This window comes from Oryza sativa, chromosome 5 (genome assembly GCF_034140825.1).
Source record: "Oryza sativa Japonica Group chromosome 5, ASM3414082v1".
In the NCBI taxonomy this organism is placed as follows: domain Eukaryota; kingdom Viridiplantae; phylum Streptophyta; class Magnoliopsida; order Poales; family Poaceae; genus Oryza; species Oryza sativa.
In genome coordinates, this window is record NC_089039.1 from 13,294,910 (window position 1) to 13,356,888 (window position 61,979).

A 61,979-nucleotide genomic window follows, 5' to 3' on the forward strand; every position below is an offset into this window, starting at 1 on the left:
CTCTGATACCAGCTTGTCGCGACCGGGAAAATTGCCTTTTCCCGAACGCTAGTGTATTACTCCCCGTCCCAGGAAAAGCCGGGGTACACCATACAAACATGATATAAAAGACACATCTTTATTATATCGATAATATTTACATTATTACAAAGGCGCTTCAGGCCTGGCAATCAAAAATAAACAGCAGCGGACTAGCGGGCCTACGGCTCCATCTTCACAGGCGCTCAACTGGGGTATAAGCCAGGACTCCACCTAAGACATCTTCTCCAAAGCTTCTCTTACTGAAGAGGGGAAGGATTGAGCAAGAATGAGTACAACCACAGTACTCAGCAAGCCACACCGGCGGATGCATAATTAATGCAAGGGAGGTACAAGGGAATAATAATAGGGGTTAGGTTTTGCAGTAAACAGCATTTAAAAGTCACTTAGTTGCCCAAAGCCATTTTGTAAAGACGATTCTAGAGCTACACAGTATTATTAAACAAGGCCGTGAACCCTCACGAACCTGCCTTAACCCAAGGCCTACGATGATTTGGACCGAACTGGCAACCCGACCTGGGTTCCAGCTCGTCCCAAGCCAACCCAGGCCAACCATTCCATATTTTAGTTGTTGAGCAAATTTTAAGAATTAAAACACTGACTTGGGTACATTGCTAGGCTTGCCCATATCCGAGGGCTCGGCTATTCGAATAGATTTACTCTGATCAGAGGTGTACAGCTTTACCCACAAGACACATCTTTACTCCGCATTCCATGGCCTTGGAACCCGTCGTAAAGATGTGACATAACCCTTCACCCATCCTAGCCGTGAACAAAAGTACCGACCCAACCCTGCCTACGGCCGGTATCCCGGGACAGGCAGGCCAGGGTTGAGCCCCTAGCAACAAGATCTAGACCGGGTGCGCCACACACATAGGGGTGAGACCACCCGCGTACTAGTCCAGTGCCATGGCATCTCGACTAACGGGCACCGACCCGTGTAGTCTTCATTTGCCTAGACATCTCGATTACCGAGCCGCAGCTCGCGTAGCCTTCATTTGCCTCAGAGATATCCATCGTCGCAACGACTTCATCCATCTCTATCCGTGTCCTTTTGTTCAGGACTAGACTGAGCACCGAGTTAAGCCTTACCCATTAGACATGTGGTTAGTACGGTAGTGCTTTGCAACAGAGGCCCGAGCTTAATCCTTATAGTGGCCGGGGTGCTACTTCCCATAACTGGCATGCACCCAAACCCCACCGAAAACAGGTTTTAGGGGTTTTGAAAGAGGAAGAGAGGTGTATGTCCAATTCCACCATAATCCAACAATTCCATAGTGTCCAAATGATATGAGAATTCCCAAAGTCTAAAGTTATAAAACCACCTAATGTTGCCTAATTAATCAGCGAAGCATCTACCTAAATTCATACTAGTGGAACCAGGAATAGAGTACCCACTAGTTGGGGTTTTTATTTTCCTAGGGTGAACAAGGTAATAATAACAATAACAATAATAATGTATTAACAAAGGTAAATAGGCATGGCTAAATAAAACAGTGATAACGCGGGAATTTAAACAAAGCGATAATGCAATAATTTAAATCAAAATAATTTTATAAACTGGGATTCAATATGCTCAAGGATGATGTGACTTGCCTTGCTCGCTTTCCCAAACGACGGCTTCGACTTCCACGAAGAGCGGGTCTTCCGAAGCTGCAGCGTCTACACGACCAACGGAAAAGAAAAGGCTTTTACACTACTAAACTCCAAACAACAAGCAGGAACAAAGCACAAAAATGGGTTCTTTACTTCTTAAGGAAAAATTAGAGACTTGAACGGTCCAATTCCGAGTTCAAATGGCCAAGATATGGCCATTTGAAGTTTATATGCTCTTTAAATGGATATTTGCGAATTTCTTCATTTAAATTTTAATTAAAAATCCATTTATTGCGTCAGCCGGGAGAGGGGCGCGCGGACCAGGTCCACGGGAAGTGGGGCCCACGCGTCAGCCTCTCGGTCCACGGTGGACCGGGCGCACGCGGCTGGCGGCGGTCGGCGCCGTGGGTCCCGCGCGTCAGCCGCACCCGCGGGCGCGGGCGGCTGACGGCCGGGCCCACTTGGCAGCCGCGAGGGCGCGCCCGAGGGCGGCCTCGCCGGCACGGCCGACGGGAGCGGCGCGCCCGCGCCCCGATGGTCACCGCCGGCGACCACCGGCGCGGCGGAGCGGCGCCCGAGAGAGAGGAGGGAAGGGGGAAGGCGAACGGCGGTCCTCGGCTCACCCCGGGACAACGACGACGACGAGAACGGCGGCCGGAGCGGAGGGAGATGGCGGCGCGGCTCGGGATGCCGAGGGCGACGGTGCTCCGGCAGTCGGCGGGCGAAGCGGAGCGGCGGACGGAGTCGGCAACCACTCGGCGAAGCCGATGGAGGTGGCGCCGAGTCGGGAGGAGGTCCGGAGCGGCGGCGGCGGCGGAACGGAGTTCGGCGGCGACGGCGGAGAGAGAGGAGCACGGCGCGAGCACGAATCCGACGGCGAGAGCGAGCGGTGAGCGGCGGAAACGGAAGAGCGGAGCACGGGCAACGTTTTTATAGCGTCGGGAGGGAGAGAGGGCGGCCGAGGAGGAAGGAAACCGGCCGCGGAGATCTCGGCCGCCATTGATGCGCCGGCGACGATTGCGGGCACGATTCAAACAGATCCGAGGGAGAGAGAGAGGGGAAAGAGGGGGAAACGGGAGAGGGAAACGCGGGGAATAATTCCCCCCTCATTAAGGCGCGCGGGGAAGGCGGGATGCGGCGGATTCGGCGGCGGCGGCGGCGCTAGGGCACGGGCGGCGACGGGCGCGGCGCGAGGAGGAAGATGACAGGTGGGCCCCACCCGTCAGCGAGGGTGGCGGGCGGGCCCGCCTGTCAGCGGCGCGCGCGCGGGGGAGGCCGATGGGCCGCGGGGGAAGAGAGAGAGAGGGAGGGACTGGGCCGAGCCGGCCCAAGAAGGAAGGGGGGGGGGGAAAAGGACTTCTTTTAGGGTTTTCTTTTTATAAAACCTTTCAACTTTGTTTACTTCTTAATAATTATTATTTGTGCTCTGAAAATTCCACTAAAATTTGAGGGCTCCTTTTAGACCAAGGAGAATTTAACAAAAATTCTCCGGGCCACATTTGAATTTTTCTTGTACGTATTTTAGTGTTTGCCAATTTCTTTTCGAATTTTAATTAATTCTATTATTCCTTTTAGAAGATGATTTTTATTTCGGGATGAATTTATCAGGACGTGACAGGCGCGCCCGCGCCCCGATGGTCACCGCCGGCGACCATCGGCGCGGCGGAGCGGCGCCCGAGAGAGCGGAGAGAAGGGGAAAGCGAACGGCGGTCTTCGGCTCACCCCGGGACAACGACGACGACGAGAACGGCGGCCGGAGCGGAGGAAGACGGCGGCGCGGGTCGGGATGACGATGACGACGGCGCTCCGGCAGTCGACGGGCGAAGCGGAGCGGCGGACGGGGTCGGCGGCAACACGGCGAAGCGGACGGAGGTGTCGCCGAGTAAGGAGGAAGTCCGGAGCGGCGGCGGCGGCGGAACGGAGCTCGGCGGCGATGGCGGAGAGAGCGGAGCACGGCGCGAGCACGAATCCGACGGCGAGAGCGAGCGGCGAGCGGCGGAAACGGAAGAGCGAAGCACGAGGGACGACTTTATAGCGTCGGAAGGGAGAGAAGGCGGCCGGGGAGGAAGGAAACCGGCCGCGGAGTTCTCGGGTTCCATAGATGCGCCGGCGACGATTACGGGAAGGAAATCGGACGAATCCGAGAGAGAGAGAAAGGGGAAAACGGGGGAAACGGGAGAGGGAATCACGGGGAGTGATTCCCCTCTCTTTAATGCGCGCGGGGACGGCGGGATGCGGCGCAATCCGCGGCGGCGGCGGCGCTAGGGCACGGGCGCGGCGGCGGGCGCGGCGGGAGGAAGGCGATGACAGGTGGGCCCCACCCGTCAGCGAGAGCGGCGGGCGGGCCCGCCTGTCAGCGGCGCGCGCGCGCGGGGAGGCCGATGGGCCGCGGGGGAGGAGAGAGAGAGAGGGAGGGAGAAGTGGGCCGAGCCGGCCCAAGAGGGAAGGGGGGGGAGAAAAAGAACTTCTTTTAGGGTTTTCTTTTTATAAAACCTTTTTAACTTTGTTTATTTCTTTTCAATTATTATTTGTGCTCTGAAAATTCCACTAAAATTTGTTTAAGCATTTTAGGCTTTTAGGAAATATACAAAAATCCTCCAAGCCTCATTTGACTTTTACATTTGCACATTTTAATTGTTGGAGGCTTTCACATGAATTTTAATTATTCTTTGCACAATTTCGAGGATAGATTTTAGAGTCGATTTGGGACGCGACACCTGCCCACCCCAGAAGCAATGGCCAAGTGGAGCGCGCCAATGCAGAAATCCTCAAAGGCCTTAAAACCAAGACCTTCAATATTCTCAAGAAGCATGGCGATTCGTGGATCGAGGAGTTGCCAGCGGTGCTCTGGGCAAACCGAACCACACCAAGCCGAGCAACCGGGGAAACGCCTTTCTTCCTCGTCTACGGCGCAGAAGCGGTTCTCCCATCCGAGCTCACCCTGAGGTCTCCTCGGGCCACCATGTACTGCGAAGCTGATCAAGATCAGCTTCGCAGAGATGACCTCGACTACTTGGAAGAACGAAGGCGGCGTGCGGCCCTCCGAGCTGCACGCTACTAGCAGAGCCTGCGGCGTTACCATCAGCGCCACGTCCGGGCCCGATCACTCTGCGTTGACGACCTCGTCTTACGCCGCGTTCAAACGCGTGCTGGATTGAGCAAGCTCTCACCAATGTGGGAGGGTCCGTATCGAGTGATCGGTATCCCCCGGCCGGGCTCCATACGGCTGGCCACGGGCGACGGCACAGAGTTGCCTAACCCTTGGAACATCGAGCACCTTCGTCGCTTCTACCCCTGAGGGGGGGTCGGGTGTCAGGTTTCGGGCTCGGGTCAACCCCGCACCCCCCTCGGGTGTGCAGGGTTGACCGGGGGCTGCCACACATGCATATTCTCATTTCTCTCATTTCAGTATTTCAATAAAAGCAGTTTCAATTTCCTAAGGGCTGTATCTGTGCCGTTTTTTTTTTCCTTTTTGAAGAATTTTGACTTGAAATAAGGTCACTCGTGCTCAACCTTGCCCTCGGGGGCTCGGTTCGGTCAGCTAAAATCGCCAAACGGGGCCCAGAACCGAGCCGTGCCCCGGGGCGTGGTGAACTCCGGGGGGGAATCGGCAAAAACCCACAATCGGGTCACCCATAACCCTCGGTCACCACGTTCCCGGCCTGGCCAGTCTCGACATGCGGATCTCCCCAGGCACTAGTCCCGACCCGCGCTTTTCGAGGACTGGGACTTGGGCACGGGCCCTTAAATCAAGCTAAGACACAAAAAGAGGATCACGGCACAGATCATCCTCATCTCATTCGCATAGCAAAATAAAATTAACACAAAGAATTTTTTCATCATTTTTGATTGCAGATTGTAAGTTGATTTATACAAAAAACAGGCCCGAGGGCCTTAGAAGAAAGAAAAAGAAGAAAATTGAAGATTGGCGGGGGCCTGGGGGCTCAATCCGATGCGCCCGGGTCGCCGGCCTCGTCTTCCACGTCGTCTGCACCGCTGGCATCGCCCTCCTCGTCGGAGTTGGGGGCGAACGCGAGCCGAGGGGCCGACCCCTCGAAACTGTGGACGATGTGGTCGGCGGCATCCCGGACCCGCGCGCGCGCGTCGTCCTCGGTCCCGGGAGGGAACTCTTCCAGCGCCACCCATGGAGAGAAGTTGGGGTCCCTGGCCTGGTAACTCGCTAGCACGAGTTCAACTGCTCCTTGGGCGAGGTCCCTCGAGGATGACTTGATGGTCTTCTCGAGCTCCTCGGGGAGTTGTTGAAGAGCCCAGGCCATCTTCGTGAGGTGCGGAGCGAGGCCTTCCAGGTTGGTGGAGTGCGTCCTTGTCTGGCCTTTCCAGAGGCCCGCTTGCTGACCGGCGCGATCCAGGCGGGAGACCGCATCCCAGAGCATGCCGGGCCCTATCTCGCCCGCCAAGCGGAGGGCCTCGGCTTCCCCGGCGGATGAGTCTAGCGCGCGCTGCATGTCCGCGACGGTGTGTTCGGCATCTGCGAGGCGGGCGGCTAAGTCGCTTTCGCCCGCAGCCGCCCCGCCGATGCACGGCCTCGCGTCCAGCTCTTTTTCCCGCGCCTCGAGATCGGCAGCCCGCTGCTCCAGTGCGGCTCTTTCGGCGCGGACGGATTCCAAATTGCGGCGGGCCTGCTCCGTCAGCGCTGCCTCACGGAGGGACAGGGAGTCCGCCAACCGTTGCGCTTCGGCCTCGGCCTCTTCGAGAGCTCGTTCCCGCTCGGCAAGCGCGTCTTCACGGAGGCGGAGTGCGGACTCCTCTTCGGCGCAGGCAGACTCGTGCGCCGCCAGCGTTGCCTCCCGGGAGGTGACGGCGGCCTCGCGGTCCGCCAGGACTTTCTCCGCGACGCAGGCGCGCTCCTCCAGCGCCATGGCGCGCGCCTCGAGGGCCTCTTCACGCCGCCGGAGCGCCGCTTCGGTCTCCGTTGCACGCTGCTCTCGGGCAGCGGCGGCATCAAGGACCCCCTGGGCGGCGTCGAGCTTTTTCTTCAGCTCCGCCTCCCAGTTCTCGTGCTGAAGGCGGAGGGAGTCCTGCGCCTCGCTCATCACAGTGGTGGCGATGAGGACAGCCCCCCGCTCCTCCTCCACCTCTCGAGCGATCTCCGCCAGTGCCGTCTTGCGGGCCTCAAGATCCGAGACGTGCCGGCGGTGTGCCTTGCGGCCCGCTTCCACCATGGCCTCCACCGAGTGCCGCCCCTCCTCGACACGCGCCCATGCGGCGTCGAGCTCCGCACGCTCCGCCTGCAGGGCCTCCACCTGGGCATTGAACCCATCCAACACCGCGGTGTTTGCGGCGGCCAAGGCCTGCAGAAGGGGCTCGGCGCTCAGCGGGGCGACAGAAGACGAGGGGAAGAGCTGCCTTGAAGAAGACGCCGCGCGGCTCGGCCCGCCAATGGACGCGCCGGCCTCATCGCGGGCCACCCCCGGACCTGTTTGGTCCTGGGCGTCGCCCGAAGGGGTGGGCCCAAGCGAGGCGCCCGCGGCCTCGTCGTGAACTGCCTCGGAAGCCGCCATCGCCTCAGCCCGGCGAACCCGGGCGGCCTCCTCCCGAGCGGCTTCTACGGCCTGGCGAACCCGGGCGGCCTCCTCCCGAGCGGCTTCCTCGGCCTGGCGGGCCCGGGCGGCCTCCTCCCGAGCGGCTTCTTCGGCCTGGCGAACCCGGGCGGCCTCCTCCCGAGCGGCTTCCTCGGCTTGGCGGGCCCGGGCGGCCTCCTCCCGAGCGGTATCCTCAGCCTGGCGAGCCCGGGCGGCTTCCCGGGCGGCCTCTTCAGCTTCCCGTAGGCGGTCTGCGGCCTCTCGCCGGTCAGATTCCCGCCTCCGTGCCTCTGCGGCCGCCGGATCTTCGGCCTCGGACTGGCCGGACTTGGGATGGTGGGAGGAACGCGATGGGATATCACTGAAGCAGAAAGAAAAACCAGAAGGCAAACAAGATGGGTAAGAGAAAACTTGCTTTTGGGATAGAAGAAAAGACGGTCGCAATGAGCGTGGGACGAACCTGCGAGGGGGTCGGTTAAATGACCACCTTGGAGGGGAAATTAGGTTTCCCCGGGATGGTTCTGTCTCCCCCATCTTGCGCAGCCGCTTCTTCTTGCGCTCCCCCTCGGACTGCGATGTTGGCGCGGCCCCCTCCGGGCGCCTGCTGCTGGCACGCACCGCCCCGCCCCCTCGGGGAGGAGATGGGGGAGGTGTTCCTCCCTGTTTCCTCTTCCCCCGGGCGTCGGTAGGGCGGTTGCTCCTCGAGCCCCCGACGCGGGGCCCAGAAGCACGACCCCCTCCGGGGGTAGATTGATCCCCCCGGCGGTTCCCACCTGCGCCGTCATGGCCCTTAGGAGCCTGCTCCTCTGAGGCCCCGACCGCCGTCATAATGGTCAAGATGGAGGCACGATCTGGGTCGCTGCAGAGGGGGAGGATACCGTGGGGGATGAGGGACGCCTCCACGGAGTTGAGATTTAGCACCCGTTGGACCAATATCTTAAAGTCCTCGGGAGCCCAATCCCATCTGACTCCCTGGTGGGTCCGCATGTAGTCTTCGGACCCGGTGTACTCCCAGGCGCCCCGGGCGCGCCGTTGGAGCGGCGCAATCCGGCGACGGAGGTAGTCGCCGTACACCATGGCCCCTGTGAGCCCCTGGGATCGCAGGCCCGCCAGGCGGTCGAGGACGGCGTCATAGTCATCCCCCAGATCTACCGGCGCCCGCCAGCTGGAGGCCTGCGCCGGGGGCTGACTCGGAAGTCGGAGGCGCGCTTCGTTGGCGAGGGGGGTGTAGAACCAGTCGCTCTTCCAGTCGTCCCACTTCTTGCGGAGGGCGCAGGGGATGTAGCGGTTCAACACCGGCCCCCGCGGCTGGAAGTAGCAGCCACCAACCACCGACGGCGGCGACACCGACTGCACGGTGAAGAACCACCGGAACAGCCGAAGAGATGGGCGCACCCCAATGAACATCTCGCACAGGTGTGCGAAGATGCCCAATGTCATCACTGCGTTGGGGGTAAGGTGCGCCATCTGGAGATCGTAGAACTCCAGGACATCCATGAAGAAAGAAGAAAATGGCGGAACCAGCCCTGCCATTGCGAAGGGGAGGAAGAAGACAGACCGCCCCGGGTAGTCTGGTGCCGGGCGTCCCTCGCCCAGCATCACTATCTCCCGGCTGGTGGCAGATTCCGGCATAAAGCGGCGCGGCAGCCCGGCGTGCCTCTCGCTCACGATGCGAGAAGGCGGAAGTACGCTTCCGTCAAGCAGTGCGGAGCCCCGTGCCATGGCGCCGGACGAAGAGAAGATGAAGAGCGAGCGCGTGTGGCGAAAGAAGGGCGCAGGGAAGAAGGAGTTAGGACGCAAGCGGCGAAGGCAAGGGAAATGATGGCGAAAGGAAGGAGACAAATCCCATCCTCAGTGCCTTTATACCCTTGCCAACGCTGTGCCCGGCTCCTCGTTTCTCGCGCCCATTATTTCGCCCCCTCGTTTCTCGCGCCCACGCTTCCACTAATCCCATTCGCCCGCTTGCGGCGCGTGAGATGGATATGCGGTTGCGGCAGTCGAGATAGATCATATCGTGCGCGCGTTAATTACGCTCGCCGACCGAAGCGATATTACCGTATCTCCAGGCGAGGCAAATCGGCTCGCCCAGATTCGTGCGCCGCTCAGGTGATGTGGCAGTCTTGAAGAGACCGCCCATTATGGACAGCCAAGTCACCATTACCAATGTGCATGATTTGAGACCATTGGGTTTCTGCCCAATCATGGAGATCGGTCCCACCTGTCACCAAGCTTTAGGAGTGGCGTCACGCCCGACCGCTTCCCTTGAGAAGGGCGATCGCCCTGGCATAACGCCGGGGGCTACTGTCGGTGATATGGGACCGGGAGTATCGTGACTAGAGGCTTGAGGCAGACACAATCGCCCACGTGGCCTGGCACCTTCGGGGACGTCGGGCCCGAGGGTGAGGTGTCCGCCCTCCTCCTGATTTCCCCGAGGGGGGGTCGGGTGACTCCAGCCTCGCCCCCGAGGGCCGAGGCGCCCCGACCCCTCGCGTTTTCTACTCCACGTGTATGGGTTAGGTGAGCACAGCAGGCCTCACCTAACCGCATTTATTGCGCCTCGGCTAAGCGTGTCACGCCGCACGAAGTGCAGTGCAGTGCACTCGATTATCCGGTCTGTGACCAGTCACAGACCGGTCAAATCGCGGGTTAGGTGGCGACAGGCGGTCAGACGCATGCTTCGCCCCATCCTGTCAAGACGAGAGCTTCTAGGCACTCGTCCCCGGCTGGAGCTAGCGTGTTACATCCCAGAGATGACACGTTAGCCCCGATCGATATATGCCAGGCTTCATCCTAACCATTACAAGCAAGATGTTGTTTGAAGAAGGGCAAACATGCACGTTGCTGAGCCGACGTGTGGTGGACAAGAATGACCGATTTGTGACCGGTCTGACACTGCTCACGTCGTCAGCACACAGCCACCTTCCCACGACGTGCCTGCCTCAGGCAGAAGTGGAGGTAGGTATGTGCCGTCCCATCAGGAGGATGTTCGGAGGACGACCGTGCAAATCTCCGTCCATTTATGAAAAGAAGAAAAGTCCAGTTTGGAAAGGGAAGGGTGCATGTGGTATCCCCTTGAAGTATAAAAGGAGGACCTTGCCCATAGAGAAGGGGGTTGGTTGATTCTTTCCAGATTTAGAGCTTAGAACAAGGGAGAGGTCGGCTGACACTTTGTAGCTCCTTCATACACAGATCCACCAAAACACAGGAGTAGGGTATTACGCTTCTCAGCGGCCCGAACCTGTATACATCGCCCGTGTCTCGCGTTTCTTCCTAGCTGGCGATCTTTCCACATACCGAGAGAGCTTGAGATTTCACCCTAAGCCCCCGGCCGAACTGGCAAAGAGGGGCCTGTGCGGTCTCCCGGTGAGGAGCCACGAGCTCCGTCATATATATATATATATATATATATATATATATATATATATATATATATATATATATATATATATATATATATATATATATATATATATATATATATATATATATATATATATATATATATATATATATATATATATATATATATATATATATATATATATATATATATATATATATATATATATATATATATATATATATATATATATATATATATATATATATATATATATATATATATATATAGGATGACCATTTTGTACACCCAGGTGTATGTACTCCCCTTTTTATTGGATATCCATTAGTTGATAATGAATGGTTGGGTGAAAAGAAATAAATAATATTTGTTTTTTCTCAAATTTCTACAAGCATGTCCATCGGCAGGTGTTCTATTTTTTCAAATTTTTGCATGCATGCACACTGGCCGGTGAGGAATAATGGGAACGTTCAAAATGTTTTAGATATACTCTTTTCTTAGTTAGTAGAAGTATATACTCTTTTCACTAACTAGTATTATATATTTTTTTCAGTACATACTTTATTTTATGTTTTATGTAGTAGTAGCATATAACATACTAAAGCATATATCATTTTTCCTACATTAGTAGTACATACTTTTTTTAATAGTACTATATACTGTTATTTGTAGTGTACTAAGTATATACCATTTTTTCTAGATTTGCAGTATGTACCACTTTTGTAAATTAGTAGTACATACTGTTTTTTCTTTTGTCAGTATGTACTCTTTGAAGATTTGGCCAGTATATATATACTCTATTTTTAATAGTGCTATATACTGTTATTTGTAGTGTACTAAGTATATACTATTTTTTCTACATTTACAGTATATACCACTTTTGTAAATTAGTAGTACATACTGCTCTTTTTTTGTCAGTATGTAATCATTGAAGATTTGGCCAGTATATATACATACTATTTTTTTAATAGTACTATATACTGTTATTTGTAGTGTACTAAGTATATACCATTTTTTCTAGATTTGCAGTACATACCGCTTTTGTAAATTAGTAGTACATACTGCTCTTTCTTTCGTTAGTACGTACTCATTGATGATTTGGCCAGTATATACTACGTTCCTCATTGAAGATTGTTTTTTTTTTTTGCAAGATGTATTTCCAAAAGAAGAACAATCTGGCTGACGCAAATTAAAGAAGAACTAGTCTGAATGACATGAGAATATGAAGAAAAAGAAGTGCATCAATGAGCTGTTATAATTTAGACTCAGATTGAAGCGTATGCTGATTAAAAATAATGTACAATCATAATCAGAATACTAGAAGTATACGCTATTTAATTCATACATATACCCCGCCCATACTTTAAAAATAAAAAAGTAGAATACCAACGAGAATCACAAAGATTATTTCCCTGAGAAATATTCCGGATTCTCAAACTACTGCTACAGACAGATTAACGATCCAACGAGGCAACGACAATCTCTGAACAAAGCCATTTTCCCATTGCACCGTGATGTCACTCCGCCGTCCACCACCTGCATGAGCGCTTAGTCATTCAACTAGTTAATTCATTGGAAATAATGCATCTCTGACCCCAAATCTACGCATCCTAAAACATAAATTCACAAGTTAACAGGAAACACGAAAAAAAGGAAGAAAACGCTCGATCAGCGAGAAGAAAAATCAAAGAAAAATATGAAGGATTACACCGTTGCCTGGGAATAGATACGATCAATGGATCAACACCTCACCTGGGCAAATATCGCCGAACGGCGACACGGGCAGACATCACGACACCATTGACGCACGGCCGCGCGCACAGGATTGCCGATGGATCGTTGTTGTTGTCCTCCGGCAGACCGCAGACGCCGCGGCCGCGCTCGGCCCATCGCCTGGACATGCATGCCATCGCCGCCACTGGTGAACGCCGCAGCCTCCTGAGTCGCTGATGGATCGCGGCTCCGTCGCCTCCCCGATCCACCGATTTCCTTATAAGCACCACCGTCTGGGAAAGCGATATTAATGCGAGCAATTCGGGACGGATCCGATTAGTGCGGCTTGATTTATAAGTATTACGAGAAAATAAATTTTCGAAAAAATAATTAAAACGGGTTAGGAATCTGGACCCGCTAGTGGGCTGAATCGGCTGGGTTACTGATGGACGGTGGATGAAAGCAGGAGTACGTACTCCTGAGTGTACAGAAGCATTTTCCTATGTATATATATATATATGTGTGTATATGATACCCATATGGGACTTCATGGTGCCCGGGCTCCAAAGGTATAAAACACACAAATTCTCTTAAATTTTTAAAAAATTTTAAATTTTGAGTATATACCTAGGTATATGAATTTGATTCATACAAATACCTAACAACAAAATAACTCAAACTGAACTTTATTTCACAATTCATTATTACATACCTAACGAATTATATGTTTGGATGTTATATAGCTAGAACCAAAATCTAACAAAAAAAAGTTCAAACTCAGTTCAAACTTGTTTGAAATTGTTAGTAAAGAAGTTAATGTTCATATCTAAACATTTAAAAAAATTTCTTACTCATTCAAATTGGGTATATACTCAATTTGAATCTTGGAGCCCATACTCCATATAGCACCAGTTAATTTACCTTTATATATATATATATATACATACATATATATATATATATATATATATATATATATATATATATATATATATATATATATATATATATATATATATATATATATATATATATATATATATATATATATATATATATATATATATATATATATATATATATATATATAAGACGGCTGTTTTGTACTCCCGGGAGTACATACACCGTCCCTGATAGTGGATCATCCGATAGGATCCCATTTTGCCGAATTGAGAAACAAAATAATTAAATACTTGACGTAACAATCGATGCATGCATGCAACTACTAATTTAATAATTACTGTTGCATGCAAAGTAGTTAGGTACGCATGAAAATTACACACTACAACAAATCTGGGCTTCTATGACGATTACCTAATGACAGAACACATACATGTCATAAACAGAGGCTGTTTATGACGACTGTTCACAGGATGACAGTTGTTTATGACCAATCCGTGTATCTGTCATAATCATCGTCACAGTATATTTTGCATGGGCTCTGTGACGATAGCACGATGACAGTAGTGGATTGTCATAAAATATAGAACTATTATATTTTTTAAAAACAAAAAAATCTTGTTATACTAGATTGCTACTAGACCACAAATCATTTGTCTTAGGTGGACTCTTCTTGTCTACATCAATTCTAGTCTCTCATTTTAGGATTTTAGGATTGAAGTCATCTCTAGTCTCATTTTATGAATGAAAAAAAATTAGAATTATGGCATTTCATTCTATGATTGAATGAAAAAACTTAAAAAAACAAACTAAAATGGCTATAAGGTGGTCTAAATTATTCTTTGAAAATGTCCATGAATTTTCGGAGCTCAATAACTAATTTTAATACCACAAAGTTCATTTAATCTATTAAAATAAATGAAAAACAAATTAAAATTCCTCTCTCTTTCCTTGGGCCTTTTTCGGTCCAAGTATTACTCTCTCCCTCCCTCAGCCCGCAACCTCGCTCTCCCTCCACCTCCTCCCTCTTCGGGTCGCCGTCCAAGCCCTTTTGCTCCTTCCTCGCCGATAAGTCCATTTTACCTCCCTCCTCTCAAATCAAATAACTTTTCGGGTAGTAAATGATTACAAATGAAAAAATTGTCAACAACAAAGTTGTATAACTTATCAAGATCTACAACTTTTGTTTTGGTCATTTTGCTATATGACTTTGTTCCAATAATTTGAATTTGTATTTCAAATTATGGCAACTTCAAACAACATCTTCAAATACTAAATGATTTCAAATGAAAAAGTCATCAACAACAAAGTTGTATAACTCATCAATATCAATAACTTTTATTTTGGTCATTTTGCTATATGACTTTGTTTCAATAATTTGAATTTGAATTTCAAATTATGGAAACTTCAAACAATATTTTCAAATACTAAATGATTTCAACTGAAAAAGTCATCAACAACAAAGTCGTATAACTCATCAATATCTATAGCTTTTATTTTGGTCATTTCTTCATACGACAAAGTGATTTTAACATTGTTCACAAAATTTACATCTCTCTCTTGTAGTTATAAAACTATATAAGAGATATGTAAATTTTGTGAACAATGTTGAGAGATATGTAAATTTCATGTTCTACTTTAACAAGACCGTTTTCTTCTTTAACAAGACCGTTTCTGCTAACTTCATGTTCTACTTTACCATAGCAGCAGTGTACTTAGCTCCCAAGAGTTTTTCGTGGTACTAACATATTGCGCCTGTGCCTGGAATAATCTGAAAGTATAGAGCATCATGGTGTAAATTGTCATATCTGAGACTTAATGTGTGCATATGTGGCATTCATGATGGAATGGTTCCATTGCTTGCCATGATTGTAGTTCTATGCAAACTTATGCGTGAATCTAGCGGTTATGCACATTTTACTGGTACTGCTGCAGCTGCATTTCCTCCTTTTGACTGTATTATAATCGGTGAGGGGAATGAATGAATTATTACCAGCCGAGATTAAGAAAAGCAAATGAGCTGCTCCTGTTTTCTCTTTCCTTGTTAGTCTGCCCAAGCAGCTTATCTTGTAAAGTTGTAACCAACAGAGCATACATCAATCACAGCAAGCAGTTTAAAACTTTAGATTAGTTATGGTTGTTGACTTAGGGTGTGTTTGAGGAGAAGGGGATTGAGGAGATTGGGAAGATACGCAAAACGAGGTGAGCCATTAGCTCATGATTAATTGAGTATTAACTATTTTAAATTTCAAAAATGGATTAATATGATTTTTTAAAACAACTTTTCTATAGAAAATTTTTGAAAAAACACACCGTTTAGTAGTTTGGGAAGCGTGCACGTGGAAAACGATGTGCTTTCTTCCTCAAACTCACTGGAACGAACGCTGCCTTAGAGCATGTTTCTTCTGCAGTATGGAATCCTCTCCAGGTCATTTTCTGATGCTTATTGCCAAGAATCATATCAGCACGCCTGCTCCTCATGATTCTTATTCAATTCTTTCAGTTAGCAGCTCTGGAAAGTAAGTGACTATATTATTGGCTAGCAAATGACTAGCATACAGAGATACCAGCAATTCTGCCCTTAGGGTTTTTTTTTTTCATTTGAAGAATCTCATTTTGACATGACTATGCATTGGCATTTGGCAGTGTAGGTTGAATCGGGCATGTAACTTAGCTAATTGCTTCCTAGATGTAATGTGCTCTCTAATGTGTTTTCTAAAAAGACAAACTCTATTTGTTTGTTTACTTATATGTAGCAATTATATGGCCAGACATCCCTTCATATGCTATATACAAAACAAGTGATTGGTTAGTTGTTGATTCAGGAACAGGGAAGCTCTTTTCCTGGAACACCTGTCATGACAGATATGCTTTGATAGAGGGTGCATTGCCTACAAGGATGACACTTGATTCGGAAGGGTGGTTCTTCTAAAAAGGCAAACGAAAAGAGCTGCTGCAGCTAGTGATAGCTGCTTCTGCAGCCTCAGTACAAGTGTGTCTTGTTACATGGTGGATGGATCATTTTGTATTCATGTTTTGTGCTTTTGTATGGAACATGTTGAAAACTGTATTCTTGAACTTACTTTTGTAGGGGCTGGAAAATTAATTATGGCTGGAATGTGATTATAATATAATTATGAAAATGGTTGTGGTTTATATTCTGTGATTGCTTTTTAATTGGGCTAGCTCATAATATGGGCTAGAATTGTATTGGGCTATAATGAAAAAAAAATGTAAAAGCAAATTTGTAGCTGGGTCAAAAAAAAATATTTTGGCCAATTGTAATTGAAAATAAAAAAGCCCATGCTATATGGGCCGAATGTGAATTGCCACGTCATTTGCCACATCACCTGTCTTGTCATCTGCAACATCACATGTCATTATACACGTGGCGTTATTCGGTTCATTTTGTTATGACGAATTTGTCTCGTCATTCATCAATAACGGGAGAACTATCGTCACTATATCAATGACGATGTCCTCTGGTGGTCACAGATGATGGATAGTGACCCACCTTCTGTGATGACAGTCATTTCGTCACTGCAGGCAGACAGTGATAGGAAACAGGCTGTTATCGTCACAATGTAATCGTCACATAAGCCCAGAATTCCTATAGTGACTGTTGCATGCAAAGTAGTCAAAGAACATGTCTTTTTTTTCAGGATCCAGTATATACTGTTTTTTTATGACTTAGTATGTACTAGTACGTAGTAGATTTTTGGTTGCTGGACTATATGCTTTTTTGTTGTAATATTCAGAATATATGTACTTGATTTGATTTCTTTATGTATGGTATATACTTTTATAAGTTAGTAACAATATGCACCTTTTTAAATTAGTAGAACAGTATATACCTTTTTTAAGTTAGTAGCGGTATGTACCTTTTTAAATTATTAGAACAGTATATACCTTTTAAGTTAGTAGCGGTATATATACTTCTTTTAAAGTTAGTATCAGTATATACTGTTTTTTTTTCTTAAGGTAGTGGCAGTATATACTTCTAAGTTAGTAGGGAGGATATACATTTTTAAGTACATGCTATTTTTAAATTAGGAGTAGTAAGTATATATATATTTTTACAAGAGATGCAAAAGTATCGGTACATTAATTCTCTGAGATGCAGCATGTATTGAGATGAGAATATGAAGAATAGAAAATCTTTGAATGAGCCATTCTAATCTAGATATAAACGAAAGCATATGCTGACTATAAACCACAGCATACAATCCAGGCAGTATATCCCATTCACTTCATGTATACCGATTCTGTCTAAACAGAATATCCAATACGAGAAGCACAAAGCTCTGTTTTCTTTTCGGAGCAATATACTCGACTTTCAGAATACTTCAAAACAAAATTATGCCACTAAATCACAGTTTCCAAACAAGAGCTTTTTCCCATGGCGCAGACCCTCTACGCTAGCTTGTTGCAGGGTTGAGGTAAGCATTTGAGTCATTGGAGTCAACATGTTCTGACGCCGGTTGGCAACCATCTGCATGCAACAATGAGAGGCTTAATCATTGAACTAACAGAAGAATAAAATTGGATTGCCATAGAAAGAATGCATAAAAAAAAAATCCCTACCGTTTTGTGCAGCATCGGGCTAGCTGCCACATCAATCTTGCCTCATCAATGCCGTGGATGAAGGATTGATTAACGCTGTGACCTATAAATCACCGCATCGACCTGCTGATGAGAGGTCGCTGCCTATACGACATACGCACGAGCCTTCCGATGGATATGGACCGACGCCATCACGGCAAAGCCCACCGCCTGCTTGCCAATGACGCCGCTGGGGGACGATCGTGTCGTCGGTTGGATGGACGATGCGTTGCACCGTGAGTCTGCCGCCGCGCCGCCGCCGCCGATTTTGTTCGTATCAAGCAAAGCCTCGTTTGATCTGCAGGTGGGATTTGGATTAGGACGGGATAACTTGTTCAAGCAATTAATCTGATTAGAATCACAAGCGGATTAATAATTGATCTACAAGGGAGGACTTACCAGCATCGTTTGTCTCCCATCGGTGCAACGGCCGGATGTACATGATGCTGCCTCTGTCTCCCTGTCGGACGCTGAATTGGACCAGCCGTCGTCGAGCCGGTGCGCTGCGCGCCGTCTAGAAACGACGATCTGGAGTCGATCTTGCCGCCGCCAAGAAATGTCAAATGGCAGGCCAGTAGTGGCGGTGCCGGATTTATGTAAGCTGTTCGTTCCAGATCCGAGTTGTATGGGATAATTAAGGATTATGTGAATTCATTTTTCACGTAAAATTGAAACGGGTTCGTTCGATGGGATCCGATAGTAAAATCGTGCAGGCTCATTGAGATGCTTTGGATCGACGGTGGATATAGCATGAGTACGTACCCCCAGGAGTATAGAATCATTTTCCTACACATCTTAACTAATTAAAAGATTTGTATTTTTCCTTTAGTCACAGTCTTTTGTCCGCAACTTTTCGTCCGTCATATGCCGGCTAATTTTTCACCGATACGATTTTTTTTTGTCCGCATCCGATTTCTGATTTGGTTAGATTCATCCACAAGCCCACAAGCCAAATTGCTTCCAGGATTTTAGGTCCATCTACAAGCCCATACACAGGATTCTAGGTCCATCTACGAGCCCATACTCCTTACAGGTTCATCCAGAAAAAATCTAGGTCCATCTACAAGCCCACAAAGCCCATACTCCTTGGTTCACCCAAAAAAAACGCAATAGTCCAGGTTCACGCCAAAAAAAAAAAGATCGCATACAAAAAAAAAAACGATCGCATATAAAAAAAACGAGGAGTCCAGGTTCACGCAAGAAAAAAAAATATCGCATATATACACGAAAAAAACACACGAGTCCAGGTTCACACGCAAAAAAATACCCACACCGATTCCTACTCCAGTTTGCCCAGCCCACGTCAGGAGTCATATTATATCCTGATTCTATGTCGAGTTAGATTCTATCCCGCTATTAAGATCACAGGCAATATCTATATCTATATCTATACCTATTTAAAAAATACATAAGGCTTCTGATCGATTTTGTCGTCCGTCGTTTGAGTCTGAGTCTATCTTAAAAAAAATAAAATCCCAGAGCTAGATCCCCACAGACAATTTTAAATTTAATTAAACAGCATTGGAGTGAAAAAAAAAGCCGACTCGATCAATCGGCTAATCGAGCCGATTGCTCCCAATCCCATTGGCCCCAATTCCCAAAATACATGAATCACAAAATCACTCAAATGCAATCCCAAATCAAAATCAACAATCTCACTATATCAACATCTCAGATCACAAAATCCTCAGAATATTCACAAATCAAAAACCAAACTACAGTTATACCGGAGAAAACCACCGTTGGTTCCATGTCGGGGAGGTGAGGGGCAGCTGGGGAGGGGGGCAACTGCTGCCAACACACCGTGGAGGGAAGCAGCAGCTGCCCGCCACGCCGGGGAGAGGGAGCAACAGCCGCCGGATTAGTCATGGGAGGAGCTGCTATTGCCGGATCCACCCTCGGCCGTCGCAACCGCCGCCAGATCCACACGCGGTCGCCGCCACCGCCTTCGGATCCGCGCGGGAGGGAAGCGAGAGGGGGCGGAGGGATCTACCCGTGGCTGCCGCCGATGCCGCCATCACCCTCAGATCCGCCCGCGGCTACCGCCGACGCCGATGCCGCCACCAACCCGCTACCACCGCGGGAGGGAGACGAGAGGGAGAGGAGGAAGGGGCGAGGGAGGCGAGACGGGACGGAGGGAGCCGCCGCCGCCGCTCGTGGGGAGTGAGGTAAGGGCACCGCCATAGCCGCTTGTTGGGGGGAGGGTGCCGAATCACTGCCGCCATCGCCATTTCAGCCTGAAGGAATTGGGAGAGGAAAAACTGAAGCTATGGTTAGGGTTTTGGTACCAGCCGTTTTGATGGATTCGAAACCGATCTGAGCCGTCCATCAAAATGAGCGGCCCGGATCAATCCCGCATCGGGCCGGCCTCCATCTCTGGGCTGCAGCACTACTGGGCCGCGCGCAGCCCATGAAGCACTAACAGCGTGCGATTGAGTTGTTGGGCCACATTTCGTATGGTTAGTCCTTTTTTTAAAAAAAAGCAACAAGTCCACTTTGCCTCTCTCAAATATATCTCCTATCTAATTCATAGGAAAAACTAAAAATAAAAATTACCCAACAAAATACAATTACCCAACAAGAGGAAGTTAGTCTTTTTAATTGCTACAAAACCTTAGTTGATGTTAAATCTGGTAAACAAGAAATATATTATTTTCAACATGTTGTTTATTGGTAGATTTATATCAAGAATACCTTATTCTAAAAGGACTCATATCACAAATTAAATCCTAAAAATATTTATTGTGATTTTAGTTAAAATTATTCTGTTGCAACGCACTATTGAATAATAATTTATTATGAGCTACTATATTTCTCTCTATCATTTGAGACTTTTTCTAGCGAGCAAAAAGTACCAAAGCAGTGTGAAAATAACTACGGTTAAAAACAAATATTTTTAGTTTTAATACAACGTAGCGAAGCACGAACATTTTGCTAGTATTTATATATACATATATGTATACATATATGTATATATATATTTATATATATATATACATATATATATATATATATATATATATATATATTATATACATATATGTATATATATACATATATATATATATATACATATATACATATACATATATATATACATATATATATATACATATATACATAGTAAATTTGTTTGGTGCTCCATGGTGCCCGGGCACCATTGTTGAAATTGAGTATATACCCAATTCAAATGAGCATGAAACTTTTTCAATTATTTAGGTATTAATATTAACTACTTTACTAACTAGTTGAAAGCAAGTTTGAACTGAATTTGAACTTGTTTTTGTTAGATTTTGATTCTAGGTATATAGCATCCATACATATAATTAGTTAGGTATGTAATCATGGATTGTGAAATAAAGTTAAATTTGAGTTGTTTTGTTGATAGGTATAGGTATGAATCGAATTCTTATAACTAGGTATATACTCACAATTTGAAAATTTTGAAAAATTTGAGTGATTTTGTGCATTTGAAACCATGGTGCCCGGGCACCATGGTGCCCCTATATGTATATGTATATGTATATGTATATATATATATATATATATATATATATATATATATATATACATGTTCATATATGTATGCAAATGCATATGTAAATATATATGACAAAAATATATATTTACACTGAAGTAAATGTGTACATATATAAAAATAGACATGTATTAATTACAATTCATTATGTCCTAGGTAGCTACGACTTCGATGTAGTAGTCGTTATCTCAGAAGCTAACGACTTATGAACTGTATTTCCGTCGTAGTAGAATTCACCCTCGGGATCAAGGACTTGTTCGTTGATGAATCCCATGAGTTGTTCTTGAACTGCCGTGATAAATTCCTTGTGTGTGTGAGGTTATCCCTCATGTGAATAACCTATAAATGTATGAAATTAATTAGTAAACAACAAATCGATACGTACACAATGAAATTTTGAATTTATTTGTATGTACATCGAGCTCTCTTGTGATGTAGATTTGGGTTGTAAGGCAGTGGCAATACTTGCATACGTAGTAGCCGCACAAGTTAGTTCCCTGGTCTTGCTTTGCACTATATATATATACATGACAAACGACGAGAGATTTAATTAATATACACTTATATTTGAGTTAGAGATTCAATATAAATGTAGAGCATGTACTCACAGGAAATTTGAACCTCCGCCTAAGTTTTTCTTTCCAATTGCCGCGGACCAAATGACGGAACCGATACCAAGCCCTACATGGAGTTTAAAGCTATGATTCGTAGTAGCAATTAATAGCGAAAATCGTAATAACATTGGAACTTATGACATTACCTGTCTATAAGTTCAAAAACCTTGTCAAAAGTAGACTCTTTTTTATCCATTGAGTCATAGACATTGACTCTGCAGGCCTCCAAGTCGAAGAGTAAAAGGACCTAGTGGAATCTGCAATTTGTGAGGTGATATATGAAAAACTGTACATCTATATGTACGGGAACGAAATTTTTTTGGAAGACAGTACAAACTAACTCTGTATTATAGGGCAATAGTATGAACGTCTTGAAATGCTGCTCCTTCAGGAGATGGACGAGATTGTCCTCTGTGGCTTGCGAATACTTGTCAATCATTTCACAGTTTACTTTCCTAGGGTCGATGAATCCAGTATCGTAAACCCCCCGCCGTCGGGCCCTTTGAATCTCCATTCTACAACGATATAAAGGAATTGTTATATATGGTGTACATATATGTACAAGGAGCTAATGAAAGGAACGTAAGAAATATAACTCAACGATACGTACAAAATCCATGCGCTCAGAATAGATACGTCGAGGGCGTCCAGCTGGTATAGTTCGTAGATATCCTTGAAATTGATCTAGAGAACATCTTCATCTTGTAAGAAGTCGGAGATCTTGATCCTCGCTCCGATAATCTCCCTACCGCTGGCGCTCATCTCCATGTACCGTTGATGGAATTTGTATATCTGTGTCGGTAGGGACTGCAGCTGCTCAGGCTTGACAAGCGGTTTACCGAGTTCGTACTGGTGTCTCACTTCCGCCTTTGGGATTGGTGCGCCTTTAATCAACTGATCCCTAGTTAGCCCGGTGTCAGAAATGAATTCTTTTACTCCTATTTCTTGCCCGGTCACCAACGGCTCGACCTCCTGGTTTGGCTGCTCTCCAAGCTAAGGGACTTTTTTGGACTTCCCATAATATGCTTTGTTAAGTGCTCGCTCATAGTCCGTTAGCTTTATGGCCTCCTTGACTGGTGCCGACATACTCCTGAAGAACTTCTTGGCACTCGGGTCTATAGGAATCTTCTTTTCTGGACTCCGAGGCTTCAATTGCCTCTTCACTTCTGCTGCCACGTAAGCGTCAAGCTCCTCTTGCGTGCAATCGTATGGTGGCTCCTTGTTCTTGGCGGCGTCAACTTTCGCCTTCTTCGTTGCCCTTGTGGGGGCAGGCGGTGGAGCTTGGTGAGTTCTTGACTTGGAAGGTGCTGGAGGACACCGCGCAGGAGCCTGAGGAGGAGTCGGTGCAGGAGCTTGAGGAGGAGTCTGTGCAGGATCCTGAGGAGGAGTCGGTGCAGGAGCCTGATCAGGAGGAGACGGTGCAGGAGCCTGAGGAGGAGAGGGTGGAGGAGCGTGAGGAGGAGACGGTGGAGGAGCCAAAGGAGATGGTGCACGAGACGCCGCTTGTCGCCCAGGGAGGATGATGTACCGCTTGCGCCATAGTATAATGGCGTGGCTTGTGTCTCGTAGATGCGTCTCACCATCTCCTCCAGGGTAGTCCAACTCGAGGTCCTCGTACGCGGCTTCCACCAGCTCAACTTCGACCCTTGAGTATCCAGCTGGAATCAGCCTGCAGTGGTAAGTCCCTGAAGGGTCCATTGGGATGGCCATTCCCGACGCCACCTTCACGTGATGAGAGGTTATCTATTAGTAATCAACCTAAGCAGCAACTTACGGAATGTACAAGTAAAAAATCATAAAACTACGAGCATACCTTGATTGATAAGTTCTTGAAGGGAATATGCAGCTCACACGGTGTCCGCTGCATGATCTCATCAACGGGGCAGGTGGTTTCGTCCTGAGTTTACATGGCGTCCATGCTTTGTGATCCTAGCTGCCCCGTTGAGGTGCAGCTGCTACGATTGCCTGATGGGCTGACCATTGCAGGAGGAATGTACGGCTGGGGATCCTGGGACCGATGTGCGGCCATGCGTTCATCCACCTTCCTTGCCACCTCCTCTTGCATGCTGAGCACGTAGCTCGATACCCTGTACTCAAGATCTGCAATCTTCGCCTCGGTATCTCTCTTGCTCCTCATCCGACTCCTATACTTGTGGATGTCCTCCTTGAATCCAATCTTCCAAGGAACCACGCCTTTCCCTCGTGTTCGTCCTGGATGCTCGGGAGTCTGCAGGGCGAGTGACAGCTCGTCCTTCTCTCTGTCGGGTCGGAACGTCCCCTAAGAAGAGGCTTCCATTGCGTCCGTTAGTTGACTAGCCGCCTCGCGTATCTGATCGCTGAACACCAGGGAGCCATTAACTGGGTTAAGCGTTCCACCGTGAGCATAGTACCAGAACTTCGATCGATCCGGCCATTTAGCGGTGGCCGGTTCGATACCCCTCTCAATCAAGCTTGCTTCCATCTCCTCCCACTTCGGCATTGCGACGATATAGCCGCCTGACCCAAGGTGGTGATGGTACTTCTTCTTGGTGGCATTTTCTTTGTTTCTGTCCATCATCGCTTGCCCTTGTTGCCCTGTCTTGTAAGCAACGAACTCGTCCCAATGATCCCTCAGCTTGGGGAATAGGTCGAAGTTCGGTGTCATCCCCTTCAGGATGTATTTCTTGTAGAGATCTCCCTTGAAGCTCTGGAACTGTTCTGCCATTTTCTTTAGAGTCCACCTTTTCACTATGTTCTCTGTACCCGCAGGAAGGGTGAATGTCTCGAGCATTGTGGTCCACAGCATCTCTTTCTCCGAATCTAGGACAAAGCTCTCATGATCTCCGTGTGCCCTTGTTCTGCGCCAGTACACCGTACTAACCGGCATGTTATCCCGCACAACCCAACCGCTGTGTCGTACGTAATTCTTGGCTGCTTCTGCCGGGGCACTAGGTCGGCCGTCTTCGTCCACTTCTGTTATGATGTGTCGACCCTCTAGCTTCTTCGTGGCACCTCGTTGTCCGCGTGCCCTCTTCTGTCCAGCGGAGGGTTGACTTCCACTAGCCTCCTCCTCCTCGTTCCCCTCCGCATCCCTCTCCACGTTCCCTTCCACATCCCTCTCCATGTTCCCTTCCTCGTTCAAGTACTGGTTTGGATCATCGTTCCCCTCTTCTTCGTTCCAGTACTGGCTGCTTCCCTCTGCAATTGTATCGTACAGTTTCTGTTCTTCATCGCGATCAGCCATCTGTTCATACAAGAAATATTTGCTAAGTCTACAGGTCATATTTGCTAAGCCTAATATTAAAACTGTACTAATCTTGTATTAAAACTCTAACAATCATATATGCTAAGTCTAAGTGTCGTATATTAGAACCCTAGATAATCATATATGCTAAGTCTAATTAAGTTTCATATATTAAAACTCTAATAATCTTATATTAAAAATCTAATAATCATATATGCTAAGTCTAACATATATTAGAACTCAAATAATCATATGCTAAGTCTAAGTGTCATACTTTAGATCTCAAATAATCAAATAGTTAAATAATCATATATAAAATCTAAGTCTAAGTGTCGTATATTACATCTAATAATCATATATGCTAAGTCTAACTGTCGTATATTAGAACTCAAATAATCATATGCTAAGTCTAAGTGTCGTACATTTGATCTCAAATAATAAAATAGTTAAATAATCATATATAAAATCTAAGTCTAAGTGTCGTATATTACATCTAATAATCTTATATTAAAATTGTAATAATCATATATGCTAAGTCTAACACTCACATATGCTAAGTCTAATTAATAATCCTATATTAAAAATCTAATAATCTTATATAAATATCTAACAATCTCTAACACTCACATATGCTAAGTCTAAAACTCTAATTATCTCTAACACTCACATTTACTAAGTCTAATAATATAATAATCTAATATTAAAAATCTAATAATCTTATATTAAAAATCTAACAATCATATCTTTACATCACTTGCCTGCGCGAATTCCTTCGAGGGCTAGCTACCACTTCGGCTAGAGGGACGACGACGACGACGTCTTTTCTGCAACATTCAAAAAAATGTATTAGTCTAAACGCAAAGGAACATATATTGTATTTCACGTTTTCAAGTATATATAATCATATATATATGCTAAGTTTAATAATCGTAAAAGGCGACCGTTCGTTCGCGTTTCGTTCGCGTTCATTCTACACTTTTAGTTCAACTGCATGCCTTCACGTTCGTTCACACGTTTCGTTCACGTTCGTTCTCGTTTTGTTCATGTTCGTTCGCGTTCATTGACGTTTTGTTCGCGTTCGTTCACGTTTCATTCACGTTCGTTCACGTTTCGTTCAGGTTCGTTCACGTTTCATTCACGTTCGTTCACGTTTCATTCGCGTTTCATTCACGTTCGTTCACATTTCGTTCGCGTTCGTTCTCGTTAAGTTCACGTTTCGTTCGCGTTTCGTTCGCGTTCCTTCACGTTCATTCGCGTTTAGTCTACGGCCGGAAACGGAGGGGCGGCGTGGCGGCGACGCGGCGGTGTGGCGCGGCGGCGTGCCGAGGTGGGGGCGGTGGCGTGGCAGTGCGGCGTGCCGACGCGGGGGCGGCGGCGTGGCAGTGGCGTAGCGGCGTCGGCATCGGCGGGACGCGGAGTCGGGGTCGGCCGTGTCGATGTCGGCAGCGGCGTCGGCAACGAGGCCGGGGCGGTTTGGAGATGAGAGAGAGAGAGATCGAGATCGAGAGAGAGGGGAGGCGGCGTCGGCGCGGGGATGCCCTAGGCAGTGGCGGCGAAGGAGAAGCCGAGATCGGGGGGAAGAAACTTCTAAGTGTTGGAGGAGAAGACGAGGGCGCATCGGGAATATATATACCCCTAGATCTTTAGTCCCGGTTGGTGAGAACAACCGGGACTGAAGATAAGATCTTTACTCCCGGTTGTTGTTACGAACCGGGACTAAAGATATCTTTAGTCCCGGTTGTTCTTACCAACCGGGACTAAAGATGTTTTCCCGCTATTTCCAAATTCTTTTTAAACCCGGTTAGGGCTAAGAACCGGGACTACAGATAATAGCACTGAATATTGAATTTCACTACATATGTGTTTCTAAAATAGTAAATAGGGCATTAAAATTATTTAAAGTCAAAAAATTAATGACAATTACTTCAAAAAATTATTGTTGTTTGTGGTAAATTAAATGGATAATATATAATAAGCACATGAATGATTTAAATCATATATAATTAGCTTATGCATGATTTAAAATTGTTAAAAATTCTAATTAACATATGTAAATACCACATGCATGATTTAAAACTTTTAAAAATTCTAAATATCGTATATAACTAGAATATGCATGATTTAAATTTGTTAAAAACTCTAATAATCATATATAATTAGCATATGCATGATTTAAAATTGTTAAAAATTCTAATTAACATATGTAAATACCACATGCATGATTTAAAACTTTTAAAAATTCTAATTATCGTATATAACTAGCATATGCATGATTTAAATTTGTTAAAAACTCTAATAATCATATATAATTAACATATGCCATACAACAATTGATTTATATGGATATTCAATGCATCCAAAATAGTTTACATCATGTACACAACAATTACGGCAATACATCGGCGGTAACAGTTGACCGCACGTACTTTCTCCTCACTATTGTTCCTTCCTTGTGATCGCTACGTGAGTAAGGGGTGTCTTCATTTGAGAGAAGGATGCTAGGGTCAATCGTCACCGTGAAAGGGGGTTGCCCATCAAACTGATCATAATCCTCGTCAGTCTTGTCCTCTACTCCGACGATTTTTCTTTTGCCTGGGAGAACCACGTGGCGCTTCGGCTCGTCAGGCCCTTTGCCCTTCTTTCCTTTGCTAGACATGCCCTTCACGTAAAAAAGTTGCGTTACATCATTGGCAAGGACAAAAGGTTCGTCCGAGTATCCAACCTTGTTAAGGTCAACCGTTGTCATCCCACTGTTATCAATCGTTACGCCTCCACCAGTCAACCTAACCCATTGGCATCGGAACAGAGGGACCTTGAGAGGATCATAGTCAAGTTCCCATATGTCCTCGATGGCACCGTAATACGTGCCAGTTGTACCATCGTGTCCCATGGCATCGATACGAACAGCGCTGTTTTGGTTCGTGCTCTTCATGTCTTGGGCTCTCGTGTAGAATGTGTACCCATTGATCTCATATCCCTGGAATGTCGCGATCGAGCCGGATGGTCCCCTTGCCAGGAAGGCCAGTTGTTGGTTAATTGTCTCATTACCCATGAGATGTTGTCGCAGCCACGCGGGGAAAGTATCAATGTGATGCCGTGTAATCCATGCATCGGACTTACCGATGTTTCTGGCGCGAACTAGAGCCAAGTGCTCCTCGATGTAAGGAGCCACCAATGAAGATTGTTGCAGAACCGTGGAATGGGCTTTACGGAATAAATTGTTGTCTACCATCATTATTGCTTTCCTTCCGAGAGTCCCCTTTCCTCGTAGTCTCCCTTCATGGCGTGATTCAGGTACCCCGATTGGGCGAAGGTCTTCAATAAATTATACGCAGAATTCAATGACCTCCTCTGTTCCGTACCCCTTGGCTATGCTTGCCTCTGGACGAGCACGGTTACGAACATACTTCTTCAGAACGCCCATGTACCTCTCGAAAGGAAACATGTTGTGTAGGTACACAGGCCCGAGAATACCGATCTCTTTGACAAGGTGACAAAACAGATGCGTCATTATATTGAAAAATGAAGGTGGAAATATCAACTCAAAGTTGACAAGACATTGCACCACATCATTCTGAAGAGCTTCTAATCTATCCGGATCGATGACCTTCTACGAAATTGCGTTCATGAAAGCACATAGCTTTGTTATTGTTGCCCGGACATTGTCTGGAAGGATACCCCTTATTATAACTGGTAGCAGTTGTGTCATCAACACATGACAGTCATGAGACTTTAGGTTTGTGAACTTCTTCTCCTTCATGCTTATTATTCGCTTTATATTCGTGGAGTATCCAGACAGTACCTTGATGCTCTCCAAGCATTCAAACATACTTTCCTTCTCTGCCTTGCTAAGAGTGTAGCTGGCTGGACTCAAGTAATGGCTGCCTTTCTCCTTGGGTTCCGGGTGAAGGTCGCCGCGTTGTTCCATATGCTTCAGATCATTACATGCTTCCAGTGTATCTTTTGACTTTCCATATACACCTAGAAGCCAAGAAGGTTTACGCAAAGGTTCTTAGTGAGGTGCATCACGTCGATTGCGTGGCGGACGTCCAAGAATTCCTAATAGGGTAACTCCCAAAATATAGAGTTCTTTTTCCACATTGCTGCGTGACCATCTTCGCCCTTTATAGGCTGGCTGCCAGACCCCTTTCCAAACACTACTTTAAGATCTTTAACGATAGCAAACACTGTTTTACTGCTACGATGTTTAGGCTTCGTACGGTGGTCCGCCTTTTGTTCAAAGTGCTTGCATTTCTTCCGTACTGGGTGGTTTGCAGCAAGGAATCGATGATGACCCATGTACACAACCTTCCTACAGTGCTTAAGATACGTACTTTCTGTTTCATCCATACAGTGAGTGCAAGCCTTGTACCCTTTGTTGGACTGCCCAGATAGGTTGCTAAGTGCAGGCCAATCGTTGATACTTACGAACAGCAGTGCTCGTAGGTTAAACTCGTCCTGTTTGTCCTCGTCCCACACGGGGACACCATTCTTTTTCCACAACAGTTTAAGATCTTCGACTAGTGGTCTTAGGTACACATCGATGTCGTTACCAGGTTGCTTGGGGCCTTGAATAATAATCGACATCATTATGTACTTCCTCTTCATGCATAGCCAAGGGGGGAGGTTATAGATACACATCGTAACGAGCCAAGTGCTATGGCCGCTGCTCATCTCTCCAAAAGGATTCATGCCATCCGTACTTAGACCAAACCGTATGTTTCGTGCATCCTTTCCAAAGTCTTCAAATTTTCTGTCAATGTTTCGCCACTGCGAACCATTGGCGGGGTGTCTCAGCATCCCGTCCTGTTGACGTTCTCCAGCGTGCCAACGCATCATTCTAGCATTCCCCTTGTTTCTAAACAAACGCCTCAGCCGTGGTATTATAGGGAAATACCACATCACCTTAGCAGGAATTCTCTTCTTTGTTGGCTGCTCGTCAACTTCACCTGGATCCTCTCGTCTAATCTTGTATCGTAGTGCTTTACAAACAGGGCATGCTTCTAGGTTCTCGTACTTCTCACCACGATATAGGATACAATCATTCGGACATGCATGAATCTTCTGAACTTCCAGTCCTAGAGGGCAGACAATCTTCTTAGCCTCGTATGTTGACTCGGGCAATTTGTTTCTGTCACGCCCAGAAATTTAGCCCAAATTTCCAGACTATTTTGTGTATTAAATCCCTGTCCAGGACCAGCCAGGGTACACAAAACGACAAGTAATAAACAGTTCCAAACGTAAATAAAGCGTAAAATACTTACAGAAGAGGCACTTAGTCCTCACACCGAAACAAAAGCAGCAGCAGCGGAAAAAAAAGCGATCCTAGCGGGGCTTCAGCTCCACTCCACAGGCAAAACTCAACTGGGGTCTGAGCCTTGGTCCTCTAACTCCATCTTCAGCTCAGAAGCACTACACTTCTGAAAAGGGGGAATAATAGCAAGGCTGAGTACAACCACCGTACTCAGCAAGCCACACCAATGATGCAGACGTGCAAAGGGATACAACGATGGTTTGTGGCTATTTGCATAAAGGCGGTTGTAAAACATTTTATTTAGCAAACAGTAAAACTGTTGAATAATTAAAGTAACATTAAAATCTCCACTGATCAACGCTACACCACGTTGAACAGGCCCAACCAACCCACCTGTACTACAGTGCATTGGGTCGATTTATTAAGTGTGAGACTAATCACGGTGAATCTGGTCGATCGCCCATAACCGCGGGCACGGCTATTCGAATAGTTTTACTCTGGCCAGAGGTGCACAACTGTACCCACAAGACACAACCCACCGACATGTCACCGCGTCATCATGTGCCCATGATGCACACGTCACCGTGTCGAGTGATTGTGACGAGACCCTTCGCATAACCCTCCCCTAACCATCCACACCACGCTAAGGTTTCACCCCCACCCCTCAAAAGGCAGTGGGCGGTCCCCTCTTGCGCCGCGGTGAATCCGGCAGCTGGACAACCGGACACCCCGGCCGACCCAACTCCATCACGCCCACCCTCGCCACCGGTGCCTAGGAAAGGGTCGAGCTATACTTCAGATCAAGCAGTTACCCACTCCTGCTTGTGGCAAGCGCTGTAAGTCTTCCAGGGTTTCCCGTGAACCGGTCCTTAATTGCCATGGGTGCGACTCACAAAACCATGCACCCACAGCCCACCACTCAGTCGCATTTTAGTTGGATAATTACGACCATGAAACATGGCCAGACGTCTCGAGCACGCAGCTCAACAAGATACTAGAATGTCTAATACAGCAATGATCCCATCGACTGAGCTAGTGGTAATTAAGCATGGCTAAGCATATAGTTCTAGCTAGGTCACATAAGTAACACGAGCTAGTCAATTTATCACCCAAGGTTGACAAAGGATAGATATCAAGTAAACATGGCACAAGCGAGCAGATAGGTAAACCCTATTCCCATGTAATTAGCAAGACATGCATGTTTATTTGCAAACGGTAAAACATTTATAAATTGGGATCAACATGCTCAAGGGGAATGTGTGACTTGCCTTGCTTCTTCACTTTGATCTTCCGAACTCTTTTCCTCGCGACCGCGGACTTCCGAAACGACGGAAACTACACGCTGGCACGCAAAACGAGGAAAACTCTAATAAAAACCAAGGAAACAGTACATAAAAACTAAACAAACATGTAGAGCTCAATTTTAGATGAATTTTGCAAGTTAAATGGCTCAATTCGGAGTTCGAATGAATTAGATATGGATTTTAGAAATTTTGAGCCATTTAAATGAATTTCTAGAATTAAACCGAATTATTGCGCAATTAATAATTAATTTCTCAAAGGAAATGACAAGTACTGACGTCAGCAAAGGGCCGGCGCCGACAGGCGGGCCCCACACGTCAGCGAGCCAAGGGGGCGGCCCACGGTGGACTCGGTCCACCGCGGCACAGGCGCGGGCGCACCACGTGGACGGCCACGTGGCGGCCACGGCGGACATGCGGCAGAGGTGGCGCCGACGTGGCGCCACGAGGGCACCGACGCGGGGCGGCGCCGAACGGCCACGTGGACGGCCCAGATTCACTCGAGGTGAATCGGGCGGCCTCAGGCGGGCGCGAGCCGGCTCGCCGACCGGCCGACCGGGGAGCGGCGGAGTGCGGCGGGAAAAGGGAGGGGGAGCTCACCGAGTAGCACACGACGGAAGGAGGTGGCCGGCGGCGAGATGGCAATGCGAGGCGGTGACGGCAGAGCTCGGGACGGACGGAAACAACGACGCTCCGACGACGGGCGGCGCTCGGGAAGAGGCGGATGAGCGGCAGCTGCACCCTAGGATGGGAGGGGAGGTGTTAGGGAGGACGGAGCGGCGACATGGCCGGCTGGAGAGGAAGGGAAGGGAGGAAGGGCTCACCGGCGCATGGGAATCTGGACGTCCAGTGAGTTTCCGGCGATGGGAAGAAGTGGCCGAGGTTCTCCTCGTCCTTGTGGAGCCGAGGGAGGCGACGGCGTGGGTCGGCAACAACTGGAGCAGCGGGGCGACGCGGCTGGAGTCGGCCAGTGGTGGTGGTGGCTCGGGTTGACGGGGGAGGGGCGGTTACGGTGGCGATTTGGGAAAACGGAGCGGAGGCCGGGGTAGAGCTTGGCACGGCGTTGCCGACGGCGCAAGCGGCGAGGTGCGGCGACGACTAACGCGGCGGCCGGCTGAAGGCGGTGTGTGGCGGTAGTGGCTCGGCCTCGCGATGGGAAGGTGGTTCCGGCGGTGGAGGAGGGAGATGGAGTGGATGCCGGGGTGCGGTGGGGCGCTGTGATGCTATAGGTGGCTGCGGCGCAGCGCGGCAGCGACGGGAGCGGCGGTGGCGGGCGGCTGGAGATCGCCGGCGAGCGGCGGCTAGAGGGAGCACGGTGGGGAGGTGCCTAGGGAGCGCGGGGTGCTCGGGGAGAGGGGAAAACGGATGAAGGGAGGCACGTGAGTCGTTTATATAGGTCCCGGAGGGGGAGAACGTGGCCGGGAGAGGCGGATTTGAAGGGGGAAGAGGCGCCGGCGACGTGGGCGAGTGGGGTGGTTCGGCGCCGGTTTTGGAGGGGGAAAGTGGGGGAGGAGAGCGGGGTCGTGGGCGGCGAGGTCCCACGGTCGGGCGGGAGCGGCGCAGGGTGGAGGAGGTGGGCTGGGGAAGCGGCGACGTGGGGCAGCTCAGGCGGCCATGGTGGTTGCAGCCGGCCAGCCAGAGGAAGGAGGAGGAGCTGACAGGTGGGGCCGCGGGTCCCACCTGTCGGCCAAAGGAAGAGGGGGCCGGTTAGGGGAGGAAAAGAGGACTAGAGGGAGAGGGAGGAGAGGAGCTGGGCCGGCGGCCCAAAGGGGGGAAAGAGGGCGGCCGGGCCGGAGGGGAAGGGGGAAGGGATTTGGGCCGAGCCCGAAAGGGAGGAAGGGGAAGATTATTTTCTTTTTATTTAAATTAGTTTAATGAACTTTGTGACTTTAAAAAAATTATTTGTTGAACTCCGAAAATTCACGGAAAAATCCGGAGAGTATTTTAGGGCACAAAGAATATTGCAAAATATTCCCGGCCAATGATTTTTAAGGGAAAATTTCAAATTCTCCCATTATTTTACTTGATTAAATTGATTTAACTTTTATTTAATTTCTAGAAAATGCATTATTTAATGATTTTTAATCCTGAACGAAAATCGGGGCGTTACAGTTTCCCTCCGGAAGAATGTTCTTGACGAGTTTCAATAAATCGCCAAATGCCTTGTCACTAACACCATTTTTTGCCTTCCATTGCAAGAACTCCAGAGTGGTATCCAATTTTTTTGCCCTTGCTCGCAACCTGGGTACAACGACGTTCTGTGGTCCTCTAACATCCGCTCCAATTTATGGGCCTCCTTTTCACTTTCACAGTCCTCCTTTGCGTCCTGCAACATCTGACCAAGATCATCCGCAGCGTCGTTATCGCCAGCATCCCTGTCCACCTCGCCCGTTTGAATTCCTTCAAATCCAGCATACTGAGCCCAGTCGGGAATGTTCTCATCCTCCGCTTCATCTTCTTTCATTTCAACCCCTTGCTCACCGTGTGATGTCCAACAATTATAGCTTCGCATGAACCCTGACTCAAACAAGTGGAAATGAATAGTCCTGGATGCAGAATACTCCTTCTGGTTCTTACTCTTATTGCATGGACAACAAATAAAATCGTTACGCTTGTTAGCTTCGGCCACTCTCAAAAAATAATGCACGCCCTCGATAAACTCTTTGGACCACCGGTCAGCGTACATCCATTGCCGATCCATCTACATGAAATGAAAAAAAATCGTACATAAATAAATTTTCGTATAGTAATGACAGTCACACAATAATGATAAAATATAATTATAAAATAATCCAACAAACAATTCATATTAACAAATTTTAATTTGAAGTTCTACGCTAATGTTAATGTTGTACTTCTCTTAATTTTCAATTCAGTTTGTTTTCTATTTTTTAAAGATTAATTTTCAACATATTTTAAACTATAAGAATAAAATTCTTTTAAGTAAACAAACAAAATTTCTATATATTTTTCTTCCCCACACAAATTTTCTCTCTCATCAACTTACATCAAAGTTTTGTAAACAAAAAAAAATGTGTGAAACATAGCTCCAAAAGTAATATAACAACAAAAAACATTGGAGGATGAAGTTACTAACCTTTTAGACACCTCCGATTTGTATATAATCACTAAAAAAATTCCACAAGAAATTTGGGCATGACCTCCCCTCTTTCTTTGAGAAATTTTGAAGGTTGCTCGGGCTGGAGGAGGAAGAAGACATATATAAAGGGGTGGATCTTTAGTCCCGGTTGGTGTTATCAACTGGGGCTACAGATCGCCGGGATGTTACCAACCGGGACTAAAGATCCCGGGGGGCCTGACAACGTCTGACATCTTTAGAACCGGGACTACCAACCGGGACTAAAGATCACATATGCCCGTTGTAGCCACCAACCGGGACTAAAGATCATCTTTACTCCCGGTTTTAAATGGATCCGGGACTATTGTGGATTTCGACCGACCGACCAAAGATGGTTTCTCCACCAGTGTACATATTTGGCTTCAAATAATCACAAAAATTAGAGGTTTTTCTATAAGGGTGGAGATATTGGGTTCTAGCTGACAAAGCTGGCTGGGTCAAGCAACCCACTCTACTGTAGTGGGTGCTCCACCTCTGACTATAAACATCGTTTGATGATAATATACAACAAGAAAGTGAATAGAAGTTAGTAATTGCATACAAGAAACCAACTAGTAATACTTATAAAGTTTATAATGTGTAGCACCTATAGAAAACAGGTCTTCATTCACAAAACATATCAATATATCATGCAATCTCATCATCTTTATGTCACAGAACAGATCAAGATAGCAAACTATTCAAGACAAGACAAAAATTCTCAAGCTTTATTTTGATACAAAGCTACTCTATCTATGTTTGTTACCATTTACTGGTACTATTGTAATTTTGACCACCAATAAATTTCAAATGATTAGGTTATGATAAATAAAAGTTTAATACTTATATTTATGTTTAGTACGTAACACATTTAGATATATAGGTGAAGTACTTCACCGTTTTTTAGTATTCTCTGATCTTTAATGATTCTAACTGTAAAACTTTTATATAAGCAAGTTGATCTTGACATTTTATAACTAGGTTCTTATAGATTAATAATGCATCCCTAACGGTTCAAAATGTCAAACCATTACATATTTTTTTTAGGGATAAGTCCATTTTACACCCTCGAACTCTTGTGCTTGTCTAAAATACACCCAAAACTCTAAAACCAGATATTTCACCCCCTCCAACTTTCAATACCGTTCACTTTACACTCTCAAGTGGTTTTTCAGCTGGTTTTCATCTATGTGGCAATGATGTGTAAGTCTAGTCAGCAAATAAAACTAAAAATAAAAATTAGAGCCACACGTTAGTGGCCACTTCTTTCCGCATCTCCTCTTCCCTTTCTTTCTCTATCCTTCTTCCTCCCAGACAGAGAGCATCGGTGGAGCTGAGCAGGAGATCGGCGGCCGTGGAGCAGGGGACTCGTTGCGGCGACGGAGCTCAAGCACATCCCCAGCCTTCCCTTCCGCGCCGACCGCCGGCGAGCACGAGCTCAAAGGTCCACCTCTCCTGCCACCTCTAGGAGCTCCATAACTCCATCTTCTCCATGAATCGAGCTCGCCGGTGGAACTCGAGCTGCTTGGGGATGAGAAACTCAAGCTCAACGAGGCGGCGGCGGATGCAGAGCTTGAGCTCGACCTCGTCCTCGACCAAGCGGTGGCGGCGCTGCATAGGGATGACTCCTCTCCGCGCGTATGGCTTCGGCGAGGTCGGCCACTTCCGCGTGAGGCAGCAAGCTCGTGATTCGCAGCGCCACCGCCCTCGCAGATCCACGCCGCCGCCGCCGCCACCGCCCTCGCGGCTCCACGCCGACGCAGCCGCCGCCGCCCTCGCAGCTCTACGCCGCCACCGTAGCCGTCGATTTCGCAGCTCCGCGCTGCCGCCGCCCTCACGGCTCCAAGCCGACGCCACGCAGCCGCCGCCGTAGCCGTCGATTTCGCAGCTCCACGCCGCAGCCGCCCTCACAGCTCCGCGCCGCCGCCGCCGCCAACGGTCGTGAGAGAGGAGAACAAACAGGGGAGGGAGGGAGGGAGGGAGGGAGAGAGAGGGGGAGAGAATATGGGCTTGGCCCATGTTAATGTTTTGCGCTGACGTGGCATCCGATGTGGCATCCGACATGGCAAAAACCACGGTAAAAACAGCCCGGGGGGTTAAGTGTCCGGTATTGATAGTTCAAGGGTGTATTATATCCGGTTTTGTAGTTAGGGGGGTGTATTTTAGACAAGCACAAGAGTTCGAGGGTGTAAAATGGACTTTTCCCTTTTTTTTAACATTAGAGATCTAGCTCCTAGCCCACACAAAATGTAATCCTCCGCATTGAAGTAGAAAATACAGATGAGCTACAGTATGGTACATTAAGTCAATCGCTTTAATCTTAAAGTCGCTATATCCAGCATATGCTTTAAGAATACAATAGAGGATCAACGAAATAGATCTGGCCTCAAGTTCCCGTCCAACCTTAGCACACTCGTTAACCTCTTCACCTCCAAGCTCTGATGTGGATGATGACACCATAGGCACTAGATCTGGTCGCTTCGAGCTCAGTATTGTTGGATCTAGGTGCACTGAGCTCAAGACTAAAATATACCACCTGATTTTCCTTAATAATGACTAGCTAAACTATATTTGTCATGGAAAAAAATTGTGAAAAGTTTTATATTTGTTATTTTTCGTTCATGTTGAGTCAAAGCCTCTCCAGCCCCCCCCCCCCCCCAACACACACACGTTTCAGTTTCGCCTTCATTTGAACCATCAACCCACAATTCTATCAAATTCCATCAAAATCACCAATGTTCTCAAGAACACGATTTTATCAAGTTCCATTCATAGTAGTTCCTCAAACTTTATTCAAAAATTCCTTGATCTAGCTTTCCCAAACCAATACAAAATTCCAAAATCGACGAATTCAACTATTTGAAAATCATTCCACTAAATACTACTACTATTTAAAAGTTTCATGCTGAGTTCTATCCAAAAAATCTTCTTCAAATGAATCTCTACCATCCTTCTGGGGATGAGACTACAAATTGGGCGCCCAATAAAAACCCGAAAAACCGGCTACCCTACAACAGTTGCATGCCTCCATCTTTCCTTTCCTCACTGCATGTGCACGTCCCCAACTTTCTCTCTCTTTCCCGTGTGTGCATGTCTACATCCTTCTCTCTATATATGTACCTCTTTTATTATTTTGTGAAATTATTTTTCTTCTAAACTATTTATCGGATTAATGATCCGATTATACCATTGTATTCGTTTGTAATTAAATCTTTGTAAATAGATTATATTCATAATTAAAACATTTTTATATAATACATGAAATATCGAGTTGTAACTGGTGAAACATCACAGAGCACTGACTGAAACATCCAAATAATACAATGTGCAATATTTACAAATTAACTAGTGAAACAACAAAAAATAATATTAAAAAATCCAAGTAACACCATGTGCAGCATTAAATAAAAAAAAATTTACAACACAAAAATTTAAAATGTGCAACATTGTCGAATTCCCATTGAAACATTAACTTCTTATTCATGAAACATGGAATTTCAATGGCTGAAAATGTATATTATTTTCATCAGAATATAATCATGTGACATGTTTTTGTAAAGATTTAATTGCAACAAATATAACAATGTATTCGAATTATACATTGGCTAAATAGTTTCGAAGATAATTTGTTTATAGGTTGTTAAAAATTTGTATGCATGCATGCATATATACTAAAGAAAGAAACAGGTGCATGTTATCGTGAAAGAGCAATGATTGCTAGGGTTTAGCTTTTCAGTTTTGCCGATTCTATCGGAGGTCACCAATATACCGAAATTTTGGTTTGAAATTTTGAATAAAGTTGGTCAAATTTGAACAAAATATTACCAAGTTCAAAAAAAATAAAAATTTCGTCCAAAATAATATCATATTTATCGACGGGGGATACGCGTAGACCGGATATAGAGGGTATTGGGGTACGCTGGTACGAGGATCTACGTGATACGATCAAGCAAACAGGAAACAGAGATTATACTGGTTCAGGCCCCTTGATAGGTAATAGCCCTAATCCAGTTGATATGGGATTATATGATGGAAATCACAGATTACAAAGGGAATAATGGAACTCGATGATACCGACGAGATCGTAGTCGAGTAGGTTCGACTAAGATTACTCGGCGACTTGGCTCCTGTAGGCTCCGGCTTCGTAGGTTGTGGTGGACGTGTTAGCGGTGAGATTCGATGCCTTAGGTCCTCCTGGGGGTCCCTTTTATACCACAGGTCAGTTGGTCTCCAAGTAGGACTCAAAGACATCGGACCCTGCACGATACAGTGACGACCCAGTTCTGTCCGAGTAGGACTCCTTCCATCTGTGGACTCCGTGATGAATTTCCTTAATGTATACAGAAAACGTTCGTATACGCGCAGGCATACCATATCGATACACAACGTATATCGAAGGGTAGAGGGTATATCTTACCCGTAACCCTGACAATATTCGGGCGCGGCAGGGGGGGTGTGGGGGAGAGGGTTCCGAAATTTCTAAAATTTCAGAAATGAAATTCTGGAATTTTGAACCCTGGTGACCGCGTGCATTGCCGTGACCCCAGGGCTGCCGACCTCCCACGCCAGTTTGGCCGCGACGCTGGCTACTCGCTCATACTCAATTTGATAGAGAAAATTAGCATTAACTATATTTAGCTGGGATAAACTTTATAGATATATAGGGTTGAAAGGATCTTATAAATCATGTCTGTTTCACCATTTGGAACTTTGGATTAGCTTTGACTGCAGATTGGACTGGTCTGGATTTTGCAAGCGAAAAATCGAACAAATGAAATGAAGCAGTGTGGTCTAGATGACTACTCCATCCCAATGCAATGGTACCCAGTGCGTCACATCGTATTCAACAAACCGATCGCTAATTCTTCCTTATCTGGAATTTTTGGATCATGTGGTGAATCGAAAAGGAAATCAAATCGAACCCCGCATCTTCTTCCCCGATGCGGACTCGTCGTCTTCCATCTTAGGTCTGTTTGGGGGAGTTTTAGATTCTAAGAAGCAGCTGTTTGGTAGCCAGCTTCTGAGAATCTGGAAAAACTCTGAAACCCAACTTTTCCAGCTTCTGGCTTCTTAGTTCATTTTTCAGAATTTGTAACTACAGATTCTCAGAAGCTGTGAACTGTTTGGGACAGTTTCTAATAGAAGCAGCTTTTTAAGCTGCAGCTGGGACACAAACTCCCTCAAACAGGGCCCTTGTCTCCTTCCCCAGTCCCCCGCCGTCTGTAAATCGCGCCGTCCACCAACGGCTTGAGAAGGATTACTACGGCGGCCATGGCGCCGACGGTTCAGCGTCCTTTGCCTTCCTGGGTCTTGCTCGACAGCACCGTGGGCGGCGGCCGCCGGGCGCCATCGAGAGAGGGTCGTCGGAGTGGGCGTCAAATGCACGGAGAGGCAGCTCCTCTACACCCACCCATGGCCGGTCGAGAAGAGAGCCGCTGCCTCGATGGCGAGGGGCATGACGCTCCACGCGCGCCTCGCCGAGCCTCCGGGTGTGTCCTCCCTACACGTCCGCCTGAACGCCGACGAGCTCCGCAGGTGCAGGTCGTGCTCCTCCCGGCCGCCGCATCTAAAAAGCGGCGAGTCAGAAGGCGGTAACGGCGAGATCATCGACGATAGCGGCGGTGGCGAGTCGAAAGGTTTCTCCCCGAACGCGATCGTCGAGACCGCGGACAAGAAGCTCATCGTCCTCAGCTCGTCGGTGCCGCATTGCCCCGATATCTGCTTCTACGTCGTCTACGAAGCCGCCGAGACGTCGCTCTCCATGATTCCCCACTTACCTTCTAACTGCCGACCCACCTTCACGCAGCGGCCTCTCCCCGTGCGCCGCCGTGGCGGCGACGGCGATGGTGGTGGCTACACCTTGGCCCTCATGGCGAGCGCCTCGGTGTTTGACGAACAGGGGGGTCGAAGCCGCAAGGACGTCCTCTGCATGTGGCCGCCGCCGGACTCCTCTAAGCCGCTGCCGCTGTTGACACGGAGGGGCATCGAGCCATGGCGGGCCAAGCGGCCGCGCTTACCCTCCGACAAGCCGGACGACTTCGCCGCCGACACGGTGTTCTCGTTCGATGGACAGTTGGACACGCTTTCTGGGCCGACCTCGCACAGGGCGTCCTCTGCTGCAGCTGCGATGACGTGCTCTCCGGCGGCTACGACGTCGAGTTCCGGTACCTCGCGCTGCCGCCGGAGTGCCGGCTGGACGCCAACTGGACCACGAGGAGGCAGCCGCAGAGGTACCGGACGATGAGCCGCGTCGGCGACACGATCGAGTTCGTGTCCATCGGCGACGGTCTCCACCGCCAGGAATTCACGGCCAGCACAACGCTGGCGGTGTGGGCTCTGGTCCCGGCCACCGGCGAGTGGAAGTGGAAGAAGCTCCACGAGCTGAGCATGGCGACGCTGTGGAGACTCGACGGCTTCAAGAACGCCGGGTTGCCGGAGGTCATGCCGATCCATCCCATCCTGAGCACGAAGCAAGACGGTGTCATTTACATGGTCTCGTCGGCTGATGACCTCGCGTCCGCGGGTCGTGAAGACAGCTCCGCCTCCGAGTCCGAGGGGTGGGACTCTGATGTCGGGGACGAGAGCGACGACGACGACGAGGAAGACGGCGTCCTCGTTGAGGAGGAGCGGCAGTACTTGATCGGTCTCGACATACGCAACGAGAGTCTCCTGTCGTGGAGACGTCTCCCGGGTAGCGGCTATCTCGACCGGCCTGATCTCATGGGTTTCGACGTGTCCAAATGCCTTGACGAACATTGCCTGTGCCCTCCCGCCGACGCCGCTCCGAACACTGATGGGGCTGAGGTGCTTATATACGGTTCCAGCTACACGCAAGAGGAAGTTGCCAAGCAGCCCAAACTCTCGTTGATCTGAATTACCTTTTCTCTGTATAGGAGTCAATGTTTTAAATAGTGGGCTAAGGCATTTAGCGGTAAACTTCCCAAACAGCTATAGCTGCAGCTATAATGGGCTAAATGAAGCTATAGCGGCTAAATTGTACATGATAGCAAATAGTTAGAACCCTTCTCAAACAGCTATAGCAGGAGATATCGACAGTTATAGCGGGAGATTTAAAACCCTGATAGGAGTACATTCAGTTCCTCACTTCCTCCGATCTAGCTAGGACCACCCCGTCCATTGTGATCGTCTTCGCCTCCGGCAAGTAGGGGAATGCCCACACGTGATGGAGATGGAGCAGTCAGTAGGCTCCCATTGTGCTTGAGGGCTGCTATGCGGGATGGTTGTACCTCGTGTTGTGGTCGCCTCATCTAGTTGCCATCGTGTTTCTGCCGATTTTTTTTCTTTTTTCTTTAGGCGATGTGATCGTAGTTTCTTTACGCAGAGTAGTATGTGTGATTCAATGGAACCAGGATAAAAGAATTAGTATGATTTCACTCTACTGTGTGCATTGATTAGCATGCGTTTGTTCCGTGTTTGCGCCGCATAATAGAATGTACAGATGTTTGCGTGATTAAGAGTTACATAGTGTAAACAAAACAAATTTGACTCTAAATAAAACACGTAACTCCTCTAATTAGATTTGCATGCTCGTGGAATGACATCACATATTGATATATCTCAATATTTTTTTTAGAATTTATTGATAACATTTTAGACCATATGCATAAAACTAAAGGATGTCCTCAAAGGAAAAATATCTTCTCGTGGAAACTAGATATTCCCTCCATCCTCTAATATAAGCGATTTTAATATTTTACTTGTACTGTTTGACCACTCGTCTTATTTAAAAAAATTGTGTAAATATAAAAAACGAAAAGTTGTGCTTAAAGTACTTTGAATAATAAAGTAAGTCACAAATAAAATAAATAATAATTCTAAAAATTTTTGAATAAGATGAGTGGTCAAACAGTACAAGTAAAATGTCAAAATCCCTTATATTAAAGGAAGAATGTAGTATATAGTCCCCAAATACTGCACTTTTCAATCTTGAAAAATACAACAGGAATCTGTGAATAGAGGGCAAAGTCAGAACTCGTCGATAAAGGGAAAATATTGTCCAGAAAGATCTCCTGCTCCTCCTTGCGCCGCTTTGCCACCCATATGAGATTCAGCAGGGTCACGACCACCACTTCCAGAATCACTGCCGATCGAATGCATCCTTTCTGCGGCGGCGGCGGCGCCGCCGCAGCGTGTGGTGATCGTCATCCGATGAGTCGTCGTCGTAGCTCCTGCGGCGGTGGCGGCTCCTACCCCTCTCCCTCTCCTCCTTGCTGCTCTTCCTATGATGCCTCCTCTTGATCTTCTTGTCTGAATCAGTCTCGCTATCCTCCTCACATGATCTTTCACGCCTCTTGCGTCTACTCTTCTTCTTGTCTTCTTTGCTGCTGCTTCTCCTGTGCTTCGACCTTCCCCTGCTGCTCCTCCTTTGGCGGCTTGTCTTCTTCTCTTTCTTCTCTTCCTCCCTCGATTGCTTACTGCCATCCTTGTGGAGCTCCCGCTTAGCGATTATTCTCTCAAGCTCAGGATCAATGTCAGAATCGGAGGAATCATAGCTGTCTTCTTCATCATCCTCAGCGGAGCCCTCCTCAGCATCGCTGCTACCACCAGAGGTCTTCTTCCTGAACTCGTCGAGCTTGGCCTGCGATGAGGCGGCCTGACGAATACCGGCCTCGACGTCGTCGTCCATATCGAGGTCCTTGACGCAGAGGAAGTTGCGGCACTGGAAGGTGAGGTGGCCGACGCGGCCGCACTTCCGGCAGCCGCCGCGGGTCTCGTCGGAGGTGGAGCCGGTGGCGCGGATGATCGTGAGGAGGCTCTGGTAGCTAGTGTAGGTGTTTTCGGAGGGGGCTGATGCGGCGGCGGCGGCGGCGGAGACGGAGGAGGATGAGGGAGCCTGGTGCTTGCTTCTCTCCGCCGGGGCGTAGGGGTCGTAGCCGATGGCGCTCTGCCAGATGCAGTGCGTCTGCAACGCCGCGCTGCTGTGGACGCGGTTGTTGGCGGGCATGCGCACGCGCCCCGCGGTGGCCGGCATCTTCGCTCTCGCCGGCCGCCGGTTGCGTCCGCCGGGGAAGGGGTGATCGGTTTAGGGGTAGGGTTTCGTGGAGGGCGACGGGGGAATTGGGATCGGGAGCGGCGACTCGGTCGAAGGAGAAACGCTAATAACGCGCGCGTTTTATGACCTCGATTTCTCTCGGTCACAAACACTAGTTCAAATACTTGTTCCGTCTCGATGAAAGTCGGTTAAACTTGTTTGGGACTCTGGGACAAGGTCTGTCAGTCAGTGTGTGTAAGTTTGTGCTAAAGACATACTCCCTCCGTCCCAAAAAAGATAAACCCTTTATTTCCGTGTCCAATGTTTGACTGTTCGTCTTATCTGAAAAAATTATGAAAAAAATTAAAAAGACAAGTCACGCATAAAGTATTAATCATGTTTTATCATCTAACAACAATGAAAATACTAATTATAAAAAAATTTCATATAAGACGGACAGTTAAACGTTGGACACGAAAACTTAGGGTTTGTTTTTTTTTTTTGAGACGGAGGGAATAATTTGGGTGACTTCATCTAACAACAATGAAAATACTAATTATAAAAAAATTTCATATAAGACGGACAGTTAAACGTTGGACATGAAAACCTAGGGTTTGTCTTTTTTTTTTTTAGACGGAGGGAATAATTTGGGTGACTTGACTATGTCAGTGGGTGCAAGTTTGTGCGAATGATCGTGTATTCATGTGTGACTATGTCAGTGTGTGCAAGTTTGTGGTTGTTTCTCGTTATGGTATTATTAATCGCTAAAATTTGGAAATGTTGATATGTCCTATTAGAAAAAATAATGAGTTATATTTCTTCGTTGACTAGCAATAGTGGTTGTGCGTTGCAACGGGAAAAACACCATTTGATAGTGCGACACATTGAAAACCTCAAATAAGTAAAAATCAAGTCTAATTTGATATATTAATAAATAGGTAGAACCAAGTTTAATTTGATGAATTAGCATAGTATCGACGTTCGATGTCGCGATTCTGGTATTTGCATAGTATGGGGATCGTTGGTACTAGGATATACGCAAGATTGTAATAAAAGAGATGGGGACGAGGATTATTATATAGGTTCGGGCCCCTGAATTGTCAGGTAATAACCCTACTCCTGTTGGCCGAAGCCGATCGTTGCTCTTATTCATCATAATCATACCAGTACAATATTTGGGGTAGCCTATCTATTTGTTGTTGACTTGATGGCCATAAAACCATCCCGTAGTCGACGACAGAGTAGTCTTCCTCCTCGAATCCGTGTCCGGCGAGATCAGAGACAGCGCTAGATCCCTCCTGACGGTAGTCGTAGGAACCGTATGGGGACAAACTAGGCTTATCTCCGATGTCAATATCCGCCTATCCGGCGGCTTGTCTTGGCATATGTTGGCTTGTATGTTGATCTTGTGTCTTGATCTATTGTTCCGTGTCCTCCCTCCTTATAGGGGGCCTTGTATTTATACCCATAGGTGCCCCCTTGTCCAAGTAGAACTAGGGAAACCAATATGGATACAATCCGAATAGTCATTGTCGTTTCCATGTAGAACTCAATTGTTTCTTCCTTATGCTTCACTCCTCCTATATCCGAAGGTTGTTTCCGTATAAGACATGGTATGTGGTGGGTCCTGCCAAGATTTAGTCAACTACTATTAGGTATGTGGTATCCATAACCCTAACACATAGGATTTAGGATTTAGTTTTAGATTTATTTTTTGAGCCTACTTAGGAGTTTATCCGAGGACTTTAATTTAAAAAATCCGAGCCACATTGTTTGATCAAATTTGCTTTTGGCCTAGGTCTTCCCAAGCCGGCCCAAACTTGGGCTGGCCCATCTTCGGCGAGCCGATCCAATTCAACGGCCCGCAAGCCGAGCAGCTGAGCGCGGCCCACATATGTGAGGACGGTCCGATGCGCTTCCGCGGCCCATTGGGCGCAACGTAATCACCGGCGGTGGCGGCCCAACGCTGGGCGAATCTGAGCCGTTCGATCTAATGGATGGCTCTGATCGTCACCGCGCCGGATAAAGTGCCGACCGGGAGAGAGGGGCAAAACCCTAGCTCCCAAATCCCTCTCTCCCGATCCCATTTCTCTCCGGCGACGAGCGAGCGGAACGATGGCGAAGACGGCGACGACGGTCCGGCGAGCTGGTGCGCGCGTGCGGTGACGACCGCCGAGCAGCTCCTGCTTTGCCGGCTGGGGGGGGCACACCCGAGGGGGCGCAAAGTCGTGCCACGGTGTTGGTGGTCCGGCTAGGCGGGCGCGCAAACGGCGACGAGCGCCGAGTAGCCTGGACCTCATCGGCGGGAGGGGCGACGCCAAGCCGACACTTCCAGTCTACGGCAAGGGACAGTGGAGGGGTGATCCAGGATAGCACGCGCACGGGGAACCCGACGCGACTGCAAGGAGGTGAAGGTGTGGCGGTGCCGCTTCCCGGAAAGCTCCGGTGAGCTTAGGGGCTTCAAGTCCGGTAAGTAACCCGAACCCTTAGCTTAATTGATTTGGATTTTGACTCTTAGGGTTCTTACCCAAAATTAGGGTTCTTCGAATTTGGGGAATTTTGTCGGGAAATTTCAATCTATTTTACTCCCTCTTTTCGAGTTAGGGGAGTTTCAATATCATTTATCCTCTTTTAATTTTGGGAACTTCAATCTAGTTTATCCTTTGCTCAATTTTGGTTTTTTTTTCTTTGGCCGGCGTTTCATCGCATGGGCGGGAATGGAGGGCGCTGCTCGGTCCCCTTGGAAAGATTGAGATTAAAATAAGATAAGATTTTCATGGACGACGGAAGTAAATTGAATCATACTTTCTTTTTTTAATGCTTTTTTTGCCCTTTTTTTATTATTACGGATGCCTGAACGTTTTTAAATTTCTAAGTAGCAGAGATAGAGATAGAGATATATAGTACCGTGTCACATATAATAGAATTTGAATTTTTTTACCACGTCATATATAATTCCTTTTTTTTGAATCGGATAGTTTCGTTTTTTAGTTTTTTTTCTAACTTTTTTTTGCCACATCCACGGAATCAGATTCGTTTTTTTCACCAGATTTTTTTTCGCCCAGTTTTTTTTTTCACCCGATTCCTTTTTTTTAATCGGGCAGATGCATTTTTTTATTTATTTTTCATCCCCTTTTTACACGGAATTGGATTCTTTTTTTAGCCCGATTTTTTCACCCAATTTTTTTGCCCAGTTTTTTTTTCGCCAGATTTTTTTTTGCACGGACGACGGAAACACCTCTTATTTTTTAACTAGTAGAGATGTGTGATGTTTAGTTTGAGGGGTTTTTATGTTTCGATTTATATTCGTCACCGAATTTGTTTCAGTTCATATTCGCTCAGTATATCCAATAATATTCAATTCCGTTTTCGTGGCGAAGCCAAAGGTCTAGCCAAACAGATTGCAGCAGCTGCTGCAGAAAGCACCGCAACAGACCCCAGCGCTAGCGGCTGGTTGTTGGTGTCACGCTTGATATGTGTTGCAATTGAAATATATTGATTGTACATTATTTTTAGGCAATTGCAATATAAATATGATAGGGTTCTGGGATGGATTCAATTGCATAAGAATTTTGGGACCTGCTGAAATAGACAAATTCTAACCAATTTTACCACAAACATCATAGTTTACTATGGGAGAAATGGAAAGTCAATGTCTCGGGCCCCATCGAAATAGATGAATTTCGGAGTATTCCATATGAATCCTAGAATCTTATATGGTATGTGTTGCAATTACCTGTTTTTATCGAGTATATCCACCTTGCTATCTATATTTTAGGGTTGCGTTCGCCACCTTGGTACTATCTCTTCCTGGTGCAGATAGCGTATGTGCGCGCGCGTGTACGTGCATGGCCACCTAAGTTCATACTGTATTTCTTTCAAGAAAAAAAACTATATTGAAGAAATGTTTAATAATAACGAAATATGTGAATCCAAATATTCGAGTACATGCATCTTCCAAAACAATCATCCAGTACACGTGCCTTGCAGAGGAACACCTTATTTTGGCGAAAAAGGAATTTCTCACATCTTTATAATCTTCATATATTAGTAAAAGTTACAGTAATTTCTCAAGACATCTGGCCATAAAACAAAGGAGATCAGCTATGAGCAAATTCAACATATCTGGAAACATATATAAACATACGTCTTGCGTGAGCATACTTTACATAGCCAAGGAGAAAGATTAAAAATCCAATAGTATTCAAAATCCTGGTGCAACCCATTTGAGCATGAACAAATGGTGACAAATAAAAACCAAACTCAGACTTCAAGAATTAAAATGTCATTAATCACTGCTTGTCGCCATGCGCCGTATATTATAGGTTCCACTCACATTCAATATTTTTTATTTGCTTTTTCAACAAATGGATAATACTAAATCAATAAACCAAACTTTATAGAAATTTATCTGAACGGAAAAGAGTACTAAGAAATCTCATTTTCGTCATTGGAGCAGAATCTTTCCAACTCGCCCTTGCCCCCCCCCCCCCCCCCCCACCCCAATTTATTTGCACTGTTTTGGAGCATTACATTACTGCATCAATGCATCATAATCTTGCAACGAAGGGAACAAATCGATCTCCCCACGGAGAGTAAATGTCTAATTCCTGATTTTGCAAGGAGATGGCACGCAAATGAATAATTCTTTTCGCGAACGCACAAAATGTCTAATTCCTGCTTTTGCAAAGAACAGACTAATATTAACTCTTGCTAAATAGGATGCTCATTTTCTACAAGAAAAAACATGTAGAGGGCTTTTAAGCATCAAATAGACTGTAAAATTCAAGATTTTTATTTGAGTAAATAGGTGCAAGATGCACGAAGAAGTCCTTAGGTCATTTTAGTGAAGAATTTATGTGTTTCAGTTTGGAATTCTAAAAGTACTTGCGTAACAAATTGCTTCTTTTAGTACGATGCCTTCTAATTCACGCAAATCAAGATGCTAAATCATCAAAGTTCATTCCTGCACATTTCTTTAAGTACAGATAATAATATCCTCCTACTGATAAGAATGCCCAGGAACTTGAGTGCATATATGTCTCAATTCTACACACATGCACATACAAAAAAAAAAGAAAGGCTACTGGCTACTTACTCAAATCAAGCAAACAGAACTACAGAACAGTCTCTACTTTCTGATGACCTTCCTCCAACCCCAATAAATCTCAGTTTCTCACAGGCACAGTATTGCGTATCGGTCCAATTTGATGCTGATACTGTTCAGTTTGTAAAACTAAAGAATATACTGCAGATTCAAGAAATAAACATTTTCGTTAGCTGAAACTGCAGTTTATAGATTATAGCAATGTACAAATATTGTAGCAGAGTTCTGCACTAGAACAACGAGCGGACATAAACTTTCTAGCATAACATTAAAATAACAACACAGAATAAATATAAGAGTGCGGAGAGAGAGAGAGGAAACGCTCAGGGTCTTCCGTCTAGCTTCACAAGGTGGTGGGTTAGATACACTAGAAGGGATACCATCATCTCAATCGGGCGGTAAACCCCATCTCAATCGGGCACGGCGTCCGTCACAGGCTAGAAGTCACAGATGTGAAGAGTTATCTCAATCGGGCAAACGGCCGTCACTGATAAATCTATCTCAATCGGGCCCTAATTAAAGCCCGTCACCGATAGCTTTGACCCAGACGACCAGTCAAACTATAGCCCGTCACGGATGACCTATCTCAATCGGGCCACAACTAGCGCCCGTCACAGATGACCCTTATCTATGACGGGCATCAAATATAGTCCATCACAAATGAGTCATCTGTGACGGGCATCAATGCCCGTCACAGATGAGTACATCCAAAAATAAATAAATTTTATTTTTTGGCTAGCCCTGCCCTCACTCGTGTGCACCCACGTGGGAACTATAGCCCGTCACAGATGACAGATGAGTACATCCAAAAATAAATAAATTTTATTTTTTGGCTAGCCCTGCCCTCACTCGTGTGCACCCACGCGGGAACTATAGCCCGTCACAGATGAGTCATCTGTTACGGGCGATGAGTACAATCCAAAAATAAATAAATTTTATTTTTTGGCTAGCCCTGCACTCGTGTGCACCCACGCGGGAAGTTCAAACTTCCCAGTCAGTCGATTTTCCCAGTCAGTCGATTGGCTTCCAGAAAAGTAGTTGTAACTTGTTGGTATAAGTATATTCTATTAATCCTAATAAGCCCTAGGCCAGGATGTCAAATTGGGGTTATTAAATGATTTCAAATGGAAAAAGTCACCAAAACCAAAGTTGTAGAACTCATCGAGGTGTTTAATTTTTATTTTGGTCATTTTTCCATCTGACTCTATTTAAACAATTTGAAATTTGAAATTCAAAGTTTGAAAAGTTCAAATAGAATTTTAGATCAGTGAACGACTTCAACTGAAAAAGTCATCAACAACAAAGTGAATAAGTTATACAACTTTGTTGTTGATATTTTTTCCATTTGAAATCTTTTACTACCCGTAAAATTATTTTGACTCATAAAATGAATTATTATACTGCACTTAATTATTTTGCTATAGTCAACTTACAAATATAAACATTTCATATGAAAAATTGAAAAATAGTCATCGGTGACGGGCTTTAGTTAATGCCCGATAGAGATTAAGTATATAGCCCGTCACTGATGAGTCATCTGTGACGGGCCTAGTTGTTATCTCAAACGGGCCTCAAGTTATGGCCTGTCACGGATGTTGGTCATCTGTGATGTGCCACAATTTGAGGCCCGTTTGAGATATGGAATGCTATCTCAATCAGTGACGAGCTGCAACTTTAGGCCCGTTTGAGATATGGAATGTTATCTCAATCGGGACTAAACTACGGCCCGTCACTGATAGGTGTCATCCATGACGGGCTTAAGTTTTATGCCCATCTAACATGTCTGTGCGACCATATCTCAATCGGACACTTTTCGGCCCGATTGAGATGACTTCCTTGTAACGGCCCGCTATTTCTAAGCATATTAGAGCCCGTCACAGATAGAAGGATCTGTACTAGTGATAACCTAGGTTCAAAACCTCACCCCTTCTAATTATTTGATATTAGGTATTTCCCTAATATTCACGTCTTTTTTTAGAGAGAGAGATAGAGAGAGAATAAGCTGACCTTAATATTGTGAATACCATTCTAATGCGTTTAGTATCAGTACCACTGTTAGAAATGAATGAATGTACTAGTTTTGATTTCGCACTATTCATCCACAAAATATTCAATTGCAACTATTAAATTACCTTTTCTTATTTTGAATTCAGGAGATTAACTATACCTCATAGTAAATTTATGGATAGATTAGAAATAAAGAGGTACAGCCAGCACTAGCAGCACATGTATTATGTCAGACTCCTTAAAATTTACTAGTCGTTATGATACTATAAAGCAATCAGAATGGAAACTTGTAATAAGTGATTATTGCTTTGTGCATCTTCAGAAGCAGTGGTTAGGATATTATTATTCCAAAATTTAAAAGTGAAACTAAACCAATGTTCTGTGATTATTTTTAAATCCTAAACACTCAAGCATGCTCGTGTGTTCTTTCATTCATGCATTAATTGCACAATGGAGGTAATTCTAATGCTTAATTTGTTTGTTGTCATTAAATATTCCTTAGTTTCATATATTTTGACCAAGATGATCAACCATATCATAATAGTCATTTCTCCTCTAAAAGAAGAATTAAACATTATTTGTACAGTAAGGTGCTCAACAAGATTAGCAGTGCAGACTAGGGGCAATAAAGCACTGCAAACAATGTAAGCATAAATAACTGCAGAAACAGTAGGTTTGCTGGGTTAATACTTACTTTCTTTCCTATGTGAGCAAGCTTCATCTTGTTCTCCTCTATTTCATACCACCTCTTTAATTCAGGACAGTAGGAAACTTTTACAACTTCAAGCATGGGGAGCAGTTGTATACTCTCCGGCAAGGATTTGAGGTGTGGGCAGTCATTGATGTTCAGTTCCATGAGAGAGGCGAGGTGGCCCAGCCCTTCCGGTAGGGATGTCATGCTTGAACAACCGACCATCCATAGCGATTTCAGGGACGTGAGATGCTTCGTGCTCTCTGGCAATGACTTCAGCTTCAAGCATTTCCACAGAATCAATTTCGGAAGAGATTTGAACTGACACAGACTTGCTGGCAGTTCTACCATGTCTTGACACTCTACTGTTATCTGTTTAATGGAAGAAAGGCTTTCAATAATCTCAGGTGAGCTGCAGGTAAGGTCGTCACACTCGTATATCCTCAGCTCATGTAGGGCAGGGAGGTGACAAAGCAATGTCCACTGATCCAGCGGCACCTTGCAATGTTGGACATCCAAGGTAGTTGATGACGAAGACGATGATGGGCCAGTGTATTGTCCACCTCCACATGATGTTACTATATTATCACTGTTCGATATTTTCCACTGGAAAGCTCTTGGCTCATATAGCTTCAACTTCAACTTGGGGCAGTCCAATATTTCCAATTCTTGTAACTTGGGAACATGAACACCTTATCACCATGGTCATTATATGATGTCCTCCATTCCTCCAGGATTTCCATACTATCAAGGGTAAATTTTATCAGTTGAAGGAAGGGTTCGCTGCCACCACAGATATCCCCATCGATTTTACTAATGCTAGGCATGCTTCTAAGAGTCAATTCCTGCAAGTTCGTAACTGACCAAGTGGTGGTAGGCTACTGCAGCTCGGGATATCATCCAGCACAATCCGTACAAGATCAGGGAGATATGAAGAAATGCATGTTAACCATCTTGGAAGGCAAACATTGTTGTAACCTCGTAGCTCGAACTGACTCAAAGTGTTTGGTGGCACTAGCTGTTCCAATACATTCATGTCATCAGCAAATCTCTTGGCATCCCTTCTCCATTCAAGTGCCAGTTTTGAGATGCTTGTTTTCTGTGACAGCTTTATCCTCTTGACTTCTCCTGTGGATTGTACATTTTCTAGACAACTTATCTGCAACTCCGCAGGATTTGCATCCTGAAGCAAAAAAATATTGCTTCCAAGTTCGTTATCACCTACATGAACCACAAAGTTTGGCAACAAAACTAAATTCTGGTAGAGCTTTGGCTGTGTGCCTAACAGCACAGGGCGGAGAAGTAAACCATTTCCATCGTCTAAAAAAGAATTCTGGTGGAGCTGAGATGGACTCTTGTCTTGACTGACTCCAGTCCCTGGCAACCTGTCGCATATAGGAGCTTGAGGCAATCGATCTCGCATAAACTTTCTGGTAGGCTCTTTAGATGGCAGCAGTTCGAGAGGTTCAGGGTATGTAGCTTCTTGAGGCTTCCAAAACTTTCAGGAAGACAAGAAAGATAGAGATTTCCAGACAAATCTAAAATGCTCTAAATTGGAGAGTGTGCTAATGCATTCAATGTATCTGAGGCTATCAGCTAGGTAACTGAACACAGGTGTTAGGCCCTGAGCTAAATATAAATACCGCAGTTCGGTAAGACCGATCAAAATATCTTGCAGCCCCCTGAGATGGCATAGATGATCTGGGAGTCCCTGTGCAGTAGTGTGATAAGTTCAAATGTTGAAGTTTTGTAAGGCCGACCAAATTATCTGGTGTCCATTCCAAACATGAGCAGCCGGATAAATCTAGATGCACCAAATTTTCAAGGTTTCCAAATGATCCAGGCAATACTACCATGAGAAGGCACCCTGACAAGTTTAAGTACTTGAGTTCGGTGAGGCTACCCAAAGCTTCTGATAGTATCCCACGTGCTGAATATCCTGAATCTGAATACACTAATCTTGATATTGCATCCATCACATTTTGCATATGAATGTGTGAAGCTTCATTTTCCTTCTGAACACTAGAGAGTTCTGAAGACAAGTTCAGATATTGCAGTCTGGTGAGGCTACCCAAAACTTCAGATAAGCACCTTGAATTTTTCTTCTGCGAGGGTAAGCAACTAAGCACCTTGAATATAATCGGGGTCTATACAGCCTGTTGAGGCTACCTAAATGTTCAGATACATCTGTAAGATGAGTACAATTTGACAAATCAAGGTGCACCAAATTTTTTAGTTCCCTGAATGATTCTGGCAATTCTACTATTCTAGACCCTGATAAATTGAGGTACATCAGAGCGTCAAGTTTTCCAACTGTTTCTGGCAATTCTACTAGTCGAGAACAGCCTGATAAATCAAGGTGCTCCAAATTTCTTAGTTCCCCAAACGATTCTGGAAATTCTACGAGATGAGAGCAGCCTGATAAATTGAGGTACGTCAGAGCCTCAAGCTTGCCAATTGATTCGGGTAATTTCGATATTTTAGGAGATTCACGGAGGTTGAGGTAATTTAATTTTGACAACATGCTAATAGATTCAGGAATCACTCCATCTCTAACCTGTGGCGCATGAAGATATTGCAACTGCTTCAGTTGATAGATGGAATCAGGAAGCTTCTGTATAGAGCAATGATTTAAATCCAAGACACGCAAGCACTTCGCAGATGAAAATGCTCCATCATTGAGTTTTGTTTTGCTACAACCCACCAAATGGAGAGCCCTTATCTTTCCATGTAAAATCATGGAGAATTCCTTTGATGGCTTGTCATAGTTGGTGATGAATACGTAGCGGTAAGTGCTTTGCCCACATTTATTTTCTTTCGTATCATCTAGAACAATTAATTCATCATCTATGACTGATCTTGCCATGTCATGCACAGGATCATGCATGGTCAATGTTACGAGTCTATCATCCTTTTGACTAATCTGCACAAAGCAAGTTGTGTATGGAAACGTCAAATCGTCAATTATAATCATCCTATTATACTGTTTTGGTGACTTGAGATGGAGATTTGTTTCAAAAGTAATATACTACTTCAAAAACCTTATAATATGTGGCTGTTTTATCATATTAGATGTGCCAAGGCAAAATGATTGATGATGTGCCAAGCAAAATGATCCATCATTTGAAAAAGACCCCCGCGTCGCCCACACGCAGGCGACATGGGGGCGAACCCTACCACCGGCGCCGACCACCCTCGTCCCCTCCCCTACCTCGCCGCCGCCGGAGCTCACCGCCGGCAAAGCCGGCCGGCGAGCTAGGAAGGCGGCGGCGGGGCTTTCTCCGCAGTGGTGCCCCCTCTCAGGCGTGGGGGAGGTGGAGTTTTTTTGCCGGCGGCGGAGAGTGGCGGCGGCGAGGAATCCCGGCCAGGCGGCGGTAGATCCGGCACCGCCGTTGCCGGATCTGGACGGTGCGCCGACGGTGGTGTCGTGGGGCGGCGCGAAGCGGAGGTGGCGCGGCTGGCGGTGGCCGCTGCAGCGTCTAGCGGCGTGCGAGGCGGCGGGGTCGTCACGCAAGTCGACTCGCGAGGCGGCGGTCACGCGCGGCGGCGCGTGCGCCGGAGTATGGGCGGTGGTTTGCCGGCGTCTGCGTGGCGGCGTGGCGCCAGTACGCACCGGTGGTCGGCCTTCCGTGGTTGGTGAGTCTGGTCTCCGACCACCCTCCCGTCGCCGGCATCTGCGGAGGCCGCCCCTGCAACCACCCATTCCTTCTCCCTTGCTGTCTTCCTCCTTTTTCTCTTCCTCTCTGTTCCTCCGGCCATCGCCGGCAGCTGCTCAGGCCCCCCCTCCACTCACCGCACATCCCTTCCTCCCTTCCCCTCACCATCACTTCTTCTTAGTTGCTCATCTGCTCGCCCCAATGTGCTCTCTGCGCTGGCGGTGAAGTTGGTGGTGGTTGCAGCAGTCGTAGGGTTTGTCCCGTGATGGCCAGAGTTCCTCGCCGGATTCATGGAAGACACCGTGGTCTTTGTTGCCCCTGTCTTCAGCTCTCTGTTCCTCTTCATGCCGGCCACGACTCCTTCACTCCTTGGTGCTCCTCCCTTCTTTTGGCCATCTCCAGACCCGGCCGTGGAGCGTTTCGGTGGTTGAGGAGAAGTGTTCGTCCGTGTTTGGGGTCCAGTTTGTTTGTAGTCAGGGCTCTTAGGTCTCGCCAGTCCTTCAAGTGTCCTGTGTCCGTGTGAATCTGTCGTAGTGCCGAGTTTTGAGCAGGGTGCTTGCCCTCTACGATGCTAGAGTTTTTGTGTTAAGGCGGAGTCGGAGCTGCTGCATCGGGTTCAGCCGATGAGCCAGGCAACGATAACACTTAACACTCTGGCTCTGGTTTCTTAGAGGCTCTACACCTTTGAGGAAGTCTTAGGCGAAAGCCTTGTCTGGTCTTCCAGGATCGGCAACATCGACGTCTGCGGGCGCCGTTTCCTCCTTGGAGGTGTTGCCTTATGGACTTTCTCTCCCTTTGGGTGAAAACCCAGCCTAGTTCTTTGGGCGGGCGTCGGCAGCGGCTTCTGTCGTTGTTCACCTCCTTGGAGGCTTCGCCTTGAGGGTCTTGCTCTCCCCTCGGTCACTACTGCGGTTCGTAGTTTTGTCGCAGGCTTTTTCGTGTCTTCTGTGTAAGGTTTTTGCCGGTTTCCCTTTAGCAAACTGTGCAGTTGTATGGTTTTCGGGCCTGGTTTTCCTTATAAACAGGGTCAACTCTCTTCTTCTAATATATCCGGTAGATCTCCTACCGTCTACTGTTTCAAAAAAAAAAAGAACTAGGTTTGTTTCTTTATAGAGAAGTGCACATCTGATTACTTACCGAATATGATTTAGAATGTTGAAGGAAGGACATTCCCAAGAGATGCTCTATGTAGTCCTCAGCAAGCTATGCAGCAGAGAATGTGATGGATGGCTCGATGAAACCAAGAGCAATCCATTGGTGAATCAAATTGTATTTTGTGATATTGCCACCTTTTGGAAAGATGGCACAATAGGCAAAGCACATCCTCAAATAAGATTGCATGTTGTAGTAGTTTAACTTCAAGGATGGAAGCACCAAGTGATGTGGTAAAGATGCTTCTTCAGAGGAACATTCGTTCCATATTTCACTGTTGTTCAGTGCTAGCCATCTGTCAACTGCTTTGGAATACAAAGTGTACCCAAGTGCTCGAGCTGCTAAGGGCATACCTCCACACTTGGTTGCAATCTCTTGCCCTATAACCTCCACCTGCTGTTTATCACCTCTACCTTCAAAGGCACTGTATATTTTAATGATAGCCCAACATATGTCATCGTTCAATGGTTCTAGCTTGTATGGTTTCACTGTGCAAATTCTTTTGGCAATTTCTTCTGTGCGTGTGGTAACTATGACATCCACCTCACTGCCCTTCTTGCCAACATTTAACATAATCTTCAAATTGTCCAGCTTAAATTGGTCGCTCTCCCATATGTTATCTAAAACAATCAAAATCCTTCGGCCTTCTAGTAGACCGGCAAGGCGTTTTCTCATCAACTGAATATCTGAAATAAAGCTCTCCTTTTCTGGATATGCAACATGTGAAATTATTGTGTTCACTATTTTATCCAAATCAAAGGTCTGAGACACATGGACCTATGCATGGAAATCGTACTTTGTGAAATGGCTGTCATCAAAAACCATGTGTGCCAACGTTGTTTTACCAATGCCTCCAATCCCATAAATAGGGCTGTGTTTAGATCCAAAGTTTGGATCCAAACTTCAGTCCTTTTCCATCACATCAACTTGTCATACACACACAACTTTTCAGTCACATCATCTCCAATTTTAACCAAAATCTAAACTTTACGCTGAACTAAACACAGCCTAGGAAGAATAATGGTACTTTCTTCAGAGCCTCTTGTCAGCAATGCAGCTATGATGTTTCTTTTGTCCTCGGACCTCCCGATGATGACACTTTCATCAGTCAACTCAGGTAATTGAGGCCGCGGATCTGCACGATGCTGCTCAAAGGAAGCAGTGTTTGGCACAAAACTGAAATTCTTGTGTTCCTCTGTGTTCTTTGCCAATTCCTTTCTCATCCTCTTCATCTTACTAGCCATAGGAAACCTGCTAGGTGCAGTTGCAAGTTTGTGGAACACTCCCTTTTTCTGCAATAAATTTCATTTGATTTATTAATATACGTGAGAATTAGTGAAAAGTCACAAGCTACAATTTATATTGATGGAAACCTGGCCAAACTGTTAACGAACACAGGATTGTTCACTTTGACGACATTGAAGAAGTAGTTCAGTGCAAGAAGATTATGTAAAATGGTTTTGAAAATTGGTTACTGGATCTCAGATATACACAACAGGTCGTTGACTTAATGTTGCAACCAAGTTAGATAAACCGTACTACAAATTCCTCTGTACCAATATACTCCCTCCCTCCGTCCCATAAAAAACGAATCTATGATTGGATATGACACATTCTAGTAGAATAAATCTGGACATAGGCACATCCAGATTTATTGTATTAAGATGTATTACATCTAGTAATAGGTTGGTTTCTTATGAGACGGAGAGAGCATGGCCTTATTTTTTTATGAGACGGAGAGAGTATGGCCTGGTTTAGTTCCCAAATTTTTTTCCCAAAAATGTCACATCGAATCTTTAGACACATGTATAGAGCATCAAATATAGATAAAAACAAAAACTAATTGCACAGTTTGCATAGAAATCGCGAGACGAATCTTTTGAGCCTAATTAGTCCATGATTAGCCATAAGTGCTACGGTGCCCACATGTGCTAATGATGGCTTAATTAGGCTCAAAAGATTCGTCTCGCAGTTTCCAGGCGAGTTATGAAGTTAGTTTTTTTATTCGTGTCCAAAAACCCCTTCCGACATCTGGTCAAACATCCGATGTGACATCCAAAAATTTTCTTTTCGCGAACTAAACAATGCCTATATGTTACTCCAACATCAGCTCTTTTGTACATAGTGTTTGGTTCAAGATCAAATTTATGGCATCCCACAAACTTTTAGCCCCATGTTTCATCTATCCGATACACCAGATTTACCAAAAAAAAAAAGTGATGTGCCATAATCCCACAACGTAATACTACAAAAATTGGGCAAAATGTTCCTACTCCAACTTGGTCAGACCCAGGACAAGTTAATTTGGTTTGTCAGGAGTTTACCTTCCCTGCGTCCGGCTCGGTGGACTGGAATTCGTCGAGCATATCGGAGATATCGTAGGCCGCCCTTGAGGCGCTTGAGCCAAAGCCGCACAGGCTCCTCCCGAGCGGCGAACGTCCGGTGAGCCGGCGGAGGATGGTCCCGGCAGCCGGCAAGACAGGCGAGGTGGTAGGCGAGGACCGGCGGCGGAGAAGCAGCGCCGGGAGCTCGTCCCCCCCGGTCGACGGTGGTGCTGTAGACGGAGGAGTCGGGGGTTGCAGGGGGAGACCGGTGCCAGAGGTGGAGCCGAGCTGCGCCATCCGTCTGTCCATCGGGGCGCGATCGTCGGCCAGTGGAGGCGACGACGACGGCATGGCCCCGTCGGTGAGGCCGGCGGAGCAGAACGGATGCTGAAGATGAAGCCAACGACGGGCGGCCTGACGGCGATACAAGAGCGCCGCGCACGGAGGTCGGCAGAGGAGATGTGTTTACGCCATAATTTGGCTCATGGTTGATTTCATTTGAGCGGGCCAGATTATTTAGAATAGTTGGTGCAATCGTTAGGTGGTTTCCTTAAGAATTAGCTAGCTTGATATATGCGCAGGAATTTGTGTTGCACCTGGAGGTGTACGAGTTGCTGGGGAGCTGCAGTGTTTGGATCGGCATGGTGATGCATGTGCTGCTACGACCGAGGAGTTACTGCTGTGCATTCTGTACATACTGGATTGATTTGATCACATACATGCAGTGGAGAAGAAATTTGGCGTGCTGCATTACTCCTCATGCACAGGAGCCGTATTGGCTTGCGTTGGTGTGCGGCTGAGGCGGCAGTTCACAGATGACAAGGCATGATTAGCGCGGGTGGCTGCAAAGATAAAGATATTATTTCTGTTTTATTAGTTTGTTTCCTTTCGGTTCAACTTTCCTATTTTTGTGTGGGACCGGTTAATTCATGTGTACGACGGCATATATATATATATATATATATATATGCTGGTCACGGATGATCAGAGATGAGAACCCCGGACAATTTTATCAATCTACTATTCATCTTTTTTTCTTTTTAGTTCTTTTCTATTTTATTTTTATGGCTGAGTTCTAACAACCCTAGAATTTGGTTGATCTTTACCATTTTACGCTGAAAAACAGTCGTGGATTGGCAAATGAACGAAAAGGCGGAGAGGTGAATAACTCGCCAAAACTGAGGAAGAGGAACCTTTACCAGTTAGATGGGGGGAGGGGACTGTGGGGCTGGCCATTGAGGCGCCGATGCAGGGTCGGCGGCCGGTCTTTGGGAGTACGTGGCCGTGTCAGCCGCTTCCCCAATGCTCATACCTCCGCCACCAGCACGAGCAGGGCACATCGCCGTCCCTATTGCAAATCCCACCGCTAGATCCATGCAACAGGAGCAGCAAAGGCCGGCGGCTGTGTAGCGCAGTGTGTCGAGGCTGGCCTCCTGAGTCCTGATCCACACCGGCAACGACCTGAGGGAGGCGTGGAGGAGATCTGCGCGGAAGGTGTCGGCGGCGACCAGCTGACGGAAGGCGTCGGCGGCAACGTGAATCCTGGACAACGACGGATGCGACGACGGAGATGGGGATCGGTTGAGGGCGAGCCGGCGGCGGGGATCGGTGGCGGCGATATGACGGACGCGACGACGGCGACGGCGGTGGCGCGGGGATCGGTGGCGGCGAGACGACGGACGCGACGACGGCGGAGTGGCAGCAGTCGAGGGCTCAGGCGAATCCTGGACGACAGTGTTGGGGATCGGTTGAGGGCGAGCCGGCGGCGGGGATCAGTCATCGGTGGCGGCGAGACAACGGACGCGACGACGGCCGAGTGGCGGCAGTCGAGGGCAGCAGCGACGGCGGTGGCGCCGATTTGGCCGAGCACGGATGCGATTGCGGCGGAGGGATCGGTGTGGCGGCGCGTGAGAGGGAGAGGACAGGAGGGATTAGGGGTAGACGGGGGTTTGGGCGCGGGGAGGGGGTGGCGGGGCTTGAGAGTGGAGAGAGGGGGCGGAGAGGAGGGCGCGGTTGAGAGATGGGAGGTGGGAGCGATCTGGACCGTTGGGATTTCACCGAGACAATCCTGACCATTGCATGAGGAATGAAAAAATGAGTGATGAGTGAATGAGTGAAAGTATTTGTTGAACTATAGGGTAGATCTCTATTTCTCTTTAGTTCTTTTCTATTTCATTTTCATGGCTGAGTTCTAGCAACCCTAGAATTTGGTTGATCTTTGCCATTTTGCGCTGAAAAACGGTCATGCTTCTCCACGAAAGCGAGAAGATTATCCTTTGCTAGTTTGCTCGAAAACTAGTCGTTCGTCGTCACGTAAGTACGATATTTATCCTCTTTGCTAATTTGCTTGTAAATTAGTCGTGTGATTCCGCGAAAGTGAATTAATCTCGAAATCGGTTTCACTAGCCGATTTTGATCTATCGATTTTGGCGACTCTATTGTTTACACCATAAATCGTTAGGTGATATTCGTGTCCAAAAACCCCTTCCGACATCTGGTCAAACATCCGATGTGACACCCAAAAATTTTCTTTTCGCGAACTAAACAATGCCTATATGTTACTCCAACATCAGCTCTTTTGTACATAGTGTTTGGTTCAAGATCAAATTTATGGCATCCCACAAACTTTTAGCCCCATGTTTCATCTATCCGATACACCAGATTTACCAAAAAAAAAGTGATGTGCCATAATCCCACAACGTAATACTACAAAAATTGGGAAAAATGTTCCTACTCTAACTTGGTCGGACCCAGGACAAGTTAATTTGGTTTGTCAGGAGCTTACCTTCCTTGCGTCCGGCTCGATGGACTGGAATTCGTCGAGCATGTCGGAGATATCGTAGGCCGCCCTTGAGGCGCTTGAGCCAAAGCCGCACGGGCTCCTCCCGAGCGGCGGACGTCCGGTGAGCCGGCGGAGGATGGTCCCGGCAGCCGGCAGGACAGGCGAGGTGGTAGGCGAGGACCGGCGGCGGAGAAGCAGCGCTGGGAGCTTGTCCCCCCGGTCGACGGTGGTGCTGGAGATGGAGGAGTCGGGGGTTGCAGGGGGAGACCGGTGCCAGAGGTGGAGCCGAGCTGCGCCATCCGTCTGTCCATCGGGGCGCGATCGTCGGCCAGTGGAGGCGACGACGACGGCAGGGCCCCGTCGATGAGGCCGGCGGAGCAGAACAGATGCTGAAGATGAAGTCGACGACGGGCGGCCTGACGGCGATACAAGAGCGCCACGCACGGAGGTCGGCAGAGGAGATGCA

At 46.7% G+C, this 61,979-nt stretch overlaps 3 protein-coding genes, 2 long non-coding RNA genes and 1 pseudogene across 5 annotated transcripts; 1 reads left to right on the plus strand and 5 right to left on the minus strand.

Moving 5' to 3' along the window:
* Positions 1 to 11,762: 11,762 nt before the first annotated feature.
* LOC4338331 (uncharacterized) lies at positions 11,763 to 12,586 on the minus strand. The gene is made up of 2 exons (XR_001545938.3): positions 12,292 to 12,586; positions 11,763 to 12,075 (listed from the first exon to the last, which is right to left on the minus strand). It is a non-coding gene; the product is annotated as an uncharacterized lncRNA (long non-coding RNA).
* Positions 12,587 to 17,311: 4,725 nt separating this feature from the next.
* LOC136356769 (uncharacterized) lies at positions 17,312 to 18,310 on the minus strand. The gene is made up of 3 exons (XR_010741723.1): positions 18,154 to 18,310; positions 17,737 to 18,052; positions 17,312 to 17,644 (listed from the first exon to the last, which is right to left on the minus strand). It is a non-coding gene; the product is annotated as an uncharacterized lncRNA (long non-coding RNA).
* A 3,142-nt stretch (positions 18,311 to 21,452) lies between these two features.
* Positions 21,453 to 25,129, minus strand: LOC136356495 (uncharacterized; annotated as a pseudogene).
* Positions 25,130 to 40,704: 15,575 nt separating this feature from the next.
* Positions 40,705 to 41,822, plus strand: LOC4338333 (uncharacterized). Its single transcript, XM_015783621.3, has one exon. The coding sequence runs from the start codon at positions 40,794 to 40,796 to the stop codon at positions 41,673 to 41,675; it is 882 nt and encodes a 293-aa protein (XP_015639107.1). The 5' UTR covers positions 40,705 to 40,793; the 3' UTR covers positions 41,676 to 41,822.
* Positions 41,823 to 42,727: 905 nt separating this feature from the next.
* Positions 42,728 to 43,878, minus strand: LOC107275498 (CAX-interacting protein 4). Its single transcript, XM_015783090.3, has one exon. The coding sequence runs from the start codon at positions 43,792 to 43,794 to the stop codon at positions 42,901 to 42,903; it is 894 nt and encodes a 297-aa protein (XP_015638576.1). The 5' UTR covers positions 43,795 to 43,878; the 3' UTR covers positions 42,728 to 42,900.
* Positions 43,879 to 51,484: 7,606 nt separating this feature from the next.
* On the minus strand, positions 51,485 to 60,674 carry LOC9267951 (disease resistance protein RPV1-like). Its single transcript, XM_066310883.1, has 3 exons — positions 58,732 to 60,674; positions 53,668 to 57,699; positions 51,485 to 53,635 (listed from the first exon to the last, which is right to left on the minus strand). The coding sequence occupies exons 2-3, from the start codon at positions 54,571 to 54,573 to the stop codon at positions 53,192 to 53,194; spliced, it is 1,350 nt and encodes a 449-aa protein (XP_066166980.1). The 5' UTR covers positions 54,574 to 57,699; positions 58,732 to 60,674; the 3' UTR covers positions 51,485 to 53,191.
* Between the last annotated feature and the right edge of the window lie 1,305 nt (positions 60,675 to 61,979).

Coding starts and splice junctions, on each gene's coding strand:
- LOC4338333 (XM_015783621.3), top strand. CDS start 40,794: ATGGCGGGCCAAGCGGCCGCGCTTACCCTCCGACAAGCCGGACGACTT.
- LOC107275498 (XM_015783090.3), bottom strand. CDS start 43,794: ATGCCGGCCACCGCGGGGCGCGTGCGCATGCCCGCCAACAACCGCGTC.
- LOC9267951 (XM_066310883.1), bottom strand. CDS start 54,573: ATGATTATAATTGACGATTTGACGTTTCCATACACAACTTGCTTTGTG. Junction 53,636..53,667: donor CTTATCTGAAGTTTTGGGTA/GCCTCACCAGAC, acceptor CTGAACTTGTCT/TCAGAACTCTCTAGTGTTCA.